Below are 60,000 nucleotides of genomic sequence, written 5' to 3'. Positions count from 1 at the left end.
TTGCAATCAACTGAAATAATATATAAAAAGTAAAAACAATAAACGTTTGGCTTTCTTAATACGATATCATTTCAAACGCTGTTGGAAGGAACCATTGCTTATTAGAGGTTTACAAGGTAATTTACCCAAGTACGCAAATGTAATGGTCGATTGCCCTTAGGCATGATTCTGTTTTATTACTTTAATCCGGTTGTAAAAATGCATGACCGAAGGGTCATCAGATAAGCAAAAACAGGGTCAAAATCTGATAAAATAGCGCTGTTTAACTGACTGTACGAAAATCCGTATGTCCGAAAATTTAGAATCATGAAAACATAAATATTTTGGCTTAAAAAGGAAATGTAAGAAAATTTAGAATGTAAGAGAAAATACGGTGGTTTTATGGTGTTTAAATCGATTAGAAATAGCAAAACCTAAAGACATTATCTCAAGTGTGATTTTCAAAAGATTTTATATGAATGTACACACACGGTAAAACTAGTCTATTAAAATTAAATACCTTCATTGGTTCTCATGTTTTTAATATTTATTAAACAAAGGTATTTGTGAACACTTGTTGTTATATAATATTGAAATGTACACGCATACTGAACATAAAATCATTAGCATAACGGCTAAGTTGGTTTTTACTAAGATTGCAATAGTGTTTATTTTATTATTATGAATCTTATGAGGATAATTTTGAAAGTATGACACACAGTATCTGAAGAAGATATATGCATAATCACATATGTTGTTGTTGTTGTGGTTATTGTTTCAATATTTTTATGAGTTTCATACATTCAATGACGAATAGCTATTAATTTGTCATACAAACACCATAATTATTATTGGATTGCGGAGATTAAACAAATCGATTCCCTAGTAACTGATATAACTGATACATTTTTTGAGCGACAATTTGAAACTAAATCTAGTATTATTTAAATTTGATTATTTTAATTGCAGACTTTTTTTATTAACCCAAATTATTGTGTACGCAACGTTTCTTTTATTTAAATCGCTGAGTACGAAGCATCAAGCTATTTTTTAATTAATTGACAGTGATCTTTAATGTATGTCATAATATAAATTGAAATCAATCTTAATTAAAGCTTGAGCGGTTGGTTTGTAATAAGTTTTGTAAATGTTGCTGTAGGATATGTATGCACAATAAATACTAACGCTCTGGCATATTGTGATGGTGATATGATTATATATTGCACAATGAATATGTGATGATGTTCTTGTGATAATATTGAGGCTATAATTAGTTTTTGAATTAAGCTAGCTAATTTCAAATAAGATACAAACACATCCCAATCCTAAAATTATCAGTAAGTTATAGTATTGTTTGCCTCTAGGCGCATAATTAGTTGAAGGCCTAGTTTATCTGTTAATCCTCGCCCCATGTGGTGTCCCAGTGGGTACACTGATATTAATACACGATGTATTGGTCCACAATTAAATCTCTTATAAAAACATGTCTCTCAGGTGACTGAAAAATGGCTGTGTAGATACAACAAATACTACTACAACGGAGACTAAGATAACACATGTTACAATTAATTTGTCTTCCTTGCGTTCTTCTTATACGACAAACACTTCTAAAACAAAAAAAGCAAAAAGCCGCTACTGCTACTGCTTCGGCTACTCTTACTGCTACTGCTACTGCTGCCGCTGCCGCTGCCACTGCCACTGCCACTGCCGCTGCCACTGCCGCTGCCACTGCCACTGCCGCTGCCGCTGCCACTGCCACTGCCACTGCCGCTGCCAGTGCTGCTGCTGCTGCTACTGATAGTGCTACTGCTACTGCCACTGCTACTGCCACTGCTACTGCCACTGCTACTGCCACTGCTATTGCCACTGCTACTGCCACTGCCGCTGCCACTGCCGCTGCTGCTGTTGCTTCTGATAGTGCTACTGCTACTGCTGCTGCTGCTGCTTCTGCTGCTGTTGCTGCTGCTACTGTTACTGCTACTGATACGGCTACTGATACTGCTACTTCTACTGCTACTGCTAGTGCTACTGCTACTGCTACTGCTACTGCTACTGATTCTGCTACTGCTACTGCTGCTGCTGCTACTGCTGCTGCTGCTGCTACTGCTACTATTGATAATAATTCTCCTTCTACTTCTCTTTCTAATATTGCTAGCGATGCTTCATAATTTATTTTTAAATGTATCATTTTGTTAAAACAGGAAAGAACTGTTATATATATTTTCTTAAAGGGATCTTTTCACGCTTTGGTAAATTGACAAAATTGAAAAAAGTTGTTTCAGATTCGTAAGTTTTCGTTTTAGTTATGATATTTGTGAGGAAACAGTAATACTGAACATTAACCATGCTCTAATATAGCCATTATATGCATCTTTTGACGATTTTAAAACCTAAAAATTATAAAGCGTTGCAACACGAAACGATTGCATAATTTGGAGAGTTCTGTTTTTGTCGTTAAATTTTGTGAAACTACGAAGATTGCTTATATAAGGTATAAAATACGTCGAGAATGTGTACTCGGCGGAATAGCTCAGTAGGCATAAGCGTTTATACTACAGGACTCTGCCAGGACACCAGGGGTCACTGGTTAGAACCCTGCTCCGGGCAATGTACATTTCCTTTTTTGTATTTTTTTTATTGATTTTTTACTGGAGCTTTTATGATCCAATGTTTACATTTATCAATATAAAGCATTTAATGAATAAGTTAAAAAAAAATGCCAAAATCTGTGAAAAGGCCCCTTTAAAGGTGTAAAGAATCTAAACTTTTCTGCGATTAAAGTTTTATTTAACTGGATTAGTATAGGCCACATAACAGACGCTATTGTACTGATTTGTACTAAACAACATTGTGTCATAATCAACAGTTTTAACATGCCGCAGTTTCCTTGGAAGTTGACCTTTGATTGGAGTTATGTATAAAACATTAACAAGGTATTTGTTGACAGTTTGTCCTGTCACAATTATATATTAGTTGAGCCAAACGTGTGATAAAGATCCCTTTTGGGGTGGCGATAAATACTATTTATATTGTTCAACAGTGGGAGACTGAGAAAACATATGTTACAATTAATTTGTCTACTTTGCCTGCTTCTTCTTTATATATTTTTCTTGCTAATCGTTTAAGTTTAGTTTTAGTTAAGTAGGTATATCAATTTACATTTTTTGATAGATATTTATTTGGATAGTAATAGTATGTTTTATTTGACTTGACATCATTGAACCGGTTTATTCATTGATAAGATCGGGATCTCCACAGGTGTTTCATCTCGATTGTTAGGTGGGGAGAAGGGTCCGAATGATAATGTTGTCGTCGGCTTACGAATCACATTTCACAAGTTTTAGACAAATATGCATACGTTATAAACCTAATTTAAGTATTACATAGATAATAACTTATCTTTATTTTGATGAACTACGTTTAAGGTATAAAACTATAATTATCTATGTGTTGTGTGCCGCATACATACCATCTTGCTTTTTTAAATTTGATCACAACGGTCCGAAGTCATAAACATTCATTATGCATGGTTGCTAAAGCACAGTGTATACTAACTAACCTAAGTTTATTGTTGTTTGCTAGGGTTATTATTATTATGTTTTAATTTTTTTTATTTTTGGGGGGGGGGAGGGCTTTTATAGAAGATTTCAACTAGTCCTTCAATTAACGAAAAAAAAATATCGGTATAGGAAATATAAAAGAGTAATAGACAGCTTCATTCATGCTGTTCTATTATGGTGTTTTAACGCATATAATTATGTATGGTTGATGAAGCACATTGTATGCTACCGATGTTTATTGTTGTTTGATGATGATGTTAAGTTGGTGTTGCTGTTGTTGTTAATGATGATGATGAGGAGGAGGAGGAAGAATAAGAAGAAGAAGATGATGATGGTGGTGGTGGTAGTAGTGACGACGACGACGATGATGATGATTTTGATTATGATAATGAGATTTGAATTAAATTAATGCGCAAAGATTTTTCTTTTTAGCGGCCAAATGCAGATATCTGCGCTCGGCCGCTGTAAGGGTTATGTAATATTTGCAATCTACATAGGAGTCAATAGCAGATACCAAGCACCATATGCTTATGAGAAACAAAAGCAAAATATTGGCAATCGCTGAAATCTCGAATATGACTTAATCATTTTATTAAATAAAAACCGGTAACTATTTTAAACGGTTATTATATTGCAACAACTTAGCGGTGTTAATCCAAAAGACCATTGTTATAATTACAGGGACGTCAATAGGCCAAACTATTCAGGAAATATGATTTGAGTCGTCAAGGATAGATTTTAAGATCAATGTACGTCCGATGAGATTTAAAGGGAGTTGGAGGCGTAGGGACAGATTCGTTCGAGTACGCGATCATTTGAGAACAAATTATGTTGAAGCTTTATCGGAATTCCGGAAATTTGCGTTCGGTACCGATTTTTCCTGGTTCTTTTTTATTGATTCTGATAAGTTAGCGGCCGGCACGGACATGAATATTAACTGACGAAAACCTCTTCGCTACTTTCCGAAAATCTTCGACATGTTGCAAATATCCGTAATATTCCGCATTGTACTCACCAGAAATTGCAACTAGAAAGACTACAATAAATCAGTTAGCTACGGCTCGGGCGGGGATTTACCTTTTATCCCTGTAAGGGACCTAATGCCCCAGACTACCGGCTATTTTTTCCGGAATTCGAACTTGATACACTTGATATCCCTGAATTAAATATTTATATTCGCAATTTTGATCTCTAGAGTGCTGACTGTTAGTATTGTATTTGACTGGAATGACTGTCGATTATGTGTTTTTAAGATTAAAACAAGCTTACGAAGAACTTTGTGTTTGCTTTTTTGTACGCTTTCTTTTTAAAAATGTATTGTCCGCCACGGACGCAACAATTGACCAAATGTACCAGATTGTGGTCTCTTTAAAGTGCTATGTTTTTACTGCCGTGATATCTTTAACAAACTACACATTATTGATCGTGGACGTTTTATACTCTTATTGAATTTGTTTCCCCAAAATATGCTCTTCTATTAGTAGATGTTTAGGTGACGATGTTCTAATTATAGATCTTACACGGCCAAGAAACACTAGATAGGTCTTTGCAAAGAGAGCTGTTGGATATCGTGAATGCGTTCAATGTGGCCTGTTTATTTCAGAAAGCTATGTGCAATGTTTTATGGGGATTTCTATCAAATTGCCAATTGCAAAATTTGATTGAATTCATTCGGACCTACAAGCGGGAAACTTCTTCATTAAAATTCAATGGGCTTTTAAGAAGTTCGTTGAAAGGCCAAATTTGACGTTAAACAGCAACGCCGAAAAAATTGCTACTCAGTCTTATTTATCACTTTTTTTGTAAGATTTACCAGTAGACGTTCTTCAGTGAAATTAAGCAAACACACAGTGCCGACAAATATGGAAGGGTATTTAGGTAAACATTACATCCTTCTTTGTGACTGTGTCATGATTCTTGATGGTACTTTCAATTAGTATGCAGACACCTTTTCATGCTTGATGACACTTACATCTTGCCTGATGTCCAATGTCTATTTACATTCTGCTTAATGGTATCATGCATGTGTACAGATGCAACATTCTTGTTCGTTAATTGCATGCTGCATATGTGTATGTTGGTTTGTGCAGAGAGACTTGTGCAATAGGCGCAGTGCATAATGAAATCAAATATTAATGCGTTTACAATTACGATTCTTTCCATAACCTAATAGAATCGCTAACCCTTTACGGAATGACATCGGGTCTGAAACTAAACAAAAGTAAATGTACTGTGCTACGAGCAGGTAAATTAAAACAAAATGATGTCCAATATAAAAAAGAAATGAAATTTAATTGGACATCCGATGAAGCCACAACGTTAGGAATTACTTTCACAAATAATGAAAAAGATACAGTTCTTAAAAACATACTACCTAAATTACAGAATTTTAAAATCTGCTTAAAATCATGGCATCACCGTAAACTTACACTTATCGGAAAAAACACAGTATTGAAAACGTTTGCACTTCCTAAATTAATTTATGTATTAACAGTCCTCCCAAATCCACCAAATGATATTATTAACGATATAAAATCAGCAATATTTAATTTCATATGGGACGTTAAGCCTGATAAAATAAAACGAACTCAGTTAATTCAATCTGTAGAAAATGGAGGTATCCAATTAACGAACATTGATTCATTCTTGAATGCAATCAAATGCAGCTGGGTTAAAAGATACCTAGATAATGCCAATACAAGTAAGTGGAAATTATTCTATCAGAAAATCCTAAAAAAATATGGTGACTCCTTACTCTTTGAATGTAACATCAGCAATTCTATCTTACATGAAATTGCAAACGAAAACATATTTCTGTCTGATGTTCTATCAGCATGGAGTGATGTCACGCATAACCTAGAAACCCAAACAAGCAGTAAAACTATTCTATGGAACAATAAAGACATAACTTCAAACAATAAGACGTTTTTCTATAAAGATTGGTTTGAACGAAGCATTAAATATGTCGACCAATTATATGACTACAGAATTAAGGATTTCTACTCTTTTAATGATATATGCTACATATACGGAATACCTTCAAATAATTTTCTGAAGTACTACACATTAATCAAAAGCATACCCATACATATTAAATCTGAAATCAATACAAATAATACACCATGTACTCAAACAACATTCGTAGAAAGTATACTTGGAAGAAAAAACAAAACAAATAAAATATTTTACACACTGCAAATTAAAAACCCTACAGAAAACTCAAAAACCCAAAATAAATGGCAAGTCCTTTTCGGAGTACATGAACTTAATTGTAAACACATATTTACCATGCCATATAAAGCAACTATTGAAAGCACTCTGAGAAATTTTCAATATAAATACATACATAGAATTATAGCTACAAATAAATACCTCTTTAAATGCAAATTATCTAACTCAAATCTGTGTGACTTCTGCAGTGAAAACATCGAAACTATAGAACACCTGTTTTGGGAGTGCAAACACATCCAGCCTATTTGGAATCATTTAACATCTTTTCTTGAACAACAGCAACTAAACGTTAAACTATCTTTCTTAAATGTAAGTTTCGGAATTTACTCATTGAAATCAAAAGATTGTAATAATATTGTGAATTTTATTCTTATAATGATGAAATTGTTCATCTTTAACATGAAGTTAAAAAAACAAGTACCAAATTTTAATTGTTTTATCCACGTCTTAAACTTAAAGTCCAGATTGAGAAAGAAATAGCCCTCAGTAATGACACATTACAAAACTTTGAACAAAAATGGAATCGGATTAAATTCTCATGATGTTTGTCCACTTATATACATTTCACTCTAATGTAAGTTTATATTTCTAAAATATTTTGGTATGTTTTTTTTTTCAATCTTATAAGATCATTTTGAATATACAACGAAACACATAAGTCCAGTATGTTTTCTTCCGACTTTATACAACTCATCATTTTTCATAACAATTCTTCTATTATTTTTTTCTTTTCTCTTTAAAAAAAATACATATTAGCATATCTTGTATAACATGTCTGAACTTAAGTGCTTTGTACAATCACTATGTTGTATATATTCATGTATTCATGTATTATATTGAATAAAAAAAAATGAAAAAAAAAAAAAAAAAAAATTAATGCGTTTAATAAATTAACGCGATGGTAAGATGTGAGTTTCACCCAAGCACAAAGCAACATACTATCATGCATGATACAATGATGTCAATTGACAGTCATTCCGAAATGCTACGGAGGACTACGGAAATTTACGGCGTATAACGGAAATTTTATGTTATAGGAGAAGTTGCGCACCTTTGTAAGGTATTTGCTACTGAACCGAAATTAACCGCGTGTTTGTAGTCTTAACTTTTTTTTGGTTAATGACTAACCATAATTTTTGTACAGTAATTTACCTTCAATAACCAAAGAAAGTCTATGGATATATTTCAATATATGCTACTAATGCATGTATGCAGAGCTCCAGATAAGACGCTTAAAGTCGTAAAAAATTGAATTAAATTTAGTAAAAAAGTAGACTTAAATTCTGTGCGTACGGTTACACAATGGAAAAATAAAATAAGAATTCAAAATGTGTGATCATGCGTAAAACTCAATATCAATGCATATAATGTAAACATTTTATCAATGAGTTCCCACTCGTCTAGGCCCTCATTACAATTATGAAATCAACAGCACTTTAACGTTATTATGAATAACAGACCATCTTTACAACAGTCGAAAAGCCGAACGTTTTCCATTATCTGGTCCTTTTATCGCAAAAAGTCTGCTGTAACCCGGCAATTGTCATTAGCTCTTCTTAGACTATAAACCTAAATGCGGATGTGCCAAAAATTATATTTACCTGAAGAAAAAGAATTAATAATAGACTTTAAGGCTGGATTATTATAGAGTGTAAACCAAGATTTTGCTGAAAAAGTTATCTGGAACTTTGCATGTATGTTGAGAGGAAATCGATTACATAATTTCAAATTTACTAGAGTACTTTTATATTGCACCACATAAAATGCTTTAAAACTATAATATTGAAGTGCACATATAAACTTTATTATAGATGGGTAGGTATTTCGTGTCAATCTCTTTCACAAATGAAAGAGCTGTTGGTCATGCTGCTTTAAGTACATATAGATGCATGACACAATTTAGATTAAGCAAAATAAAACACTAGGTATTTGCCAAGAGTCAAATATATACGAGCAGTAAGAGCGTAATCGTGCACAGCGAGACTTACTCATGTAGAATTGAAACTCTTATTGCTTTCTTTCGAAATAATTTCATGTGTCCGATCTAATATGCAATATGCCCGGTGTTTTTTTTTGCGGATTAATGTTCCGTTTTAGATCCATAATTAACGAATGCCTCAATATTTTCAAAAATTAACACCGGAATAATGTTCACCGACATTTTTTCATACAGATTGGATATAAATATTATAGAGCTTAACAAAAAATACATTAAGCCCTGTTCTCCCGGCACACGTGCTGGACACACAGGTGGTTAGCGTGTGGCTATGATAATAATTAGTGAAAACATCTTTTTGAATGATAAATAATCGTATTAAAACGAAAAATCAAATTTTCTATATAAAAAAAAATCACTACCGTTTTATATATAACAAGGTATCCAACTCGAAATCATCCGAAAACGGGGTGCATCGTTTTGAGCAGCCATTACTAAATTAATTTTGCAGCGATTTTCATGACCCGGTCTTATTCAACGCAGAAATGAATTTCCTTTTAGGAAATGTATATATATTGTTATATTTCTACACATGCTGGGTCAAATTTTAAGAAATAAAGCTATACATAATTCGCTTGACCCAGTTGTTATCGATCAGACCGTATTTATGAATGAAATCTCCAGTTGTAAAGACACAACTCCGCATTGGAGCAATGAAATCACTCTTGTGTTTAAAATGTCAGTTGTTTGAAATGTATGTAAACAAAGGTTTAAAAATGCGCTGGACAGTTAGTTTTGATGCATAATTCTACGGCAAGCACGGTAAGAATGTTTTTTTCATACGTTTTATTGAATTATGGTATCGAGGTTCGTGAACTTTGCAGGGAAAATGCCCATTTCCCCGTGAAGATTTCAGTCATGAATACTGTCTGATCGATCACAGCTGGGTCACGCGAGTTGTGTATCGTGTTATTTTTTAAAAGTTGACCCAGTATTTGTAAAAATATTGCAAGACATATACATTTCCAGAAAGGAAATTTATTTCTGCGTTGAATAAGACCAAGATCGTGAAAATCGCTGCAAAAGTGATGAAGTAATGGCTGTTTAAAACGATGCATCCCGTTTTCGGATGATTTCGAGTTGGATACGTTGTTGAATATATATTTAACTTATTTTTTTTAAGAAAAGTTGATTTTTCGTTATAATATGATTACTTATCATTCCAAAATATGTTTTCACTAACTAGTATTATAGCCACACGCTAACCACCTGTAGCTGGACACTTTTAAAAAACACTATACAAATTCAAGTACTTATGCACTTAATTGATTGTAAACAATGACGGTTGAAATCCGTGCGTGGGAATTTTTCTGGTAACCAAGAGCGACGTCAACGTTCATGACAAACCTGTTTATATGACATTTATTTATTGATTTTTTCCAACTTGATTGAAAATTATGTTTTATGATATTTTAATACATGTAGATGAAGTAGTTGTTTTCTCAACGAGGAGTACAATAGTTGTACAGTACTAGACACGAGTACTTGTAACTTTCAGGTTTCTCTGTATACCACAGACATTATATAGTCATAAAATGATAAATATGTGTTTATAGAAATTGTAATTATAGCATGGTAAACACACTAGATAAATCTGAAAGTTTCACGCACAGGTCTGTGGCAATGGGGGTTTGGGCTACTTTATAAATATGAGGTCGATATGCAATGCACATCGGTAGATTACGTCTACTGTAATTATTTGGACTAGGGAAGGGCCACAATTCCAACACATCAGCCCCGTTATGTTCTGAATAAAATACATGTATAATTTCTTGAGTGCCAATTGCATCTTACAAATATCAAAAACATTCACGGCAGTCAATTCATTGTGTAAACTTACTGGTCTTCATGGCAATAATGAACGTATTTAGTTTAATGGAGATTATATAACGAAGGGAACTAATTCAGCTTATTCAGTTTACTAGTCAAAATGATTCGGATGTTTTCGCTTTTTTTTCCGAAAAGTAATTTATTCAACATACGGAAAATAAACGCGCGTCACCTGATGTCACAATTTAGTAACTTGCATTCTGCTTACTGCCAGTTGCTAACTGCCGTTGTTAATGACGCTTAGTGGCAAAACCGATTATGACTGGTTTCAGGAATAATGAACACACAAACATTGGATAGTCACCAAGCATGTTGAAACAATCATCAAGTATAACCGATAGAGAACAAGCATGTTGGAACTGTCATGAAGCATGTTAGAATAAACATCACGCATAATGTAAATATTATTCATGAATGATTTAATGTTGCAGCAATCATCAAGTATAAACGAATAGACAACAAGCATGTTGGAATTGTCATAAAGCAAATTAGAATAAGCATCAGTCATAATGTAAATATTCACCACGAATGATGTAACTTTTACCTAAATATCCTTCCATAGACATGTGTTGTTACTAAAATAGACATAGAGATTTGAGCATTGGGAGTGACCTAATCATACTGTGCTTTAGCAGTATTACGGAATACCGTTAGTGCCATCGTGGTTACACATTAAAATCCAGAGGGCGAGAATGCGAGAACGCGATAGTACGATGGCGACAATGTGACAATACGATGATGACAGGGTGACTATACGATGGCGACAATGCGATAGTACGATGGCGACAATGCGAGAACGCGATAATACGATGACGACAATCAGACAGTGCGATGACGACAGTGCGACAATACGATGGCGACAGTGAGATAGTACGATGGCGACAATACTACAGTTCGATAGTGCGATAATACGATGATGACAGTGCGAAAATACGATGACGACAGTGCGACAATACGATGGCGATAGCCGACAGTGCGATAGTACGATGGTGCCAATGCGATAACGCGATAGTATGATGGCGGCAATTCGAAAATGCGATGGCGACAGTGCGACAATACGATGGCGACAATGCGATAGAACGATGGCGACATTGCGATGATACCACGGCGACAGTACGATATGACTATCGCATTGTCGCCCCCGTACTATTGCACTGCCGCCATTGTATTGTCGCACTGTCGCATTGTCGTCATCGTACTAGCGCGTTTTCGCAATCGTACGAACGCATTGTCGCCATCGTATTGTCGCACTGTCGTCATCGTACTTTCGCGTTCTCGCGTTCTCGCATTCTCGCCCTCTGGATTTAATGAGTAACCACGGTGGCCCTAACGGTATTTTGTACAGTAAAGTGCGTAAAATCTGGTTTGGAATAACATTTTTTATGCCGAAAACAGATGTTGAAAACCCGACTTTGTTTTATAAGTAGTAGTCTAAATATACAATGAGTTTTCCGAGCATTAAATACACATATTAAAATAAAATTCATGTTCGTATCAGTTGAAGTTCTTGTTAATAGTAGAAGCAAAGAACACAATAAAACGCTGATTGGGCTTACTAATTTTAGGCAAGAAAAAACACATCGCGCTATTATATATAACATATAACGCGCATCCGCAAAGTTCGAGCGCCCGTCTCGGTGCCGTCGTTTCCGGTGAAAGTTTCGCACAGGAGCTACCGAGTTTGGATATGAGTCCACGAATCATGGCTTGACTTTATATATCAGTCAGCGTAGTACCTGACCAGACTGCGCGGTTGGACAAGCTAGGATGGACCAACTTCGGCCGCATATGACATAAGACCCATTTTCGCATGACGCGGGTCATCTGACCTTTATAATGTGTATATAGCTTTGAATGGAATTTGCACATAGTTTTTGGCATGGACTTATTGTTATGTTAATGTGTTGCACGCTTTCAAAAGCAGAGGGCATATATAAGATCAATTATACTACGGAGTTCATTTTCTGTTGCAAAATGAAATGCAATAAAGATTGTTACTCAGCGGTGTGTACAGTATGACAGCGTTGTCTGTCTGCGATGCATTTATACTGGTTCTAAGCTGGCATACTCACCAATTGGACTCAACCATCTGCTCGAACAAGAAATGATAAGTTCTACTAGCATAAACCTTTAATTGTAACTCATTTTAAAAATATTCATGTTATTTATATTATTCAATTTATTATTCAAAATTATAATTATTATTTCCTTTATTGTTGTTTTTCGCATTAAAAAACTTATTCGGCTTACGAAACTGAAAAATCCCATTGGAAAAAAATCCCATGGGAGAAAAAATCCCATGGGTGAAAAAATCCCATGGGTGAAAAAATCCCATGGGATTTTTTTTTTAAACACGACTTAACGCATTAAAATATCGTAGTTGTTCACTATTTCATAAAATATGATGTTTCTGAAAGTTTCATGAATAAATCTCTCAAAATAAGAAAAAAATCCCATGGGATTTTTTTCTCCCATTTTAAAATGGGATTTTTTTATTACTAAATATTTTTATATACAATTGGCATAAAACCAATATACAGTCCTTAAATAACGTTAAAATACTTGCAAACGCAAATAAAACACGTTTTTTAAAATGTTCAAAATCCCATGGGATTTTTCTCCCATTTGCAAATTATGGGAGAAAAAAAATCCCATGGGAAAAAAAATCCCATGGGAAAATCGAAAATCCCATGGGAAAATGCAAAAATCCCATGGGAACCCCAACTTTGCTTATAAATTTCATAGTGAAGAAAACGCGTTTTTTGAGTGAAAATAACCAATTATTAATCAACGATAAGACTTTTATCGCATACTATGTCTCAAAGTAGCAAATCTTTAAGAAAAAGGGTACTTAAGTTTGCGAAATTTCGGTTTCGCAAAGTTTTTCCGGTGGCCGTTTAATCATTACTAAGGTATATTTATTTACAGGTGGTTCATAATACAATGACCTAAAGGAATAGTGTTATTTATAAAGATCATCTCAAAGTTTTCTTTATCATTCTTTAACATTCATGCAACACTTGTGCATAAAACAGTACACGTTTTTGGACTTAAGGATACGTGGAGATCGGAATAATCTCTATTAGACCACCTTGCGCCGTCTCTATGTGGAAAGCCCAACAAGCGGTTGAACACATGCTCCAGGAACGTAGGAGGACGCACGAGCCACTGAAGGAGGAGATATATGGCCCGATCTGTCAGCTTGCAACAGAAGCTGCACAGACAAGAAGATGCTTTACAGAAAACTGTTCTTTCATTCTTGTCCCAGGGCTCAAAATGTAGAGGCAATAAAGAAGAAAAATGTATATTAACCCACAAATGTACAGCTCTCTACAAATTCACGGCTCAAACTACGAATACATCCGATAAAATACTCTCCCGAATCTAAGCAAACCGAAACTCTTTTTCTTCTGTCCCCTATGAGGGTGTGGAATTTGCCATTTTCCTTCAGCGCGTTCTTTTGTCTGTATGTCGGATTTGTTTCTTGCGCGTGTAACCAAACAGTCAATACATTACGGCATGAACATATTCATACTAATTGTTTTCATTAATTTACTTAATAAATAAGCACTATCATTTTTTTCAATTTCACACTATTCATAAATTTTAACACGAGTAATAATTTGTTGTCTCCTTCTTAACATAATTAATAAAATTATCTAAGAAAGAAGTATTTTAGCATTCACTATTGTAGATTAGAAGCCTTATTGTAAGCTTTGTTGATGTTGTTGTTGCTTTTGCATAGCATTTATTTTGTCAGCGACCATACGTAAGGTCCAAATACGCGATATTTATTAAAAGTGTAATTATGAAAGATGTAATACTTGACACGTGCAGCTCTTCTATCAAACACCTAAGCCATATGTCTGATACATTTTATTATCAAAAGTATACAATCCCCATAATTATAAAACAGTTCATTATTCGACATCTGTAGATAGTACTTAGTACACGAATATACGTGTCGTTTTTCGTTCGTGTTACACGTGTATGATTGGTTTTAACATAACATCTTTATTGTGATCAAGTTAATATAGATGGTTGATATGTTATGAAAATGTAACAGACAATTTACACAATTTTGTTTTGAAGTCGTTTTATTTCCAAGTCCGCTGCAGAGTACTGCTTTTCAAATACGCTTACAAACAAATTAAAATGTTGCGTTTTCAAGAAATTAAAAACACTTATCCGTACAACAATATTTATAGAAGAAGTTAATCAACCCAATACAACAATGTAGTATCATATGAAGTAGCATAATAAATACAATCATATCTAGGAATGCGATTGGTTTCCATAAAGATCGTATATACACATTGTTTCAAGTAAATGTATGAACATGCTCATGTTGTTTTTATTTACCATGCTACAATTTAGAAAACAACGTGTGGGTGTTTACGCGGGACTTGGAAATATCACAACAATGAATGAGAGAAAACATTAACACACAAACACAATTTGATATATTAGGTGAGTATCCAACGGCTAAAGGTATGAAGGCAATATAAAATTCTCGGCAAAACATGATAGAGCGACGATATACATACATATGTTTAATTTACATAACTCATTAATCAAATGGGCTGCAATAAATTAATATGTTTTGCATATTCGCATTTGTTTCTAAATTCACGTACACCATCCACTTAAAGTATTTATTATGCTATCATGCGTGAAAAATCATCATATGCTATATCACAATTGCAGAATAAAAGAACGAAGGTCACACACATTTTAATCTACGTTTTTTTGTCAACTATAGTGGCATAGGAGTCATTGCATTCTAACAAACACTTAAGTTTCATTACTGGCGCAATAGCTGTTTCTTACTCTTAACATTCTTGGTTTATCACGAGCAAAACTTACAATTCATTCGCCTCATGGCTAGAACTTGATGTCTGTTTTCAATAACATATAGTACTGACATAAAAATACCGTATATGAATTGACTCGAAATGAGTAAAAGAATCTGTAAAAGGTGGTTATTCTTAACAGTGTATTTTAACACAAGTTTTCCTGACCTTTATTAAATGTTTGTATGGTTGGTTAGTCATATATTTTTTCGTTTAATTCATTAAAAAAATCCTAAAACTTGCCAGTGCGGACATTGACCAGAAACGTTTCTACTGAAGCGTTAAGCAATATTTGTTGAAAAACAAATATAATATTATAACATATATCATTTCATCTTTCGTCTTTTTAAAAGTGTTAATCGACTTAAATTTCCAAGAAAAGCATTCTTATTTTTTCGAATGGAATTGATTACCGACGTTCGTCCAAATGTAATCCTTCACATATTATACAAGTGTTATTTGCCTTTCTTATTACGTCTCATTCTAAGTTTTTATTAGTAATCGAAGTCGTTCAAAATTTAGTATAACGTATTCCTAATTTATTTCATCGGCTTTCGTTTCGAAAGTAAATCTTCTTTCACCAACTTTATAAAAATGATACACTCTTTTGTTTCCAAAAACAAATATTCTGATCCTCTATGTAATTTACATGTAGGTGTTGATCGACTTTATTTCAAAACTAGTCCTTCCTTTAGAAGAATATATGTGGAACATCACTCCTCGAAAACGAAACTTAAAAGTACAGGACCAGCCTGTTTGATTATCAATTTAAACGATACAGAAACGAGTAAAGCATAGAAGAGTTGAAGGAAGATATTACATTAAATCAGTGAGACAGATTATGGTTGAAATTTCAACATGACGAAACTTTGGTTTGGTTTACATGTGTGCTTAGATACGTAATAATCAGTTGAATTACCTTAAACTGGGCCATCTTAAAAGTATGAACCATTATCTAATTATCTTTGGAGTATGAGATATAAATAGTAATATGATTTTAAGCAATCACAACAAATACACTAACAGTTACTGGGTGAGTGTTCGCAAAAAGATAAATGGGAGAAAGAATAATTCTCAATGTAGTTTGATTATTAAATAGTGTACGAGAAACACTATTTCAAAATTATCTACATACGAGTTTTTCAAACCTATAAAGTAGAAAAAAAACACTCCCTTATCAATAATGAAAAGAAAATGCTTAAAGTAGTATACATTGTTCAGTCAAATATGGTAGTTTCATCACAGGTTAAGCGTTGGTTTCGTCGGCAATGCTCAACATTGTGTTGTAGTGGCCGGCGTCCTGAAATTTCTCCATCTCTGTCGAGGCGCTTGACATCGGTTGCGCCGGGGATGTGAATCCCACGGGAGGCGCCGGAAGCTTGGGGGCGGGCGACGGAATAGGCGTATGAATCGACTGGCTAGTCTGGTCGTCGGAGTACAGATTGTCCGGTCTACTGTTTAGTTTGTCCGGGTTAATCTCATCTTTCGGAATATTGTAGGGCATCGCCGGTATCACTGGGTCGTAGGGAGTGGGCGTAACGCGTGTGCGAAAATGGCCGTTCTTTGGTGTTTCGTCGTATAAACCTCCTTTCATTCTGCAAGCATACATCGATCATGTGTACATATGTATAGAATTCGAATCGCGGATGATTTAATTAAAGATACCATTTTTGCGCATTTATAATAGGATGGAACAAGGACAACGCAACATGGAAATTCGCTTAAAAGCAACTTTAAATATTCAAAATCAATATGTAAGATGGCCCAAAAATTAAATCTAGACATGAAATTAAACAAAGTTCTGACCAAATAAGATAATTTATAAAACATATTAAGCATACACTATAAACACAAAAACGACTTGTTCGTGATTAAGAATATTGTACCAGAAATGCCTTTAGTTATATTCTCAAAATGTCTAAAATGATCCAATCTGTTAGCACAAATATTCAATCTAAAACTACACCGGAAATTAGCTATATATCTTCCACATGCTATTCTTGGTGAAGTCTAAACAAAATACAACTAATTCAATTATGCCATGACATGCACATTAGCTGATTAAGTATCTCCATATCTCTATATACTCACATAATATATCATCTCAGAGGATGATAAATTTCAGTACCTTGCATCCATAATCTTTTTCGTCTGCATTTTCTTGTAGATGAGTATTCCCGCACCGATTCCTCCTAACACCAGAATGGGGACGATTACAGCAGCCGCGATGACAGCTCCGGACACCGCGTCTTTTTCGGATAGGCATTCTGATGGGAGACATTATAAGTTTTTTTTACAAAAAATACAGATGGGAACGAATATATTTTTTCTGCATTCCGATTTAGTTTAGTAAATGGCATGGGTCATTAACGATGTTGAAGTTACAACACAGTAAAGTATTATTTGTTGCATCTTGGACTTTTCTGACAAAGAAACACATGTATTAACGTCGAAGTAAAGATGTAGACACAATTCACATTCTTATGGAAATAATATTTTTGCAACGTAATTCACATTCTAGTCGAACGAATCTATTTGCAACGAAAGCTGACCTAGGAAACAATATTAGTTTGTAAAAAGAATTGATGGGATACATATTTAGTAGGTTTTTTAAGTTGCCATTATGATGGCAAACACGTTTGTTATATACTTTACTATTCTGATGAAGCAAACAATGACATGAGTTTGAAATATCAGCCATTATTCTGATGTTAAACACTATTTTTAAGAAAAGGTTTGTAGCTTCTTCCTGATGTTTCTTTTAGCAAAAATTGACATTCTGGTTGTAAAATATCAATATGTTATACACTTCGACAGTCTGACATTTTTTCGTTTTATAAATCAAACCGTAGCTGATATAAGAACACATTTAAAGCACATCACATGCGAGTATTTATACCATAATAATTGTCTGAAAAATGTAAGCTAACGCTGAAGCTTTTATTTCAGAACGAACTTTTTTTATTAACGCACAATACTTCAACGTCTATTATTTATAAAACACACGTTGAATAACAATCGGATCCTCACCTGTCTTGTTCACATGAGTCTGCCAGTCGCTGATGGATTCATCTGAGTCACAATACAGACAGCCGTTCAATGGATTGTCGGCTTTGTCGTCATAGCAACCACCCGAGATAAAGCACGTGTCGTCCTGTTTATGAAAGATACATTATACAAACTTCAATGAATAGCGAGATATTTAAAACACGCATGTATATATATCAACATATACAGAATGTCATACATCCTCAACCTATCCGATTATTGACAAAATATTCAAACTCGCAATACCATTCACGATTATCGCTTTAAGATTACTGCGTTAAAGAAGCGTGTTCCTTCAATACAGCACTCTATCTATCAAATATGCGTGTTCATGGAAGTCATGTTCCGATATAACGGGATATATGTTATGTATTTCTACGATAAGCTTTTATTTAAAAAAAAGCCCTTTGCGATTTCGAAAATAAAAATAAGTCGCGCTTAAAGGAAACCCAAGCTTCATGCTTGTGCGTAAAGGATCGTCCCAGCTTTGTCTGTGCAGTCAGCACAGGCTAATGAAATAAGACACTGTCCGCTCTTATTGAATGTTTCATATATAAAAAGTATTTTTACAACAATCAAGGTAGTTGCGGGTCTGGTGGCCATGACCCAACTTCCTGTCTGGATTTACAGATATTTCTATACGAGTTCACTGACTGCAGCAGTTAATTGATCACAAAAAAGAATAGTACTGCACTGGTAACGGTATTGACCAATATTCACTTCGCTTCTAATATAAAATGAAAATTTGTACTTGTATATTACCAAAACTAAGGTACTTACAAACAAAAAAGCCACAAATTCGTCTTTGATTGCAGTGTGCATACGTCACAGGCTTATATGGGATGAAACCATACACACATACATGAAACCATGTTTTTCAGAGCGGGGCTTAATTTTGGAAATATCTTCTTTATCAAACCTTCATTGTCCATGATGTAATGTCCATATCTGTGTTGCAATACCGACAGGGTATTCCCATCTCGAAGCCGTTGTTATCATAACATTGATTATCGATGACACAGGTGTCAGCCTGAAATAAGGTGTAAAACAAAATATTTACTTGTTAAAGCGAAAGTCGTTGATTCGTTTTGAAAAGCGAATCATCGACATATCTCAATAATATCATAGTTAAAAGTATCTAGGTTACCATTTTGTATATTAAACTGTCATTGGCCGATTGTAAAAAATATTCCTACTGCGTATTCATTTGTGTTTGTTAGCATGATATTTTGTGGATAAATACAGTTTGGTATTTTCGCTTGATATACAATTTGTGGATTTTATGATTGTCTGATATAAAAGACTTTGGACTTAAACGTTCGTTGTCCTTTTGATTTCTTGTTTCAAAGGACCCGCGAACATGCACGAAAATAAGCATCTGAATAATAATAATTGTTTTGCAGTAGTTTTAAGTACTCATGCTAATTGTATATTCCAGCAAGTGAATGGAACAGTCATAATATGACCCCCGAAAATGGGTCTAATGCCATATGCGGCCAGCGCAGATCCAGGTCAGCACGCGCATTCGAAAAGACTGCTCGGGAGCTACGATATCCACTAATGAGATCGCGAAACTTTGCGTGATTGTATGGCGGGTTTGATAACTCCTGACAAGATTGTGCGATGCGCAGAACATAAGTATGTTGATTAATATCACAATATAAGGTTTATCTTTTAGAGCAAAATAAAACCACATTAACAAGATAATCTCCAATAAGAAAAAAGTAAAAACATCTTAAATAAAGATCGTTGACAATGTGCATTTCTTCTATAATACTTTAGTCAATTTAATAGAAGCTAAGCAGAAAGTAGAACAACTATGTCTCGAAAACATTTCATTTAGTAACATTTAATTAATTAGTGCGTGAAATCCCTTTTGTTTAGCTAATAAAAAGGTAATCTTATAAAAATTACCGTCTGGGTGAACTCTGTTTGACTCGTTGATGGCACACACGTAAGGCACGATTCAGCAGCTGATTTGGCATCCGATTCATTGTAACAAGTACCACCGATCTCACAGTAATCATTCTGTAAGAATTTAGAGACATCATATTTGTGAATAAAACTATCACTATTCCAATCTAAAAAATATTGAATCATTTAAATAAATGTAAAATCACACCATCAAAAAATATGTTTATAACATTTATACTTATTATTATAAATGTATAATTTATAATTAATGTTTATTATTTTTTTATCAAAAGAGTATTATTAATATGTTATTTATAGATAATTCTCATTTAACAAGTGAAAATAAACTTAATTTCTCTCATGATTATGGTTTTGAGTCCATTTTCCAGTTAAATGTCAAAACGACAACATTTGGATATACGATACGCACTTAAATTTCTTCGAAACCGATATTTTTAATTGATATTACTAACTGAGAATGTTTTTTTCCTAGTTTCGATGTAAATTAAGAGTGTTTCGTCAAATATAATGCAATTATATAATGCCCATATCGTCAGGCATGGAAACATGAATTAATAGTGATTTGTCTATTGATGCATAATTAATCAATTACACCCTGTATTGAAATTATTTTCGTAATTACAAAACAACAATAATTGAAACGTGACTAACAGATATTGTCCATTCAAATCTGTTGGCCATATCACAGGTATAACATCCATCATTTTCGGTTACCGCAGCAGCATGGCAGACGCCGTCAATGAGACAGTACCCAGCCTAAAATGTAAACAAAGTTGAGCCCTACTCTGGGTAACCCATGCTGAATGCATGCGCGTAAATGGTTGGCCCAGGGGTCCGTTTCATCAACGATCGTACGACAAAATTGGAATACGACACATATTTCAAAGACGCATTTTAACTAAACATCAAATAATAATACTATTATTTTTCCGTATATCTATTCATTTCATTGTTTTCTCACATATGGTTTATATTTTGAATGCATATTGATGAACAGCTTTTGTATTTTCAGTCTCCAAAATTAGGTCGTAAATTAAGATTGTCGTACGATCTTTGATGAAACGGCCCCCAGATACGCAAGTGTAGTCCGCAGAGGCTTAACCGGTACGACACTTTCCGTTTGTATGGAATTTTTCGTTAAAAGAAAGTCTCTTCTTAGCGAAAATGCTGTTTAAGCGGACAGTTTCGTCCCTGATCAGAATAAGCGAACTGCAGTCTTGTCTGGTACGATACCTTATCATATAAATTAAGCCTCGTTTTTCAGAAGAAGGCGCAAACAGTTATTACCAAAGAATAAATAGTTTAGTATTATTGCAAAAAATTTCAACATATAATACACCTGTGGAAGTCTGAAAAAAAACTTGTTTAAAGATTGGTGAAAACATTGATGCTGACATTTCATAGTGCTTATCGGTAGTTATTGTAGTATTTCTTTTAAGCAATAAATAATTTATCACAATAGCACTAGGCAATTTGTATTATGTATCAACTCTGTACATAATGCATACATGTCTAGCAAATAATGACCTTGATTGTTAGAAGGTACCTCTAATGCATCCAGATGAAAAGATTATAACTTACGGCGAGCACAAACTTTGTCCCATCTTTTGTTATGCAAGTGCTGTCCAGAATTATATCAACGTTGGACGCTGATTCGCTGTATGTGCTACCGTCATTGCTGACTGCAACGCCAACCTATAACGAAAACGAGGAGTCTGAATGTAAACGCTGTTGTATATATATATTCACGACGACTATATGCACAATGCGACGAAATACTGTGAAATTTTACATGACATCTTCGAAAAACAATAAACACTTGTTTTCTGAATGACTAAACACATGGTCATTCTTAATTCGTAAATTGATTAGTTATTTGGTGTTTTTCTGATCATTTATGTCAATCAAATTCTAATTAATATAATTCACAATAGCAAACTAACTGCGCAATTAAATTCGTATTGATTTTATTTAACATTTATGACCGTATATATGCTAATTGCAAATATGAAAATTTAAATGAAGGTCGCAAATGTCCCACTCAAGGCTGGTTCTTCAAATATAACTTAATGATGTAAATGTATAAATCAGATATCACGGTGACATTGAACACGTACTATTGTGCAAAGTGATTTTTGGTTCGACAAATACATGTATCTGCAGGTCTTTTAATCAATAAAAAGCAAAATATCAGACAGTTGCGTGGATCAATGCACACAATACATACCGTTGTTCCAAGAGGCACGGTGTCACTGGATCGACGCCGACGGGCACCTGTTATGGCACTGACGTCATATTCGACATCAAAACCGTTTACGCATGTACAGGGTTGCTCCTTTTCTGTGACTGTTTTTGTTTCATCACTGTAGTGCTATGAAAGGCATACAAAATACAAGCATTTGAATGTTGGGTTTATTAATACCTGCATTATACTTTCAAAGGAGAAACCAACTGCGATGTAGAACTTGAAGAAATCGGTACACTTTAATATAATAACATTGTTTAAAATAACCTATGATTAGAGATTATATTTGTCATTGTATGTTGCATGTTGTGTTTGTATGTACATTTGCTGTTTTGTATTGTTTTGGTATAACATACAGCGGTCGTGTTGGTTCTTAACAGAAGTTAGTATTGATATCGGGAGTTCTAGATTAAAAACCTTACTTTTCTGAATTCATTATTTTATTTTCTGTAAGTACACTATTTACATAAACTTTTTTTTAATTAACAAATATGAATAAATAATACATTTATTCCGCACTGATAATAACGTTATAATCATCGGAACAATAAGCCCTGAACACAAGTTCACACAACACGTCTTTTACCGTGGTAACATTCGCTTTGCATGTACTCTGTGATGTACATCCGCTTGTGGCAATGGTGAACGCGTTGCAGCCGGCCGCCTTCCGGTCACACTTGCCGTCCTTGAGCCCTCCTCCACTCAGGCCCTGCAGGGTGGGTTTCTGACTGCGGCTCAGTGAGCAGTTCGTCAGCGGGTCGTAGTCACCATCGCACTCGCAGGCTCCTTTGTCTGTAAGATGGATTTATTTAAAAAAATAATAAAAGAACTGCAATCTCAAATGCACCGGTAGTAATAACGTAACAAGATTTAGAAACCTTCCAGCTCATGTAATAATTTCAAAACAATTATATTATATCCGTTTTATTTTATACTTTTCGATGGTTCATAGAAAGCTATCAGCTACTTAAAACTGATATGCTGTTTTGAGTATATTAATTTAATCAGGAAATGTGTTTTGAAATGTGCTATTTTGTCAAACTGTGAAACATTCCTTTTCAAGAATTGCATGCTGAAACGCTGAAACGCTAATTGTTTACGATCACAATCATCTGGTAAAGAAAATTAAGTTACACCGTGACCTCTTATATAAACAAAAATCTGCTAAAGAGCAAACCATTGCATTTCCCATTTCCGTTACAGTCGTCGATACACATTTTCTTGACCTTTGCGAATTGTTCTTTGTATGTATCCTGTAAAACACAATTGCACATATACTAGATCCCGTTTCATCTTTTGTTTAAAGATAAAGAGAGAGATATTACATTTTATTGTGTAGAGAAATAAAAACGCTTTCATATTAGTGTCCGTGTTAAATGTACAGAAATAATTAGCACATGTATTAAAGTTTGTAGTTTTAAATGACCATTTCTAAAAAACAACAGTCATCATTATTTTTTTCACAAGTTATAAAAAGGTTGAAAAGAGTTAAATTGGCCATAATATGAAAACATTCACCGTGTTTACCTGAGCTATATCCGTATAACGTCAACAGTGAATTTAATACGCTAACATAACCAAAAATGCGTAAAACGTTAACTAATTTGCTAATAGTAATCGTAATTCTTACATTATTTTTGTAAAAAATACAAGTAAACTGTAGAATCAATCGTTCGATGCGTTTTGAATACCTGCGCCTCTATGTCCTTGACAAAAGTGGTGACTATGGTGGTCTTCACTGCACGACAGCTGCCTTGTTGGGCATCCGATGCGTTTGGATTCAGCTGCAAAGTCAGCAAGAACGTGCTCGAGACGTGTTTCGTTTATGGTAGTCCACCATTGTTATACGAAATGATGCACATATTAATGTTTATGCTTTGTATATACTAGAACTGCGACGTTAAAGTACATGTGAAAACTATAATAGTTATTCTTATGCTGAAACTGTATTATGACTGTGTATTTTCCAAAACCCTTTTAAAACTAAGTGCGTTTTTTTTTATTTGAATTTTAAATCGTTGTTGTTTATTTGTACTAACACTATGCATATTTCATTGATATTTTTACCTGTTTAACGAGGAAACACTTCAGTATCATAATACATGAAATTCAATATATAATTATCGTTCAATCATTTAATATACGATAGGTATCCGTGGTGTAATGGTTCTGGGCTGAACCATACGTCGGGGACATTATTTAGACCTCCCTTAAGACAACATGTACTGGTTATACCATGGAAACGAACCAAATAGCGTTTTAAGAAGCTCAAGGCGTTAGATGCAATCGACCTTCAATAATAAAGTTTAAACTTATAAACGATTATCTCAGTGTTCATTCCAGTGACCATACCACAAGATCCCTGGCGCAGTCTAGAGTACTTTTCTCTGTCTTATTTCCAAGTATTGTTATTCCGTCCATGCAGTCATCTTTTAGGTAAGCCTCGCATTTAGCTTTTGCATCGTCTATTTCTGCTTTGGTATACTCTTCAGCTTCCCTCTACAAAACGCGTTCACAGTTAATACGGACATTCAAATATTTTATTTTTACAATTTAAGCTACTATTTCATGAACCTGAACAGTATGATATTTAAATGGAGGTTTGTTTGTAGAAGAAAGTGTGAGACAATGTAGAATTACAGAACCAAAAATCACCATACAATATTAAAACTGTGTCCACCACTAATAAACTACATGACATGACCAATAACTTTTAAATTATTACTTTGTATCATGTTGTATGTATTCAACGATATTTCGATATGGACCGTGCTCTGCGAAAAGGGGGTTTAATTCATGTGCGAAAAGTGTCGTACCATATAAGCCTTGCAGTCCGAACAGTCTAATTAGCGACGACACTTTCTGCTTTTATGATATTTTTCGTTTACATAGAGTCTCTTCTTAGCAAAAATCCAATTAAGGCGGAAAGTATTCGTGATTAGACTGCACAGGCTAATATGGGGCGACACTCAACGCACATGCATTAAACCCCTTTTTTCACAGAGCACGGCTCATATATTGTTTTTGTCCTTTTACACTGCCCATATAAAACATGTAAACCCCGTTTAACAATGATCAATACTACAAAGCATTTCCATAACAAAACTACTTTGCTACTGCAATACGTTTCAATAAGCGTCATTGCAACACCGGTCGCCTTTACAGCACGATTCACATTTCAAATTGTTAACCTTTTTTCGCTGAAGTTTGTTCATCTCCCTCATTCTTCCCAACATCCCCAATCGTTCCGCAAGGTCATCCATATGCTGACTATCCACGGACCTCTTCGTCTCCTCAATTATAATCTTCTCCTTTCCAGCGTAGAACTATGTTTTTTTAACAATATATGATCATCGTACCGGAAAAACGCAAAGTGTCCGCCCAGGACTAATCAGGGACGACACTTTCCGCTTATAAAAGTACGCAATAATCTTTTTATGGCATTACAATAATATTGGAGGAAGAAATCTAATTATGACATGGTCCTCAGCCATCTGTTTCAACGTAAATATATTTAATAAGACAAAAATGTTAAGAAGATGCTAATAATATTGATAAACATTTGAAAGATTTGAGAAAGAGGCTTGTATTTTAAACTATATTACTCACATTGGACAAACAAGTACTTGTTGAACCAGCTTACTTGAGACATGTTTGAGTAAGCTAACTAGCCTCACTTATATGGCTGAAATACTATTTGCGGCAAAATGCAAAGAATCTCAAATGACAAAAGACCTTTGAGTTTGTGCACTGCTTGTCTTCCTTCTTGTGGCACATTGGTTGACGCGATCCACCCACCAATGGGCACACGCAGTACTTGGAATCATCGGCCCATGGATTCAGCACGTCATCAAGCTTTCCCTCTTGGGCCAATTTCAACAGAGGAGTCTCTTCTCTATAAAAGCATATGTGCTATGTTAGCAAACTACGGCTATTGTGTGTCAATGCCATAGGCTAGATATCAACGATACGCTGGGAAAATCAACCGTGTAATATATTTCCTTGTGTGCTAAGAGTACATTGACTGTATGTTCCATATACTAATACCGCTATTATTCGTTTTATTAGTTTTACATTTATAATGTTATCTCACCCTTGCAAAAAAAACAAAATTAACAAGTCAGGCCAAAAATAAAGCTCACCTCCATGACTCGCTGAACTCGTCCGGGTCTTTGAACGAGAAGAACCAATTCCAGTACCTATCTCCCTGTGCGACGGTTACAGTACCGTCTCTGTGGGTAAAGTCGTCCTCCCAGTCGTTGTTAAAGTTTCCGCACAGTCCTTCCGTGTTGTCCATGTCGTCGGGCGACGGGAAGATCTGGATGTTCATCGTCTTCCAGAAAGTGCCCACATGGTAGTCTACGTTGATCATGGTGCCTTGTGGCAGGTAGAACTGAACAACGGAATGAGCGATTATGGGACTTTTAAGTTATCATAATTTTATTAAAATAAACGGACGTTCCGTCATCGAGGCCGAATGAAACAACGGAATGATCGATTAGTGGGAATTTCAAGTTATCCCAATTAAATATAAATAAACGGACGTTTTATCAACGTCCTATAAACTAAATAACGGAATGAGCGATAAGTGGGACTTTCGTGTTATCCCAATTAAATTTCAAGAAACGGACGTTTTATCATTGTGGTAGAATAAAACAACTGAATGAGCGATTAGTGAGATTTTAAAACCATGGAAAGAAGATACAAATAAATATAACTTTTATTCTCATGATAAGCGACAGGTAGAATTAAATATATAATATCATTTAGTTATATATGCCAATCTTGTAATCATTGTGTGTATTTGATAGCATCGTCCTTCTTCGAAAATTAAAATAATACAATTAAACAACAACATATTTACCCCATGATTCTTTTTTTAAATTACTTTTTAAATTAAATTTACTTTTTATTGTCACAAGAATGGTCTGTTATGTTTGACGATATGCATGGCAAGTGAACATATCCTGTTGTATCAAACATTTTATAAGGGAATGTGTAATAAATCTCACTTTCGACAAATGCCATTGGTATTCACAATGCTGAATTTTTAGCTTATGTCCCATGTGGTATGAACAACGACATAACTGAATAAGTGAATGTGTATCTATTAATACAACCTTCATTAGTAAACATGTTAATTTTCAAAGCTATTTATTTGAGTAAATGGTCCGACACTTACTGATTGCATGTAACCTAGAAGTTCCCTACCGACACTTTCTGTATGCATGTACCCGGGGAGTTCCCTACCGACACTTACTGTATGCATGTACCCTGGGAGTTCCCTTCTGACACTTACTGTATGCATGTACCCTATGAGTTCCCTACCAACACTTACTGTATGCATGTACCCTTGGAGTTCCCTACCGACACTAATTGTATGCATGTACCCTGGGAGTTCCCTACCGACACTTGCTGTATGCATGTACCCTGGGAGTTCCCTTCTGAAACTTACTGTATGCATGTACCCTGGGAGTTCTCTACCGGCACTTTCTGTATGCATGTACCAGGGGAGTTCCCTTCTGACACTTACTGTATGCATGTACCCTGGGAGTTCCCATCTGACACTTACTGTATGCTAGTACCCTGGGAGTTCCCTAGCGACACTTACTGTATGCATGTACCCGGGGAGTTCCCTAGCGGCACTTACTGTTGCATGTACACGGGGAGTTCCCTACCGACACTTACTGTATGCATGTACACGGGGAGTTCCCTACCGACACTTACTGTATGCATGTACCCGGGGAGTTCCCTACCGACACGTACTGTATGCATGTACCCTTGGAAGTTCCCTACTGACAGTTACTGTATGCATATACCCGGGGCGTTCCCTACCGACACTTACTGTATGCATGTACCCTGGGAGTTCCCTACCGACACTTACTGTATGCATGTACCCGGGGAATTCCCTACCGACACTTACTGTATGCATGTACCCGGGGCGTTCCCTACCGACACTTATTGTATGCATGTAACCTGGTAGTTCCCTTCTGACACTTATTGTATGCATGTAACCTGGTAGTTCCCTTCTGACACTTACTGTATGCATGTACCCGGGGAGTTCCCTACCGACACTTACTGTATGCATGTACCCTGGGAGTTCCCTTCTGACACTTACTGTATGCATGTACCCTATGAGTTCCCTACCAACACTTACTGTATGCATGTACCCTTGGAGTTCCCTACCGACACTAATTGTATGCATGTTCCCTGGGAGTTCCCTACCGACACTTACTGTATGCATGTACCCTGGGAGTTCCCTTCTGAAACTAACGGTATGCATGTACCCTGGGAGTTCTCTACCGGCACTTACTGTATGCATGCACCAGGGGAGTTCCCTTCTGACACTTACTGTATGCATGTACCCTGGGAGTTCCCATCTGACACTTACTGTATGCTAGTACCCTGGGAGTTCCCTAGCGACACTTACTGTATGCATGTGCCCGTGGAGTTCCCTAGCGACACTTACTGTTGCATGTACACGGGGAGTTCCCCTACCGACACTTATTGTATGCATGTACACGGGGAGTTCCCTACCGACACTTACTGTATGCATGTACACGGGGCGTTCACTACCGACACGTACTGTATGCATGTACCCTTGGAAGTTTCCTACTGACAGTTACTGTATGCATATACCCGGGGCGTTCCCTACCGACACTTACTGTATGCATGTACCCTGGGAGTTCCCTACCGACACTTACTGTATGCATGTACCCGGGGAATTCCCTACCGACACTTACTGTATGCATGTACCCGGGGTGTTCCCTACCGACACTTACTGTATGCATGTACCCTGGATGTTCCCTACCGACACTTAGTGTATGCATGTAACCTGGTAGTTCCCTTCTGACACTTACTGTATGCATGTACCCTGGGAGTTCCCTATCGACACTTACTGTATGCATGTACCCTGGGAGTTCCCTACCGACACGTACTGTATGCATGTACACTTGGAGCTCCCTACCGACACGTACTGTATGCATGTACCCTGGGAGTTTCCTAACGACACTTACTGTATGCATGTACCCTGGGAGTTCCCTACCGACACGTACTGTATGCATGTACCCTGGGAGTTCCCTACCGACACTTACTGTACTTAGTAACCGGGGAGTTTCCTACCGATACTTACTGTATGCATGTACCCTCGGAGTTCCCTTTTGACACTTACCGTATGCATGTACCCGGGTTGTTCCCTGACACTCATGATCTTCTCCGTATTCTGGATCGTCTTGATCATGTGGTAACCACCACAATGGTTGATAGCGAACACGTCCTTGCCCGCATTCACAGTCACACCACATGTGCAAGCCCCTCCTCGATTGCATATCTCGGTTTCTATTTCGACCTGACGTAAACAAAACAACCACAATACTCTTTTTGACCGACCTGACGTAAACCCTAACACAAATCAAAATACTCATTTTCAGGAAAATGTATGTACATGTTTCTTTTAAGTAACCAGCTTGACCTCAACAGCGTGTAACATCTGCAACTGTAAGCCTAGTGTCAGTAACAAAGATCACGTTTAGTGTACACGATTTGAATGGAATTGATAGGATTATCTTACCATAATGTAGTTTTTCATCATACTTTCCAAACTCGACTTTAGCATATTGGCTATTGTTTCTACTATGAGTTAACTGCAACCAACGTGATACAACTATTTAATTTCAAACCTCTTTTTCGTCAAGACATTGCCTTTGTTATTGTAAAATGTTGTACATACACTTAATGTTTGCATACGTATATTTTGAAACTTAGATTGACATGCACAAACATGTATATCTATTACATGAGCATTCAACATAGTAAAAAAATATTTAGAGATATATACACTATATGGTATATATATGTGTGTGTGTTCAACATTTAGGACTGCAAATTGAACAATTTATCATAAAACACTTGAACAGCAAATCATTATTTTTACCCTAAAACTGTGTATACAATAAACAGGCAGTCATCTTTATTGTTTTATCAAATTTGTCCGTAAAATAGAACAGGCGAGTCGTGTTTTAAAGACATCAGTAATACAACAAAGGGAGATTGCGGAACATATTTCTAAGTGTCTAGTAATTACCCGAATAGGAAGTGTTTTGTGTTTGTACAGCGTATAGTTCCCGGCATTGTTCAGGCTGAAGTAGCTGCAAACGTAAAGTTACGGATATTATGTTCAGAGATATTTTTACTTTCACAAATGGATTGCCAAAAACACTTCGTTGTTCAATGCAAATTTCATATAGGTTCTAAAATAGTGTGTGGTAATCACAAATTAGCTAAGAGATGAATTCTAATTTAATATTTTCTGGTCTTGTTTTACAAACCCAACACATTCACAGATATTGCAGCTGGGATAACCATATATGACAAGTCAACGGAAATATATGTTGTTTTAATCAGTTTGATCATATGAGTTTATCTTGAATGGAACATTTAATTTTCATAGCATGTGATAATTGTATGCACTTTTGTATAAGGCTTGTTTATTAAACGGAAACAAACACATATTTCGTTATTCGTTTTATGGTTTTCTCAACATAAGTACACTTACGCCCCGTCGAAAGTTCCAATTCTAGGATCGTTGTTTGAATAACAGTAGTTACACATCCAGTAGTTGTTAAAGTCGTCGACCTCGACCTATCAAACAATTAAAACATTTGACTTAATACGGTGTAATTACTTATAATTGGTCTTAAACGATTTATCTTAAAGCCTCTATAACGCTTACAAGCAACACAAATTTGGTAAAGTATTTCGTAAATTAACTTAAATTTGGTTCTTGTTTAGGAAATGGGGCGTCCACTGTAATTCTAACGAAATAAAACCCTGAGCGAAGCTTATGAATCTTCAGTTACACATAAATATGGAGTTTAATGAAAACTTAATTCTGATTCCAAACAGCAATGACATTATTGACTCAGACAGTCACTGATCAATTTACCGCAATCAACTCAAAATGTGATGCCACTACTACTACAGTGAACGCTATTAAACTTAAACCCACACAATCAAAGTCCCAAAATAATGCGTTTTGAATAGAATTTATGAAACATTAGAAGGAACAAACCGCATACGTTGGCGTAGAATCTATAATTATTAATGCATTTAGTTCTTTTCAAAGCTATTCAGACATTCAAGCGCCTCTGTCCGGCAGAACAAAATAGTGTATAATGAATTATTAGCTCGTCATAAAAGTAATTATCAAATAAGAGCGTTTCTGAGAACATAAATCCATATGATTAATTTCGAGACGCAACTTGTTGCTGTCTCACATATGTCATGTTTTTCATGCACAAAAATGTGGACTCGTGTTATGAACGTTTAAAATCCACGTCAAATACTCTTAATGTATAAACTGTATATATCAAATAATCACATGGAATTTTAGATACAAGTTAGTCCATAACGCGTTACATGAATGATTCACTTAAATGGCTTATTTCATCGACAAATGATTTAAATTGATGCAAGTGTCGAGAAATAAGGGTTTATATTATAGATTAATTCATAATGTGAACAAACAATTTTGATTGTTTTAGACGTTTAATTAAAAACACTTAGGTGAATACATCGTCTTATAACATTATCAGCGTATATATTTGACATGTAAAGGTATATGTAAAACTCATAACAGATGTATAACAGACTCATAACATACTTAATGTTTTGTACGTCGATTCAACTACATTAGAAATGAAGTAAATTCCCCATACTAAGCATTTGATCAGTTACTGTGTTCCTTCTAAATGTGAACCAAAGAAAAAAATACCTTGATTTTCGTATTAAGTTTACAGTTGTCCCAGAATTCATCCACCTTTCCAAAGCCTTCTATCTCCATGGTCAGCGTAAACGTGTCTTTTAGCACAAACCAGTTGTTGTTCTTTGTTGTAATCTTTATCGACTTGTTCATACTGTCAGTGGTGCTCGCAATATTATTGGCACCTGCAACGATGTCTCCGCACATGCTTTTGTGCTGAAAGCCAGGAAAATCCAGGAACACATCAATTCATTGAAACAAGGTATTTAAATTTGCTGCGGTAATAAGTATTAAAATGTTACTGTTTGGATGTGTGCGTTTGTTTTATTGTGTTTTGTAACCCTTTATTTCCGTTTATTTTACTGCTTTGGTTATTACGTGACTTTATAAGTTAGTCAGTGGGTAAATAGTTTTAATCGCAGAAAACTGTTGCATCTGTGTTGACTAGGGTCCGATGGGAGTTTAATATAGTTGAACTTGATTTTTTTGATCGGTGTTTACGGTCAATTGTATTCATGAACAACAGTCGAATATGTAGTTGTATTGTTATAATACGATTTAGTGGCCGTTTCTATGGTCTTAATTTGTAAAAATATATATAAAAATATATATTTCTTGTCAAATACTTTGAATACCAAAAAATGTCAAGCCCTAGATAACTAAGAGGTTCTTTAGTTAGGGTAAGTGGCCAACTGCCATACAAAATAAACAAACAAGATTGCACGACCAAAAAAACTTTCACACGTTTCTATATTTTCGGTTTTGTTTTCAAGTACATGACGCTTACCCGCACGGCCAGCGTTGAGTTTCCGCATTTATAATCATCACTTTCATCATAGACTTTTACGTTGATTCCACATTGTGTTCCCGGTTGACACAGGATAGGGACGTTGATGGTGTAGAAGATTTCCGCACTGGCTCCTCGGTTCATTGTAACGTATGTAGTTTCAATCTGCAAAGAAACAGCTACAAGGTATAAACGCATATTGTTTGTTTGTGCAATAATTAATCACGTGCTTATATGTTATTGCTGCCTAACTTCTATGTCAGAATGGTCGTTTGCGGGAGGGGTCTCCGTGAGTACTTAAAATAAATCTTATAAACAAAGACACAATTATAAATTGAATGATACAGCCATGTTTAACAGAATATAAATGACACCACGGTCCACACATTCAAATGAATATGTTATAATGCAAATCCTGTTCCATTTTAACAGACTTTTTCTGTGCATTTAAGTTCTTATAGAATCCCAAATCGCTGATTCAGTTTGGTACATACTTAATATTCTCTTTGACAAAAGACGAAGACTAAAAATTGAATATTTTATGATACAAGTACTGTTCAATTTAAATAGACTGTTTTCTGGGCATTGAAGCCGTTTTAATGGAAACCCACGTCGCTGAATCAGTTTGGTACTCAGTCAATATTGTCTATGACAAAAGACGAAGACTTGACATAATCTACCTTGATGATGTCCTCATACTTGCTTGCTACGGCAGGCAGAAGAGATTTTCCGGTGGCATCAACGACTGTTACTGAACATCTCCACTGCAAAGTAAGTATTAAACCATGCTATAGGCTAATCAAACATGCAAACGGTAACTGCACATTCCCATTGCAAAGTAAGTACTTAGTCATGCTATAGCAGGGTGCAGGATCACGTGACTTTTTTGGGTTTTCCCAGTTAAACGTTATTTGATGTAACACACCGGTAAGTGCTGTTTTTTTCGAAATAACTTATTAAAACATTTTTTCTTAAGAATTTAAACTAGTGCATAACATACAAATTTATTTGCTGCTTATGGCAATGTGAAATATATTAGAATTATTTAATGTAATAAGCCTGTGTTCTTGTTCAAAAAGTCCATGTATTCTGCACGACTATGGGTCACGCCAGGTGAAATTTTTGTCACCGATTTCAGACGTATTCAAGGATTGATTCGTATACCTTAAGATATCTGCACAAGCTGGAAGAAAATCTGTCTTTATGCACTAAAAATTTTTGGAAATGCATTTTAATAACTTGAGATATTTGGAAATATAAAGTTTATAACGCTGTTTTTACATTCTGACTAGCCCGTGTGTAAACCCCCGAAAACTCCGTTGATTTTGCACCCTGTTTAGGTTTTTCAAATTTCCGAACGATTGCTCTTCAAACCCTTTAACATGGCATGTTCATGTTCAAATTGGTACACGGTGTCTTAAAGGTAATATTTAAAACAGCATGTTTAACGGTTTTGAATAATCCGCGGCATTTCAATTCAAATATATTCAATAATCTTCGTTCTGGACAGACCGGGTTTTCGTTAAGAATAGAAGGCATTCAAACAAAAAAGTTCATAAAAGCGAAACGTGTCGTCCCTGAGAAGCTTTTGTACCGGCTAATATTTGATGGTTCTCAGCGCATATGTGTTAAGCCCGGTTTTCAAAGACCGAGATTAACATAATCCACATGTTTCACCATGAAAATGTTTAAAACCAATACAGCTATTATACAACGATGTTTGTATTTAAGTTGAGTAAAAAATCATAATTGAACATTGAGCTTTACCGCTGCATATTGTATACAATTATATTATTTTTAATGATTATTAAGTATATTCAAATTCAACATTTTGGAAAGTCATGCGGTGAAATAGTACTCAAAAGACACTTGTATATTACTAAATAGTATGCGAATAATATTTTGGAAAATGATGATGACACCGGTTGTTGTTGATTTCTGTTAATTGGAATAATTAAACTTACCCTGCGATTAATGGCACACGTTTTAGATAGCGTAGAATTTGCGCGATAGGCGGCTACAAGATTGGACACGGAAACAGCGTTGAAACCGGCAACGACCGCCTTTGATATGCCTGTCGTATATACCGGGGTTGATACCGAATCCACGTACCTAAACCAAACACCCATGTATATACTATTATAGTAAATGACAATACGTATGCGTTATGCAGTAGTGCATAAACTGTCACTTTAAAGAAGGATAATGTTTCATTACACATATGCTAATTAAGGAATATGAATTGCATAACCGCATTGACTTTTAGCATGCACGTCACATTATTGTTTTCCATGCATTTAAATAAGTAATGGCAAAAAGTATTGATAGTAAATTGAAGCATTTTATCAGCAAAAATAAAACTTTCATAACTACAACGTCAGCTATCAAGTAATACATGTTTTTTTATAATTTTTTCCAAAAGTGTGATACATTTTAAATTCATTGATTGAAGAACTGATTGTAAAATTCACCAGTGTGCATAATACTGGCCGGTCTCTTTTTCAAACGATGTTAATGGACATAGCTTAACAGGACATCTTTGTTGGATAAAATATCCAGATATGAAATAAAATGGCATTTAGCTATATTGAAGCGAGTATATACGATTTAGTTTATTGAATATTGAATATTTAAGTCTCGAAAACTTAAACAAACATACGAATATGACCGAGTAATATTTCAACAATAATTTAATATCTTTATATGGCATAAAAAAAAAATATTGCCCCTCTCTTTAAAATTTATAACGATCAATTTAATGACAATACCGACACGTTTAATAGAATTTATTATTGAACTCAAATTGTGTCCATGGTTCGTATGAACAAATCTTTTCAGATAAGTAGGGATTTTCAACCAAATCACATGTCTTGTGTCTACGATTGAATAGTCTGCTGTTAAGCAAAACAGTATTGCCAATGAATACCGTTGTTGTTTCGTTTATTTTCTGCTACTACTTCCTTTGAAATTGTCTTCTAGTTGTTTCTAGTCTTTCATAAATCAACGTTTTAGCCCTTGTTATACCCCTTTAATTAAAGTGTTTATTTTATTTTTCAAAGCTCATTACATATTTTCCATTAGTTAGATTTTCAAATCTTAAAATGAATATTTCGTCCTAAAAATAGGTAAATCAGATACAAACCATCCCACAACATAGTACTGCGTCTCGTTCTTGTTTTCAAACAAGCATTCTGCAAACAACTTGTACGATCCATCTTGTTGCTGTTTGTATATCATGTCAAGGACGACGTCAACCGGGGAAATCGGATCTGGTTTTTTGTGTGTGTCAGAAACAATTGAAAACCATTTTATGTTACAATTTTTATAAAAACGTATCGATTAATGCCATTGTATAAGAGTTATTATTACTGATATTACCAATACATGCGGTTACTTGGGGGAAGTTGGTACCTGCGCGTGCGTCTGATACTGGTAGCTTTATTAAGTTGCCTGACTGAATTTTTCTTCATACAACGCTAATTTATATCAGACAATGACCAAACTGATTGTGTTGTGTACTTTCAATTATAGTGATTGATAAATGTCAAATAAGTAATGTTTTAATATTATTAATATCACTTTTATACGTAATAACATGTGGGATTTAGGTACACACTCGGCGTCAGAAAGCGCGTGAAACTTCACCGAAATCCAAGTAATAAAGCGATATTTCGTGTAAAATACACGAGGAAAAATGTTTCGTTAATATGTTCGTAAAAAACATGTGCGAATACCGGTGTATAAGTGTTAATTTATTGCTAATAACACCATTACACGTAGTAACAGGTTCGATTTCGGTAAGCGCGCAAGCGTTTGAGAGCTTATTTAATATACCGAAAAAAACGTTATAAATAGCTTATGTTCTCTATAAACGTAAATTTGTGCATTTGCATAGTAACTAAATGATACAACCCCCTTTTACAAGTGTTATATGGTGTGAAAAAGTCCATAAAAATCATCCGGAATATCGCGTAAATATTTATGCAATCTATAGGAAAAGAAGCCATTTTGGTGTTGGCTTGTCTAGGTTTGCTACCCGCTGAGCCACGTGATTAAGTGCGCGGAGCGATCATCGTCCAGGCGTCATGTCAATTAATGTATATTACTTTAAATACTTGTTTATTACTTGGGTAAATATTTTGATTGTTAAACATACCAGTAAATGGCTTTTTAAACTAATGGCGTTTTCTGTACAATTTACACAAACGTGTTCAAGATGTTATTCAGAGTATCAACAATATACCCCTTTGTCTGCAGCATATCAAAATTAGAAAGTTTATACCGAAAAAAGTGACTGTCCTACAGACACTCGCACAATTCTTTTCAGTGAAAAAATATAAAACTTAAATTAACTTCGAAGTATCACCTATTCATACTAGAATCAACGCGAAAAATATGTTTTCGTGTTTTTTTTGCAAACATGCATTTTATTTCATTTGTATTTTAGAACGATTCTGGTATCACTTTCCGCTTTACTATAATTCTTTAAACAGTCACAGTTTACTTTAAACGTGTTATCTTTACCTGTCATATTTGGTCCGGGTGTCCAGTTGCCTGTAAACAGTACAATCAACATCAGCATTATATATCGTAATAACCCATGTATAAGGTATACATGATATGATAATTGTCCTTTTTGAAATCGTAATCATGCGAAATTCTAGTTAACACTCGCACATATAGAACCTTCTGTTATTTAAAAATTACATTACAATTGTGCGCTTGCACTGTGGGCAAGATGTTTATTTATAAACAAATACACGGCACGTCTGTAAATAATTGATATAAATAAATAATTTTATATATCAACAAGCAAATTCGTTCAATTGATATCCCCCGCAAATATGCTTCTGGACACACAAGTGTTTATTTGACAGTAAAAAGCATTTTTTTTCAAGATACAAAGGGCCATAACTCCGTAATTAACAGATAATATACAATGCCATTTGGCGTATATCATCCTCTTATTCATATATATACTCATACAAAGTTTCAATGAAATCCGCCAAAGCACTTCCAAGATATGGCTCCGGACACACAAAAAAGCATTTTTTCAAGATACAAAGGGCCATAACTCTGTTATTAACAGATGGTGTTCAATGCCATTTGACGTGCATCATTCTCTTATCCATATATATACTCATACCCAGTTTCAATGAAATCCGCCAAAGCGCTTCCAAGATATGACTCCGGACGGACGGACGGACGTACAACGCCAAAACAATATCCATCCGCCTATGGCGGGGGATAATAAAACACGGTTCGTCTCTCAGCAGTTTATTTCGTTTGTTGCCTTTCCTCAAGACTCTCTACTACTTTCTTTTAAAGAAATTAGTTGATTTTATTTTTTTCAATAATAAACGTAATGCAAAACAATGGTAAATAAGAATATTAAACATGGACATTTCAGTTCGTTTATTTCGTATATTGTAGAACTATGTTTTCCAGTACTGTTGTTGTCTATTGATTAGTCAAACAATGAATGTTTACTGTAAACGTGCCATCGTTACCTGTCGTATTTGGTGCGGGTGTCCAATTGCCTGAAAACAATGAGCGAATCATAATCAGCATTATCGAAAGTTCTATCCATCAAGTATCTTGTTATCTTGTGATTATTGTTAGTTTTTTAAATCATAAACACGCAAGATTCTGATTGAAAACCATAAACCTGTTACTTTATTATACTTACAAAATACGTAAGCATTTGTACCTGCATTGAAGGCAATGTTTAAATTTATCAACATCCAATTAGCACGGCATGTCTGTATATAAATGATGTACATTACTAATAATACTTATGTATTACTTGGGTACATATTTTTTTATAAAGCACACTGTAAATCGCTGTTTTAAACATATGGAGTTTTCTGTACATTTCGTCAAATATGAAACTGATTCAAGATCAAGATTTAATTCGGAGTTTTCACAACAAATATTTTCGTCGTCCCTACGTATGCATGTGGAAATTTCAAAGTTTACATAGAAAAGTGTGTCTGTCCTACAGACCCTCTCAAAATTTGTTTAAGAGAAATCGATACTTTAAACAGGTAAATCGTCTTTAGAATTATATTAAGTAATATCCAAAGTAGCAAGTATCTTAATTGCGTTATATTTTTTATTGTTATCGTGTTAATGACAAACTCCAGTAACCACTCACACACATAGTACTTTGTAATACTAATAAAATACATTAGAATTAAAGGCCTGCATTGCGGGCAAGATATTTTTCTATCAACAATTACCTGTATATAATTGATATCAATACATTATTATGAATATTGACAAATCATGGCACGTCTGTATGCAGTTTATTTCGTTTGTGGTTTGTATTTTACAACGATTATATGATTACTTGCCAGTTGGCAATACATGAATACAGTGGCTGTTTATTTAAAACAATTCCATGAGAAATATGTAGAGCATTATCTACATTATCTCAAGTGCTATATTCTGTCTTATGTATCCAAATGAGTTTTGGAATCGTTAACATGCAGAATGCAGTTATTGAATAAAATATCATTCTATACTGATTGACGGGCTATAAAGAACGTTGAAATGGAAATAACTCCCATAATATATGAACAAATGATTATTGAATCAATATTGTAAAACGACAGATTGCTGCATAGTGAATACACAAAGTCGACAATTACTTGATCATGAATCAAATTTCAATCTTAAGTTTCTTAAATGTCATTTCGATCCTTCAAATGACACATTGTATTTGCCAATAGGTCTGCATGCATCATGTCGTTATTGCGAAGTTAACAATGACCAATATGCCTTTCTTAGAGACCCTCTTCCACTTCCTTAAAAACAAAAGGTACCCGGTAGTTCAATAGAATTTGTTTTTAAATAATGAAACTAATGCGAAACTTCAGTAAATAAAACTATTTTAATACGGACATTTCAGCTCGTTTATCTCGTATATTTCAGAATGATGATTTCCATTTATATTGTTGTCTGCGGATATATCAAACAATGAATGCTAACTATGACATGTCGTCGTTACCTGTCATATTTGGTCCGGGTGTCCAATTGCCTGAAAAACAGGCAACTCATAATCAGCATTATCTCAAGTTCTGTTCCAAGTCTAAAGTATCTTAATGTTGTGATAATTGTTAGTTTTCAAAAAATCAACATGCATATTGATTGACGACCATACACCTATTACTTTCTTATACTTACAAATTAACCAGTATTTGGACCTACATTGTAGGCAATGCATTGATTTATTGACATCCAATTTACACGACATGTCTGTATATAATTTATGTACATTACTAATAATCCTTATGTATAACTTAGGAACATATTGTTAAGCATACCAGTAAATTGCTTTTTAACATATGGCGTTATCAATACATTTCTACACAAATTTGTTTAAGATGATGCTCTTAGTTTTCCCAAGAAACATTTTCTTGTCTCTATGTTTGCATGTGGCATATCACAATTTCAAAGTTTACATAGAAAAGTGTTGCTGTCTTAAAGACCATTTCAAAATTCGTTTACGGCCGTCGATACTTTATAAAATCCGTAGTATCACCTATTCATACAAGAATAAACGCAACATATAGGTAAATGCGTTTCCGAGAAAATATACATCTTATTTCGTTTGTATTTGTATTTTAAAACGATTCCGTTATTACTTTTCGCTTTATTATATTTCTTTTAACATTGACAGATTGCTTTAAACGTGTTATCTTTACCTGTCATATTTGGCCCGGATGTCCAGTTGCCTGTAACCAGGTAAATAGTCTTTATAATTATTTTAAGTGCTATTGAAAGTAGCAAGTATCTTAAAGGCATGATATTTGTTTGTAATATTGTTCACCACAAACTCTAGTAAACACTCACACACAAAGTACTTTGTAATGCTTACAAAATACATAAAAATTAAGGGCCTGCATTGTGGGCAAAATATTTCTCAATCAACCATTATCTGTATACAATTGATATCAGTACATTATTATGCATATTAACCACCCATGGTACATCTGTATGCAGTTTATTTCGTTTGTGGTTTGTATTTCACAACGACTATATGATTACTTGCCGCTTGGCAATACTTGAATACAGTGGCGGTTTACTTTAAACGTATTTTCTTTACTTGTCGTATTTGATAGTGTCCAATTCCCTGAAAAATATGTAAGGCATTATCAGCATTATCTCAAGAGCTATATTCTGTCTCAAGTATCCAAATGAGATTTGGAATTGTTAACATGCAGAATGCAGCTATTGAATAAAATATCATTCGATACTGATTGACGGGCTATAAAGAATGTTGAAATGGAAATAACTCCCATAATGTATGAACAAATGTTTACTGACTTAATAATGTAAAGCGAACTATTGCTGCATAGTGAATACACAAAGTCGACAAATACTTGATCATACATAATATTTATTTATATAAACATGTAGCGTTGTTTTCACTTTCCAGTCTTACGTTTCTAAAATGTCATTTCGAGCTTTACCATGACACATGTTATTTGCCAATAAGTTTACATGCATCATGTCATAATTGCGAAGTTATTACTGACCAATATGCCTTTCTTAGAGACCCTCTACCACTTCTTTTAAAAGGAAAAATAGTTCAATAGAATTTGTGTTTAAGTAAAGAAATTAATGCGAAACTTCAGTAAATAAAACAATTTGAATACATACATTTCAGTTCGTTTATCTCGTATATTTCAGAATGATGATTTTCATTAATGTTGTTGTCTGTGGATTTATAAAGCAATGAATGTTTACTATGACATGTCGTCGTTACCTGTCATATTTGGTCCGGGTGTCCAATTGCCTGAAAAACAGGCAAATCATAATCAGCATTATCTCAAGTTCTATTCCAAATCTCAAGTATCTTAATGTTGTGATAATTGTTAGTTTTCATATAATCAACATGCATATTGATTGACGACCATACAGCTATTACTTTCTTATACTTACAAATTAACCAGTATTTGGACCTACATTGTAGGCAATGCATTGATTTATTAACATCCAATTTACACGGCATGTATGTATATAATTTAGGTACATTACTAATAATCCTTATGTATTACTTGGGAACATATTTTTTAAGCAAACCACTAAATTGCTTTTTTAACATATGGCGTTTTCAGTACATTTCTACACAGATTTATTTAAGATGATGCTCTTAGTTTTCCTAGGAAACATTTTCTTGTCTCTATGTTTGCAAGTGGCATATCACAATTTCAAAGTTTACTAAGAAAAGTGTTCCTGTCTTAAAGACCATTTCAAAATTCATTTAAGGCCGTCGATACTTTAATAAAATTCGTAGTATCACCTGTTCATACATGAATTAACGCAACATATAGGTAAATGCGTTTTTGAGGAAATATACATCTTATTTCGTTTGTATTTGTATTTTAAAACGATTTCGTTATCACTTTTCGCTTTACTATATTTCTTTTAAAAATGACAGTTTGCTTTAAACGTGTTATCTTTACCTGTCATATTTGGTCCGGATGTCCAGTTGCCTGTAAACAGGTAAATAGTCTTTATAATTATATTAAGTGCTATTGAAAGTAGCAAGTATCTTAAAGGCATAATATTTTTATTGTAATATTGTTCACCACAAACTCTAGTAAACACTCACACACAAAGTACTTTGTAATGCTTACAAAAATACATTAGAATAAAGGGCCTGCATTGTGGACAAAATATTTCTCAATCAACCAGATATATAATTGATATCAGTACATTATTATGAATGTTAACCACCCATGGAACATCTGTATGCAGTTTATTTCGTTTGTGGTTTGTATTTCACAACGACAATATGATTACTTGCCGCTTGGCAATACTTGAATACAGTGGCGGTTTACTTTAAACGTATTTTCTTTACCTGTCGTATTTGATAGATTTGTCCAATTCCCTGAAAAATATGTAAGGCATTATCAGCATTATCTCAAGAGCTATATTCTGTCTCAAGTATCCAACTGAGATTTGGAATCGTTAATATGCAGTAATTGAATAAAATATCATTCGATACTGATGGACGGGCTATACAGAACGTTGAAATGGAAATAACTCCCATAATGTATGAACAAATGTTTACTGAATTAATAATGTAAAGCAAAATATTGCTGCATAGTGAATTCACAAAGTCGACAAATACTTGACCATAAATAATATTTTTCTATATAAACACGTAGCGTTGTTTTCAGTTTCAAGTCTTAAGTTTCTAAAATGTCATTTCGAGCTTTCCCATGACACATGTTATTTGCCAATAAGTTTACATGCATCATGTCATAATTGCCAAGTTATTACTGACCAATATGCCGTTCTAAGAGACGCTCTACCACTTCTTTTAAAAGGAAAAATAGTTCAATAGAATTTTTGTTTAAGTAAAGAAATTAATGCGAAACTTCAGTAAATAAAACTATTTGAATACGGACATTTCAGTTCGTTTATCTCGTATATTTCAGAATGATGATTTCCATTTATGTTGTTGTCTGCGGATTAATCAAACAATGAATGTTAACTATGACATGTCGTCGTTACCTGTCATATTTGGTCCGGGTGTCCAATTGCCTGAAAATAAGGCAAATCATAATCAGCATCATCTCAAGTTCTGTTCCAAGTCTAAAGTATCTTAATGTTGTGATTAGTGTTAGTTTTCAAATAATCAACACGCATATTGATTGACGACCATACACCTATTACTTTCTTTTACTTATACATTAATAAGTATTTGGACCTACATTTTAGGCGATGTATTGATTTATTAACATCCAATTTACACGGCATGTCTGTATAAAACTTATGTACATTACTAATAATCCTTATGTATTACTTAGGAACATATTGTTTAAGCAAACCAGTAAATTGCTTTTTTAACATATGGCGTTTTCAGTACATTTCTACACAAATTTGTTTAAGATGATGCTCTTAGTTTTCTATGTTTGCATGTGGCATATCACAATTTCAAAGTTTACTAAGAAAAGTGTTCTTGTCTTAAAGACCATTTCAAAATTCGTTTAAGGCCGTCGATACTTTAATAAAATTCGTAGTATCACCTAATCCAACAAGAATAAACGCAACATATAGGTAAATGCGTTTTCGAGGAAATATACATCTTATTTCGTTTGTAATTGTATTTTAAAACGATTCCGTTATCACTTTCCGCTTTACTATATTTCTTTTAACATTGACAGTTTGCTTTATACGTGTTATCTTTACCTGTCATATTTGGCCCGGATGTCCAATTGCCTGTAAACAGGAAAATAATCATCAGCATTTTATCAAGTACTATCCCGTGTATCAAGTATCTTAGTTGTATGATAATTGTTCTTTATGGAATCGTGTTCATGCGAAATTCTAGTAAACAATTACAAAATAGTACTTTCTAATACTTACAAAATACATAAGAATTAAGGGCCTGCATTGTGGGCAAGATAGTTATCAAATACACACAGCACGTCTTTATATAATTGATGTCAATACATTATTATGAATACCAACAAAACAGGGCACGTCTGTATGCAGTTTATTTCGTGTGTGGTTTGTATTTTACCACGATTATATGATTACTTGCCGCGTGGCAATTTCTGAGTACAGTGGATGTCTACTTTAAACGTATTATAGTTACCTGTCACATTTGATCCATTTGTCCAATTCCCTGAAAAATATGCGAAGCAATAGCATCATCTAAAGTGCTATCTTCAGCCTCAAGTGTACCAATGAGTTTTGGAATCGGATACATACATAAAGCAGTTACTGAATAAACTATCATTCGATACTGATTGACGGGCTATACAGAACTTTTGAAAGAAAATAACTTAACCAGTTTATGGACAGTTGTTTACAGACTTTATAATATCCAAACGACAAATTCCTGCACAGTGAATATATAAAAACGACTGCTACTTGCTATGAAAATAATATGTGTATTCTGTAAAAAAGTAGCGTAATCTCTACAGTTTCGAAACAGTAGTTTCTCAAATGTTAGTTTAATCTTTCCAATAAAACATTATATTTGGCAATAAGTCTACATGCATCATGTCATAATAATTGCAAATTTAACACTGACAAATATGCTTTTCATAAAGACCCTTTACTACTTAATTTTAAAGAATGGATTGTTTAACAGAATTGGTTTTTAATAATAAATTTAATGCGGAACTTAAGTGAAAATATTGCAATAGAGACAGTACATTAATGTTGGTGTCTATGATTATATTAAACAATGAATGTTAACTGTAAACGTGTCGTCGTTACCTGTCATATTTGGACCGGGTGTCCAATCGCCTGAAAACAATGGGTAAATCATAATAAGTATTATCTTATGTTCTATCCCAAGTCTCAAGTATCTTAATGCTGTGATATTTGTTAGTTTTCAAATCATCAACATGCGATATCCTGATTGAAAACCATACATCCATTACTTTCTTATACTTACAAAATACAAATGTATTTGGACCTGCATTGAAGGCAACGTATTGATTTATCAACATCCAATTTACAATCTGTATATAAAGAATGTACATTGCTAATAATACCTCTGTATTACTCGGGTACATATTTTTTTGTAAAGCACACAATAAATCGCTGTTTTAAACATGGAGTTTTCTGTACATTTCGACAGAAACTGATTCATGATTTTATTTGGAGTTTTCACAACATACATTTTCTTCGTCCTTATGTATGCATGTTGTATGTGACAATTGCAAACGTTTACATAGAAATGGGTGTCTGTCCTACAGACCCTCTCAAAATTCATTTAAGGGAATCGATACTTTAATAAAGTTCGTAGTATCACCTTTTCATACGAGAGTTAACGCGACAAATAAGTAAATGTGTTATCGAGGAAATATACATATTAGTTCGTGTGTATTTGTATTTTAAAACGATTTCGTTATCATTTTCCGCTCTACTTTATAGCGTCAGTTTACTTTAAACGTGTAATCTTTACCTGTCATATTTGGTCCGGGTGTCCAATTCTCTAAAAACAGGCAAATCATCATCAGCATTATACCTAGTGCTATTTCAAGTATCAAGTATCTTCATTTTACGATAATTATTCGTTTTGAATTCATATTCATGCGCATTTCTAGAAAAACACTCACATACTTTTATATCAATCAAGGATTTTGGGCAAGATATTTATCTTCCAAACATACACGGCACGTCAGTATATAGAGAATAATAGTTTGGTGACGTGGATTGAGAATGGTTATCTGCAAAGGCGGAGGAATTTATCGGCTCACCTGATAAGATCCTCCGACGAGCCAGATAACCATTCTCCATCCGCGTCACCAAACTATTATCCTATTTATCATGTAACATTCACAACATTCCTATATAAATAAAATAAATCAAATTAATACAGTGAAATCCTATGTCAACTGGCTATGTACATGTACAGCAGGCGATGTGTACAGTGGTAACAGCGATCATAGTGCTTTAGCGCTTATAAACAGTAAGTTACACATAGTACTATTTATCACAATGTTTTGCATTTTGAATGTTTTATTTACAAACTATCGGTCAACAAAAATCAAATCCACCCCCACCCCCGAATAAAAACAAAAAAAAACAATATATACATGTTTAAACAAACAGTAATTTATGTATTTGGTATTTTATGAATAGAAAAAAGTAGTCCGTCACCGGAGAACGACTAACGGATATTCGAGGTCACGTGATCATTAGCCTAAAAAACTTTTGGGTTATTAGGTGACCTGGTTATCAGGCTGATTTAAAGGCATGTTACAAGATAAATAATTGATAATAATTCAGTATTATGAATATCACCAAACATGGCACTTCTGTATATAATCGATATATATATATATACAAATATATAAACATTATTTATATATATTCATTATTTTAAATATCAACAAAACATGGAACGTAAGTATGCAGGTTATTTCGTTTGTGGTTTGTATTTTACAACGATTATATAATTACTTTCCGCTTTCCAATATGTGTGTACGTACAGTAGATGTTTACTTTAAACGTATTATCATTACCTGTCGTATTTGATCCGTATGTCCAATTCCCTGAAACAAATTCAAAGCATCATCAAAATTATCTCAAGTGCTATCTTAAGTCTCAAATATCCCAATAGGATTTGAAAGCTTTAACATGCATAATAATTCGATACTGATTGACGGGCTATACAAATTTTGAAATTGCCTGAGAAAAGCAAAAGCAGCTTGTTTTAAAGTGTTATCCCAAGTCTCAAGTCTATATCGCGAATATCTGAAAAATGTCAAACATATTACGCATTTGGTATGATAAAAATGAACCGATCAATACACGAAACTAGTATTCTAGAGTTCCCGAGGAATTTTAAATCTTTTTTGCATTGTATAAATTTAAGTTTGTGAATAACGGAAATTTTGATCCTTGCTATAAATAAACATCAACTTTAAGAAAGGTTTCTTTTTCATTTAAATCGGAAAAAATCCGTCAACCAATTTAATCTAGAAGTATTGTACATGCAATTAATTTTACGACAAGATTTGATGACACTGTGTTAGAAAAAGGAATGCTCGAACCAAATACTCATAATCAGAAATATTTCTTATCAGCAACAGAACGTCTTATATTTGAGGCGCATGACCGATTGCCTATTGGAGACGACCAAAATGCATCCTCCAAAAAATATCAGTATAACTATTATTAACATTGCACATCACTGGATGATTAAGTCAGTGAACAGACATGTTTCTACGGCGGCATAGAGGTGACATTCACTTCTCTTTTTTTTAAATGCTCTCCTCTTTTTTCTATCTCGTGGCCAATAGTTAGCTATGTCGTGGCGAGGAGTGTAAAACTAAATAAAAGCGGCGTACAATTAAAAAAAGAGCGGTGATTCTCTTTTTTTAAATTGCTCTCCTCTTTACTATCTCGTGGCAACGAGTTAGCTATGTCGTTGCCACGAGATAGAAAAAAGAGGAGTGCAAAACTAAATAAAAGCGGCGTACAATTAAAAAAAGAGCGGTGCCGTAAATAAAGGCAGAGTGCATTAAACAAAAGAGGAGAGAATTTTCGCTATCTCGAGATCCCGAGCTAGTCAGCCAATCAAATTTTGCGTAACATGTGTAAATATTTTTTACGCACATATATAGCTGGTCAAAGCAGGCAAGGCTCTGATATATCATAACATACTACTATTAGTACTACTATTTCTGCTACTACTACTGCTGCTGCTGTTGTTGTTGTTGCTGCTGTTACTACTACTACTACTACTACTACTACTACTACTACAACTACTACTACTACTACTACTACTACTAATAATAATAATAATAATAATAATGCTTCTACAACTACTACAACAACTCCTACTACTTCTACTACTACTACTTCTACTTCTACTACTACTACTACTACTACTACTACTACTACTACTACTACTACTACAAGTGTTTATTTGACACTCAAAAAAGCATTTGTTTCAAGATACAAAGGGCCATAACTCCGTAATTAACAGATAATGTACAATGCCATTTGGCGTGTATCATCCTCTTATCCATATATATACTCATACAAAGTTTCAATGAAATCCGCCAAAGCACTTCCAAGATATGGCTCCGGACACACAAAAAAGCATTTTTTCAAGATACAAAGGGCCACAACTCTGTTATTAACAAATGGTGTTCAATGCCATTTGGCGTGCATCATTCTCTTATACCCATAACCAGTTTCAATGAAATCCGCCAAAGCGCTTCCAAGATATTGCTCCGGACGGACGGACGGAAAGACGGACGGACGGACAACGCCAAAACACTATCCCTCCGCCTATGGCGGGGTATAATAAAACACGGTTCGTCTCTCAGCAGTATATTTCGTTTGTTGCCTTTCCTGAAGACTCTCTACTACTTCCTTTTAAAGAAATTAGTTGATTTTATTTTTTCAATAATAAACGTAATGCAAAACGTTAGTAAATAAACATGGACATTTCAGTTCGATTATTTCGTGATAATTTTTATAAACACGCCCCCAAGTTTTTTCAACCGCCCGATTTTTTTCAAGATTACGCATTACTTTAATAAGTCTGATTAGTCTTTAACTATTCGTAGCGTTCAAGCTGGTTCAATAAATACACATAAATATCATGGACAGTTCAGGGTTTAGTAAATAATGCACCCTAAGCAAAGGAGGTAATCACGTGATAGTCAATATGGCGACGTTCATGCCGAGGCAGGTTATTTCGTCGTTTTATACCATTTATGAATTGTATTAAGTTTTTAAATACCGCTAACTTTTCAGCCATTTCAGCAAGAAATTACTACCATTTACTTCGTATTAATGTTCGTATTAATGTTCGAAATATATCTCGACTTTACTCGCTGCGAAATGTCTTAGCGGACTGACCTAATTACGCTTCACTAAAAAAAATTGTCGGGGTGTAAAGTCCAGATATAAAGCGAATTTCAATACGAAATTTACGCTAATCACCTTTTTACTGACATGGCTTGAAAGCGAGCGTAATTGAAAATTAAACACAAGTAATTTAGGGTATAACCGGCCAAATATAATTGTCTCGGCATGGAAGTCGACATCTTGACTATCACGTGATTACCCGTATGCAAAGGAGAGTGATGTGAAACGAGACCAAATATCAAATTTGACATTACTCTTCGAGCTTGTGGTGTACTTATTTAACTATTCCAAACAATCATACTCGCATTTAGTGGACTTGCACTCACAATTTGACCACCGCATATTTTTGTGGCTATTTACACAGTTTATTTTATTCTTATGCAACTTTATCATACAACGTTTGCATTTATCTGTATAAATGCATACCCAATACATTACAAAAAAACAATAGTGTGTTTTATTAATCAATGTTTTGTTTAAATAATTGATAAATGTGCGAAGAACGCTGTTAACTGAATGCAGACTACGAAATATATGACAATGATTAAATATTTAACCCTATATAGAATAATTTGTTTATTTTCTCGTTGCCATAATTATTATTATGTCCAGCGTAGAGCACGAGGTGTTGGCATCAAAAGTAATTGTCTCATTCGGAAATGAAATCAGTATCTAGAGTAAAATGAGATCCTTAATAGTTGTCTAGTCATTGGGATGATAACGAATTACGCTCTAGATTGATAAGTCTAAGTTGTGCGCTGCAAATTTCGAAAGCAACATCGTAAACACTATTGAATAGTACAAACATACGTGTTACTCTGTTGCAAACGCATCTCGAATACCAGATCCAAACGGAATGACACATCGATTATTACAATTTATCAAGGTTGATTTCGGATTTAAAGGGAAGGCTTAAAGCTTTATCATATAAACAAAGTATGTATAATCCGATTACGATAGTGACTAATGACATTGTATTTAAATAATAATAATGAGCAATAAAGTTTCCTAAATACTTCAGGTACAATTTTTTCACGTATGTTTAACTGTTTGCAATATTTGCTTGTTTCCTCATCAGAACTGTTGCAATAATCCCTCACGCTTTTTTATGAGACCATTTCAATCACCCATGGGCTTTCGATGCAATCGAGCTACATGTAGATATAAATAGGTTTAGCAAATCAGTGCTGTTTTAACCTCTTATTAAAATCAATTGTTCCTTTTCTTTTGAACGACATTCCTACAAAACAAAAATAAGTAGGTGCTTGACATAAGAATTACTAATTATCGCATCTATTAAAATACTGTGCTAAGGTCTCCAATGTAATTGTTCACTAATGAAAAAATAAAAGTCTATTAAAACCAACCGACCATTTTGAAAGAAAGCTCATAGGGATCATTCCTTACAAGTTTCATGGAAATCTGCAAAGCCATTTATGATTTATGATGATAAGTCGTTACAATTAAACGTGTAAGCACTACACAGGACATTCGATGAGCGACGGACAGAAAGAAACATCGATTAAAAGCGATCACGGTTATCATATGAACTAAAACACATTTTGCTTGTGATATGATGATGTCAGTTGCCATGTCTTAATTTGGGGTGCCAAATGTTGTGTTGCATTATTTTATGATGTGTCGTATGTTTCCTATATTTTTCATATAATAAATTGGATGATAACAATAATAATCTGATTACCGGTGTGATTGTTAAATGATTCGTTCATGCATTGCCTGACGCCGCTGGACATGAGTACGCATTTAGTGGTCGTCATGCAGTCCGTGTCGTTTTCACAATCGTCGTACAGTTCTGCAAAAAAATAAATTTTATAGAAACGTTTTCATCTAAAATGGTAGTAAGAGGGGAATTTTCGCGGAGCAACAAGCATTGCGTAAACATTTAACATTTCTCTAATTCTCCGATTAACCACGATGTTTTTATTAAATAATTTAAAGCCCAAGTTCTCTCTAATAGATCAGTAATACAGTACTAAATAAGACACTATAAGATTTACTTCAGATCAAGAACTATCAAGAACTACGCATTGTCGAAATCGAAAATATTTTTGTGAACACCTATGGCATGATTTGTCAGTCATGCAAAACGAATCGTCAAAAATAATTAAATATTTTTCGACATTTTTTATCTTTCTTTATATTATTCGGAACATCAGGTTTCTTATTCAAATACCTCTATTTACACAGTCCAAAGTCCAGCGATTAATTTTCTGCCAAGGGTATGGGCAAGCACATGTAGAACGGTTAGCCGTGGCTATGCAGGCAGTGCCATTGTAGAATTTGCAGTGATCATCCGACTGACATTTAATCATCGAATCTACAATTAAGTAGATTTTTAACACTCAAACAAAGTAAAAGATTTGTTGTAAGAAATTATCGCACACATATTTACATTTTGAACAGGTATTTATTCATTATTATTGAGTATAGGCTTTGAGTTGTTTTTTTCTGAACAACTGATGCATTTTACATTTTGCCAAAGACACAAGTTACATTATTTTTATCGAGTATCTCTGGCCTTACGGAACTCTATTAAAATGTGCAAAAATGACACGGTCATGTATATCTGTTCTTGTATACGTTACAGTGTCATAATATGCCCATGGCTTAATATCTACGTTGGGTTTATATACCACTATCGCTCCGGCAGTCACGTATGCTGTACGTGGTCTTCGATGGACAATCGCAATATGAACCGATGCACTTGAAGGGGCTTGAACACTCCCAATCACCCATGCAATACTTTCTATAGTCGCCTGTTTGGATTAAAAAAATATTAATCTCAAAAAAGTGATTTTCTAGGTTTACCGGCAGAAAAAGGCCTTATTTCCAAGATTTTGTCCTTACATTTATGATTTCCAATTTCTCAAACATTCGAGTCAGCAAAACAGCCACTAACAAGCATTAAACATAGATTATTGGCACCGTCTTCCAGTTTTTGGAAACTTTGCCTGTTGAACCATGACAAATGTACACCTAACGGATTTCAACGAACACGTTGACCTAGTGTGAGGTATTTAGCTTCTCCAAAGCGGTCTAAACCCCTAATGCGTTGCATTGATGGCCCCAATGTGGTAACCCCAGATAAATGTTGTGTGTGTTTTTTGATGGCGTTTTTTTATGATGTATAGTGCCTTTGCGCCTTGACACACTGAATGTTCGTTGCCTAAAATAAATTTCAACGTTCTTTTATAGGGTACTTATAACACAACATCATAGATAATGGATATTTGGGGGTTATAACACAAAATCATAGATAATGGTTATACCAGTATCTTTTTCTATTTTGATTAAAATAATCGGCCAATATATAAATATTTACAGTAAAAAAACATCGTTCCATGTAACTTCATTGCGTGCCTTTTACACTGAAATTCCCGACGCCCTTTGATGCTTTGCATCAATACTTATCTTGTATCAAAGATCATATACATATGGTATTTCTATTTAAGCAAACAAACATGTTGTTATTAATTGGAGTTTAATCATTCATATCAAACACAGAAGAGGACAACATTCGCTGTCACACAACTAAAAATAAACATCTGAACATTATGGTTTCAGATTAGAATACTTTTGAAGTTTACATGTTAAAATTTATATTTAGCTTTGGTGACATATACATCCAGCGAACCGGGACCATTTGGACATTTTTGAAAGAGGGCGTATAAGGATAATACTTTAGAAGTTTCATGTAACTATGTCAAGGGGTTTATGATCCATAGTCGCTGGAATGCAAGGTTAACGACGCAAGACATATAATGCACACCGGACAGAAAGGAAACATCGATCATAAAAGCTCACCCGTAGAACGTGAGATAACACACCCATGTCATTATGCAATCATCTGCCATGCATTATCTTGGGGTGTCTTATGTTGTGTTGTGTAATGTATGGATAAGCTGTCGTCATTCTATATTATATAGATATTTCATAACTTAAATTTGAAGATTACATTAATGAAACAAATAAATTTATTACCGGTGCCATCTGTTTCATTTATGCATAGCTTGTCGCCGTAATAGTGTCGACATTTTAGACCCATACTGCAGTGCGTGTCGTTGTCACAAGATTCGCGCAGTCCTGGAAAAATCATCATCATAATTCGAAATGTATGCAAGTTAATGACTTTTGCTGTAAAAAACAGCACTGTGAAAATATTAAAATATCTCTGATCAAAACGCAAAGTGTTTCCAGCTATTAATAAGAAGCCCCAGCTTACTTTAATATATCTGCTGTAAAGTACTTAGCAATACCACAACTGACTTACGGACATTGTAAAATTAAAATGTTCCGAAAACTGATATAACATCAGTTAATAAAATTTTATTTTTGTTAAATATCTAGAACTATAAATAACGTAGTTGTTTCCGTACAGAATTGCATTGAACAACTTATGCAATATTGGTAGGTCATGCACCTCAAAATTTTATAAATAAATAAATATTTGTGTTACATTTTAATATTTTTTTTAAATATTGTTTTCTCAACACCGGGTTTCTTTCTCAAGTACCTCTATCCACACATTCAAATGTGTGTGTGTTCATTATCTGCCAAGAATGCGGGCATGCACATGTAGAACGATTAGCCTGTCCAATGCAAGCAGTGCCATTGTAGAATTTACAGTCAGCATCCGACATACATGTTATAAGCGTATCTACAATAAAATTAATCTTAATCAGTCGTATTATATAACCGAGTAGTTAACAGAAATACTCGCCATCATTTTGACTTGCTTGATGTTTGAAAGCTGTTTTTATATTATTATATCAAATGTAGCGTTTTACATGTTTTCTTAAACACTGACACATTGTTAATGTTTTGCCAACGATACAAGCTATAACCTGATTTTACAATATCTCTGGTATAACCAACTTCTACAAAACTGTACAATCATTATAAGCTCATTTGTGTCTATAAATGTATCACGTACAGTGCCATATTATGCTAGTAACCCAATATTTTAGTTGTATATACGTACCACCTTGTTTTTGGCAGTCTACCCCGTTGTAACCGGTCGTAGCTGGACATAAACAATATGACCCGATGCACTTGAAGGTGTCGGAACATTCCCAATCACCCGTGCATTTCTTGTAATAGTCGCCTGTTTGGATTTGAAAAAATATTTTTTTTTATTTTACCGACAAGATCCAATTTCAATTGCAAATATGTAGGCTTTAAAATTAAGATAACAAATTTCAAAAAAAATTCTAGTCATCATAACAGCTAAACACCCAAACATTGATTATATAATATGTTTGCATCATTTTCAAGTTTTTTTTAACACTCCCCCGTTGGACGCTTACACATGCAAAGCTAACGAATTGCTACGAACATGCCGGTTTAACTATGACTGTACCATTGCGGTGACCCCAGATTAATGTATTTGAGAGTGTTTGCGGCGCCTTGTTATTAAGCGTATATTACTAATGCGCTGTGACACACTGATTTACCCTTGGTCCTTTGCCAAAATAAATGCCAACGCGATTTAAAAAGGTCATTTACTTTTTTAAATCTTAATAATAACAGCTGTGAAACAATAGAATGCCGTATTGTATTGTACAAGCAATTTACCTTGATACAAAATATGTTGACATTTTTTTTAGAAAAAGGAATGATAAATGATATCTCTTATCAAAAACTGAAAGTCCTTAATTTGAGGCCAGTTAAAATTGTTCTATACGAGACAGGAAAATACGTGCGACTGAAAAATAAGCAAAAAGACTTAAACTGGGATCGTCGCCTTTGAGCGGCTAATGCAAAGTACTAAGGCATGTGTAGTCATTTCAAAAGAAATCACTTAATTGACGGATGTATCTTGTAGAAAACATTTTAACATATTCTTAGGTATTTGAGGATTATAACTAACACGAGAGCAGTACGTTTTGCAATTATGTTATTATGGTAGAATGGTCATAGCAAGTGCCTTTACGCATCCTACCGAAAAAGCAGTGTTGTCCTGCAAAACATTATCAAATGCCAATTAACGTCATTATGGGAATGTTTTCACATTAATGTAACGCTTGTGGCGTGGCAAAGTATTTTAATCGAATAATGTTTTAGGTGTTAATTATTTAAATTTTCATTTATCCATGGTGACATATACATGCAGCAAACCGTGACGATTTCAACAAATTTGATAGAACAATCATAATGATCATACGTTAGAAAGTTCATGGTTATCTTCCAAGGGGTTAATGATCAAATTGATCAAAAGTCATTAGACTGACACGCACGACACGTGAAGCCGGGCGGACAGACAGGCGCAAACAACCCAATAAGTCCACCCTTAACATCTGAGATATAACTCATTTGTTTGTGTTATGATACAATGAATTACAATTTATTATCTTGAAATGTCTATACTAGTTTTGTTTTGCGTTATGTTGTAATGTGCTGTATGTATTCTTTATTTCGAAACAAAATTAAATATATACTTTATTGAAACTAATGAATTTATTACCGGTGCTAATTGATTTGTTCATGCAAATTCTATAGCCGGTGTACAAGACTTCACATGTTTGGGTCATCATGCACTCCGTGTCGCTGTCACAAAAAACGTACGGTTCTGGAAAAAAATAAGTTTAAATCATCATCTTCGATCAAACTGTTAGTAAGTGAATGAGTTTTGCTGTGGCAAACAGCAATGTGAAAACATTTACAACTTTTCTGATTGGAACACGCAAATTGGAAGCCCAAGTTCAGTCTCATATAACGGCTATATTTCAGGAATATCACATTTGACTTACGGATATGTGCAAATATAAAATATGCTGGGTTAACATAACGTTATAACAGTCAATTATATTTAAGATTTATAACATTTGATAGCGACGCTTTGTCTGAAAAACTTAAACAAGATCATGCAACTCAAAATATCATCAATAACTGAATATTTGTTTGTAACATTTGGAAAATATTATTTTTTAACATACTTCCTTTTACTATAATACCTTTACTATCCACACATTCAAAGGTGTATATGTGTATCGTCTTCCAAGATTCTCGACACGCACATGTAGAGCGGTTAGCCGGTCCAATGCAGGCAGTGCCTTTGAAGTTTTTACAATCAGCATCCGACTTGCATATCACACCCGTTACTACGATAAAGTAGAACTTTCACAGTTAAAATACATAAGCAAATTGTTGGAAGGAATAATCGCATACAAGTTTACCTCTTCTAAAAACGTGCCCAACCATTCCGCATTCATTATTATTGCGGATTTGATTTGCGTATTAATATGCTCACATATAAAATCATATATTAAAGGAAATATTAAATAGCACATGCATCGTTTACGTGTTTTCTGTAACATTGGCGCATTTTACATGTTTGTCCACTGATGCAAGCTCTGATGTTTTGTTCAGTATCTCTTGCCTAACTCACTTCTATAAAATTGTACAGCATTTACACGCTCATGTATGTCTATACATGTATTAGGTACAAGGCCATTGTATGCTAGGGACACACTATTTCAGTTGGATGTACGTACCACTATCGTTCCGGCAGGCAAACCCGCTGTAATGGGTATTAAGTGGACAATAGCAACGCGAATTAATGCACTTGTAGCCGCCAGAGCCAGAACATTCCCAGTCATTCATACAAGCATCGAACCATTCGCCTGTTTGAAATAAATTAATCGTGTTAGTCTCAAGAAAGTGAGTTTTAAGTTCCACCGACAAGATACACGTTTTTTCGGCCAATATATCGGCCTTAAAATAAGAATTACCAATAACTCAACAATTGACGTAACCACACCAGCCAACAACAAACACAAAACATAAATTATTTAAACTTATGGCACTGGCATCCCGTTTTTTTACAGTCACTTGTTTGGCGATGACACTCTAAACTCTAACGAATTGCTATAAACATACTGACCTAATGTGAGGTTTTGAGCTTCTATAAAGTGGTTTAAACTACCAATGCTTGGCATCGACTGTACTTATGCGATGACCCCCGATTGATTTATTTGTGCGTGTTTGTGGCGTTTTGTTGTCAAGGTTATTGAGCTTTTGCGTTGTAACACACTGATTGGCACTTGGTTATTTGCCATTTATTCATATCTAAATTACTCTTATCATTCATACAATTCGTACTGACTGAAAACAAGTTGCACGTGAAGATTGTATTGAAAAATTAAGATTCGGTATATTCATTTTAATAAGCATCTACCTATTATTAACTATCACTACTACGCTGCACCCTCATGGCATGTTAAAATTATGCATGTATGGCATGCATGTTATTTTGCATCATGGACTTGAGCAGAGTTCCAAGTAAATACCAATAATTTTGGAGACATATGTATATTTTAAAGACAATGGACTTTGATTACAACATAAATTTAGGACATTGTTGTCATGAGAAAAGCATGTTTAAAAACTACCTCGTTAAATAGTGGTGTACCAAAGAGTCAAACAAAATGTAATTCTGAGTTCATTGTAAAGACTAGTAAAAGTTTCGCAGATGTGTTTGATATAAGTTAGTTCAACTACGTTAAATGTTTCCTAAGTTAAATAGTCCACGGAATATTAAGGACTAAAGCCAGTCTTGTTACTGTCAGATAGTGTTACGCAATGCAGCTCAATACCAAAAAAGCACAACACAACACTGAAATAAAAACTATTTAAATCTAGGTTCACCGCCGTTGAACGGTCATTACAAAACATTGGCGCATTTGAGACATACACTCTGTTAACACGACAACTAATATTTCAGATTATACCTAATTGCCCTTGTGTTGTTGATAGAAGGGCAACGATGAGCAGGATCTGCTTCAACGTGGTATGTGGATACATACCGTTCTTTTTCTGAAATAAATTTAATTAAATTCATTGAAAGCATGACACGTATGCATCATTTCTGCCATAAAAAAAATCTGTCTGCTGAGGCTGCACGCAGTAGAGCTAGTTTTTTTGGTACGTGGATGAAACATATTTATGTTAATCCTTACATATAGTTTGTATGACAATTGTCTGTACATAAACTAACTTGATAGTTTAATAGATGAGCCATTTTTCTTAAGTTCACCTTACAACTTTAAACCCCTGATCGTTTTAATAGATATTTTGATACTTACGAAACTAGATCACTCAAATATCGTGTGTAGTATCGATTCACGCTTCACAATTTGGCAGTCATGTTTTTAGGTTCTACATGTATAGGTATATTAATTAAAATCGCTAGAGCCGCGCGTTTGGTTTGTGATTTATTCTGGTGTAAGTATGAGGTTTGGTTGGCCCTCAAATCGGTTTACACTCTTAAATTGTTTGAAGTTACGATTCCAAGGCGGAGATCACAATTTCGATCACTTAATGTTTACAGTTGATGTTCTGTTATAAGAGAAGTTGATAAGGACAAGAATTTATATCACGGTAGAGTTTCTTAAATTTTAATTGTGTTTCAAATACTTCAACAATTCGGTTTGTGCAGAGTAACAAATACGCAATACAAGAGATACTACGAGTTCTTTAGATTTACCATAATGTTTCTTATTTCTCTATAATAAATGGGACCTTTTCACAGTTTTAGCAAGTATTGAAGTTTGTCATTAACTGCTTTATCTTGATAAATGTAAACATTGAATCTAAAAAGCTCCAGTAAAACAAAAACGAATAAAATTATTAAAGTAAGAAAAACTGTAACCCGCAACTGGGCTCGAACCACATAGCCCTGGAGTTAAAGTCTATCGCCAATACCACTCGGCCATCCAATATCCGTATAGTGAATATTTTAGAGCATGGTAAATGTTCAGTATTACTGTTCTCGCACAAATATCATAACTACAACGTAAATATGCGAATCTGCAACAACTTTTTTTTAATTGTGTAAATTTACCAAAAACGTGAAAAGGCCCCTTTAATGAACAGGTACAATATCTTCATATCCCTTCGAAATAAAGAGACATCATCTCCTCTTTCATAGAATGTACGGCGGAAACATTACAGATGCAAAAAGATACATTAAAAAAAAAGAAAAAAATATATTACTGTCAGTTTTACTTTTTGTTAATGGTTTCGTTATTTTCATGTTTGTGAGTGAAACACAACAGAAACGATTATACGGGAAATTTAGTAAACAACGCGTTTCACTTAAAACTTGTATGTTCATTATTTACGTCCGGCTTGCTTGATCTGCGGTTTATGGTAGTTGGTTAATGATTAGATCATTAGGTTATCAATTAATCTGAACAAAATATGTTTGTTTATTCGGCGATTTCTGTTGATCCCTGATTAGATCGAAAATGGTTTCAAACCATTTTATTTTATTTCGCTAGCTTGCTCCAAATGATAAGGGCAAAAGTTCGTCGAACAAATGATAATCGATCAAAGTCCCAGTTCGCGGAATAGATCGTTGTTTTGCATATAAATCGTAAAGCGACAAATA

At 34.4% G+C, this 60,000-nt stretch overlaps 1 protein-coding gene across 1 annotated transcript; it reads right to left on the bottom strand.

Moving 5' to 3' along the window:
* Window positions 1-14,497: 14,497 nt before the first annotated feature.
* Window positions 14,498-36,461, bottom strand: LOC127834296 (uncharacterized). The gene is made up of 21 exons (XM_052360017.1): window positions 36,367-36,461; window positions 35,189-35,336; window positions 33,905-33,988; window positions 33,225-33,389; window positions 32,450-32,653; window positions 29,849-30,025; window positions 26,820-27,070; window positions 26,413-26,572; window positions 25,869-26,003; window positions 25,030-25,176; window positions 24,369-24,461; window positions 23,855-23,930; window positions 23,264-23,469; window positions 22,660-22,803; window positions 22,014-22,127; window positions 21,084-21,188; window positions 20,412-20,525; window positions 19,417-19,527; window positions 18,480-18,603; window positions 17,578-17,716; window positions 14,498-17,044 (listed from the first exon to the last, which is right to left on the bottom strand). Exons 1-21 carry the CDS (start codon window positions 36,459-36,461, stop codon window positions 16,696-16,698), a joined length of 3,141 nt encoding a protein of 1,046 aa, XP_052215977.1. The 3' UTR covers window positions 14,498-16,695.
* Window positions 36,462-60,000: the final 23,539 nt, after the last annotated feature.

Source organism: Dreissena polymorpha, chromosome 6 (assembly GCF_020536995.1).
Source record: "Dreissena polymorpha isolate Duluth1 chromosome 6, UMN_Dpol_1.0, whole genome shotgun sequence".
Taxonomy (NCBI): domain Eukaryota; kingdom Metazoa; phylum Mollusca; class Bivalvia; order Myida; family Dreissenidae; genus Dreissena; species Dreissena polymorpha.
Note: the sequence above shows the minus strand (reverse complement) of the source record. Positions and strands in the feature narration are given on the sequence as shown.

Coding starts and splice junctions, on each gene's coding strand:
- LOC127834296 (XM_052360017.1), bottom strand. CDS start 36,461: ATGATATACAAACAGCAACAAGATGGATCGTACAAGTTGTTTGCAGAA. Junction 23,470..23,854: donor CGGAAATGGGAAATGCAATG/GTTTGCTCTTTA, acceptor TCCATCTTACAG/ACAAAGGAGCCTGCGAGTGC. Junction 20,526..21,083: donor GATTTGAATGGACAATATCT/GTTAGTCACGTT, acceptor AAATTCTTACAG/AATGATTACTGTGAGATCGG.